The sequence below is a fragment of the Cryptomeria japonica genome, chromosome 1 (assembly GCF_030272615.1).
Source record: "Cryptomeria japonica chromosome 1, Sugi_1.0, whole genome shotgun sequence".
NCBI classification, from domain to species: domain Eukaryota; kingdom Viridiplantae; phylum Streptophyta; class Pinopsida; order Cupressales; family Cupressaceae; genus Cryptomeria; species Cryptomeria japonica.
In genome coordinates, this window is record NC_081405.1 from 310277399 (window position 1) to 310349487 (window position 72089).

Below are 72089 nucleotides of genomic sequence, written 5' to 3' on the forward strand. Positions count from 1 at the left end.
AAAGGAATAGGAGCCATGGTAGCTTGCAATTAGGTTGGAGCTGTCAAGGACAGAGTGGTTGGGGAAAAGGGAGAATCCTAGGGAAGATGTCAGTGGGTGAACAGAAAAATGACCTAATACTCGACGAAGTTGCAGATGTAAAAATTGCAAGCCCAAGGCTGTGCGAGGCAGAAGACATATCGGTTGGCTAGCTTGGGGATTGAAAAAAGTGGGTCATACTAACTAAGCTATCAAAAGTGCTAATTCTAGGTAAGGGAGATGTAAATGTACTTGTGGAAGCTGCAATTGATTGGGTTTGCACAGACAGTGCGAAAGACATGGCTCTTATAGGACTATCTAACATGATAACAGGGTTGATAGAGGGTGACGTCAACATTGAAACTAGAGATTGAGAACAAAGAAGAGGGGCAAAGAAGAGTACCTATACTGGAGCAGTTGTTGGTGCAAGAGAAGCTTGTGTTGATATAAGATTCTGAGTCTCTAAAGCCTCCGGATTACTTAAATGCTTTTCTGCTTCTTTTGGGAGGCCATGGATTCTTCTAGAGAACCCTATTGCTGAGATGGACTTGAACTCTACCTTGGGGTCTAAGACCTGGGCCTACTAACGGGCTTCTTTATAGAGGGCAAACTGGAAATAGTTGTGGCGCCCAAGGAGATGATCTTGATTTGTTTTCCTTTCCCTCCAAGTTGCTCCACTACTTCTGGGAAATCTCCTTTATCAGTGAAACCTGGAGGACGATTATAATCATCTTCATCACTGTTGTACTTTTGGCACTCTAGCTCAAATTCTTTGCCACTGTGAAGATTCCCCAGTCCTATTTTGACCTCTTTGATTTCTTGCCTATATCTCCAAAAGGCCTGTCTCTTATCTTCAGACCAATCCTCTTCCGCCATCTTTCTGGATAAGCGAAGTGGGAACTTCTTAGCAAGATCATACCTCTCCTTCATAGCGTAGAAGGTCAACCTGGGTGGTCTTTCTTTCTTTGGGATGGCGTACAGGTTCACATATACTACCTAGTCATCTTTCTATGGGTTTCTCTAAGAATCCCAAACAGGGCCACATGAGACATGCACTACTGGGTTCTTCCTTTTAGATAGACATCCATTTGGGTAATAACTCCATTTATCATCAATAACCACTAGGCCTAGTTGGACCATGTTTAAGGTAAGTACACCTCCGGCTTCACATCTTTTGACAACAACAATAGGTCCGATAATTGCGTGGTCCTTAAAAATGCCAACTCCATTCTTTCCTGACCCTATACGCTATTCAATAATGAATAGATACCTAAATATTTCGAGAGCCAAGGTGTGATCTAGGATGGATTGCAGAAGGTGAAAAGGTTCTTCAGTGAACCCATGAGTCATGGCAAAAGAAATATCTGACCCTAGATACCAATCACATGGGAGAAAATTGGATGTCATCTAGGCGATTTATAAATTTGAGAAGCATGTGATTGAGTCTGTATCTTTCTTAAATCTTGCATTGTCGGAGCCATGAACGCATCCGAAAATGCATAAGGGTCATATGTGGCATGTAGCAAGTGAGTCCACACAGCTACTAGATTCTTCTTATTTCTACTATCATACATTGCAAGCTCTGTGGTCTCATTAAAGAATTTAGGATTCTGGTTTAGAAACATATGGATAAGAAAAGAGGTGTACCTGAACCTATGGTGGTTTTTTAAATTCACCAGTTGTTCTACCATCTCTTGCACCAAAATATCTATAAAGTCAAAATGGAAAACTTCTCTTTGCTTGAGGAATTTGAATTGGAAACCCATTAGAAATGGATAAATGTTTTGATCACTATCTAGAACAAAAATGTATGCTAGCATGGATGTCATATCTTTTACATCTTATTGATGGAAAGCATCATAATATATTGGGAACGGAGGAAGCTCGGTGTTCTCCTTACTCCTATTCATCAAATTATTACAAAAGCTAACAATGGTATCTCTCTCCCTCCAATAACCCTCTGAGCACTTTTTCTTAAAAACCACCATATGTTTGTCAATATGGGGAATACACAACATATATCTGATAGCTTCAACACTTATCACCATCTTTAGTTTTTTCTCCTTCAATTGTAGAAGGTTCTAGGGTAAACCTTGCAGCACATGTGTTAATGAATTTGGGTCAATGAGGGACCAAAGGAACCATGTATTGCGGAATACCAAAGTGCCAAAGCTAAAAAGTGGGCCTACCTGAACCCTTTTTCCATCTCTAATAAGCATCTTCTCGAAGGTTTTTTGGTTTAACACGGAGATCAAGGTCGAAAATGTCTTTGAATCTATCCGCAACCACGGTTGTGTCCTTGACATATATCTTTCCTTATGGTTTTGTGAAAGGATGGGTGGCCTTAGGAGGCATAATGTGGGAAGCAAAAGACACTTCTTATAAGATATCCACATATTGACTATTGAAAAAATTCCAAAAACTCTTACAGATGATGTCATTTTGTGTTTTCTCAGGGTCTGCACTTAGAGGCTGAAAAGAACTTGTTCTTATTTCACTTCGCTATTGCATGCACTCTATCTTTAATAAAACCACTTTCATGAATATGGAATCCTTGAAATTAACGTTGCACGACAAGTTAGCTGAGAGTTAACTTAGTGGAAATGTCAACTCACACATACGTTTAAGATTAATTTGAATATCGTGCACCTTACTGCCAGCTCACTAAAGAGCAAGACAATCATGCCTTTTAACATTGCCGTTTTAAAACCTTTTGCACTAAACTATACGATTTTCTTGGATTAATGACTTCCCACTTTATGGTGCATTTACAAAATCTCTTCGCACATACCAATGTGTGAGATTACCTAAGATTTGCTTCAAAAGGAAATATTTCACTCAGATGTGTGGCACTAGCTCGTTATTCACACATTGTTCAAAAAGACTGAGTAGGAGGGATGATTAAGGTTGATCTGTGTGAAAATAACCTTCATTAATCACCAACTTGTTCCAATGCAAGAGCCATTGAAGCTTCTTTTAGCCTAATATTTTCTATAAATACCACTTAGAGAAGGAAGTTTCGATCATACAGAGAATTAATCCTTAGCAGTTGTAGGAAAATCTTGAGTAGCTTTTTAGGATAGGAGTAATAGATACACCTATTAGGCTAGTAGGTAGGAGAGGTCAAGTTTCTTTCCTAGGAACTATCTCAAACCATCACCTATAGACGATGACAGACCATACTAATCCTTTCATCATCACTGCTATCAAATGGATTTTGAGAGAGGAATTTGTAGGATGCGAGGACCATTACTGTGTAACCACGGATATTAGCTCTAGATTCGTAGCTTCTTTGCTTGACATCATTGTGTCTAAGCACCTTTTCTTGCAACTCACTGACGAGATTTTTCATAAAATACTTAGGTGGTATGGAGGAGGTATTTTATTATGCCAACCCTCGCTGGGGTATCCCCACTGCTTCAGATTTGAGGTGATTCATTAATGGGGATGAGGTAATTCCATGGCTGCATTTAATTTCTGGTTTTAAAACCATGTCCATATTGACATATATAGTAAAATCTATTGTCTTTCTTTATTAGAAATCTACAATTTCTATCAATCTTAATGAATAATTATAATCAAACCCTTGAGATTTGAATTTCTTGTTGAAAGTAATATGAATTCATATTATTAGAAGGCTAGGTGAATAAGCCAAGAAATGAGAGAGGCTTGTTCCCTCATATAATCTATGTTATGTTAGGTATAGGATAGTTAATTTTAGGGTATTTCATGAAGGTATGCATTAGATGACTAGAAAATGTAAAATAAATGATCAAATATTTTTATTAGTCCATTTAAAGTCATTAGAAAATATTGGCATAAAAAGAATTTCAAATATTAAAATAAATAAAAATAATAAATTTTCTATTACCGAGGACATCGATAGGCTCTTATGATATGATAATAGTTTTAATTTATTGTCACAAACCTAATTGCTTTATCCAATGGTTAGATTTTGTGAAGACTTCTAATTTTAAAAATTAATGAAATTTGCAATTAGATGAATATGTGTGTTAAAAAATGAAGCTATAATAAGACAATCTTGACCACCTATAGTAAATTTTGAGTAAATATAAAACATTATAGTTAAATTCTTCCAAAAGATTTGACAAGGCTCAATGGTCTTCCTTAGGACGTATCAAGGCTCTTCAGAAGAACACATATGAGAGCCTTTAGGCTTTGTATAGATTATTACACATGGAATCAAGCTATAGTTTGAAATAGATATCTACAACCTTAGGTACACGATCTATTAAATCAAGTGAAGGAAGGAACAATATTTTTTAAGGATTGGTATAAAATATGGAAATAATCAATTAATAATTAAATCAAAATATATCCACATGACCACATTCATGATCCATAATGGTCACTATGACTATACTGTACTCCTTTTTAGACGATTACTCCACTTGTTTCTATCATGAGCGCAATGTATAATATCTTCTAGGATTGTCTATAGAACTTTATTTTGATTTTCCTTAATAATATTATGATTTAGTCAAATGATATGAAACAATAAAATATAATTTAGTGTTGTAAGGAATAATAAAGCAAAAAATATAAAAAAATCATATCAAATTTTCTCTTTTTCCAAATAGAGGTGTGTTAATTGGTCCATATTATCTCTTGAAAATTAAATATAGTATACTAAATAAATATCATTGCAATAATGGGCGTTTTTACACCTCAAAATTTTACAAAGGTGAGACATTCCACATCAGCCTTGTGAATTGTTTATAGAGGTTTTTATGAATGTAAAAACTCTATTTGCTATGACTATATTGAAATAGAAGGTAAAGAAGTTTGATTGGACAATAAAGTGTGATGTAGAATTCCATAAATCATATAAACGATTCATCACCACCCCTATCATTACAATCCTTGATCTAAATTGAATTTATCTTTAGAAGGATCAGGAGGGATCTTTGTAAAAGATAGTCAAGTTTTGTCTTATGAGTTATAGAAACTCAAGTGGTATGAGATTTTTTTTCCACCAATGTCTTAGATTTGGATTTTATTTATTTTTCTTTAAATATTTAATAGCACTAGCTATTAGTGAATAATATTTAGCTAAACACATATCACAAAATTTGTATCTATATATTTAATTAGGTATATATGAATGTAGAATTATAAAAAATGACTAACTTATTTGTGACTTCAAGATATAAAAAATTTCTATTTTAACAAAAAATAAAATCAAGTGATAATTGTATTGATTACAGCTAATGTCTGATATTATTTTTACAACTATAATGTAATGCAATATGAAAAATTAGAATAACATAAAAAGGACTCACTTTAGTCAAAGATATATATAATTTTAGAGCTGATAATCTTGAGAAATAGGATATTCCTTTGATATGGGTAACCATTCAAGGTTTTAGGGAGGCATTTATGTACCTATGGTGAAAATTTATATAATAAATAATGATGAAATCTCATACATTTAATACATTTTACTCATCCTTGTGTGTATAAGATTTTACATAGACTAAAAACATATTTTTATTTGTGAAAAACGTGGTATTATGTATCTAATTTATTTTTAGATGCCTATAATGTTAAAAAGTTAAGGTAGAAATTAGAAACACAAGTGTTCTATCTACCCATGCACTGTTCCTTGGCCTTAAATGGATTGTTACCAACATGGCTTGTATTTCTTAATTTCTCAAATATCTTTTATCATCCCTATCATTTTTATCCCTTTTTGAATTTTTTATTTAGCCTTATTTATCCATCCTAAATGTTTCCCATGATTAAAAGATTGTCTCATTCTTATATTCCTGGATTTCAATTGATTTTTACTTTAATATTTACAACTTTCTGTTGGTGTAAATAATTATTCATCTTGGATATTATTACACTTTACTTAAGTTTACTTAGGAAATGCATTTCATAGTAGTTTGGGTATGAGACACTTGGGTGTTTGTGCCACATTGGGATAGTGTGTGTAGGAGAAATTCCACCTTTTATGGTGTTGATCTTGTTGTTACACTCCACATTCAGTGGGTGATCCACCTCATGTGGACTATTATATTATTTCTCCTACCTACCCACACCTATTTTCTACCTACCCTTGTTTCTTATTGAGCCACATGTCATGTTTGTGTGCTCACATATCTATAGCCTTGCCTATATAAGAAGGCTCATATTCATTGTATGTAATGCTTAATTGATATTGATCATTTTCTATTGATGAGAATACAGTTTATTCTTGTCCTATATTGTGTCTCTATTTTGTACATTTCATTGAGCTCTTGATCTTGGCAAAATCTCACATGGTATCAGAGTCATTGGGGCTTCATTGATTCGTCTTGAAGAGGCATTATTGCGACGTCAAGAGGCAGATCTGAGGAGCAGCATCTTTTGGAGGCGTCTTAGACTAGATCCGACCCCGCCATTGCGTCCAGAAGGCCGCTTCCATGAATTTTGGTTATAAAGTCTGCCTATTTTGGTGAGAAAAAAAATTTCGCCAATTTTGCTATTATTGTACGGATTTCCAAATTTTTTATTAATTTTTCGAAAAAAAAAAAAAATTCTCTATAATTTTTTTCGAAAAATCAAAAATAAAAAAAAATTTGAAAAATTGAAAAATCAAAAAAAGCAATTTTTTGGGGGGTCCGCAAACCCCCCCGTGACCCCCGTACCGCGTCTGCAAGTCTGCAGCACCTGACAGCGCCGCCTTCAGCTCTGTTCCCGCTGTCTGTCTCCCGTCGCCGACACCCAGGTTTCCCGCCGTCGCCTCGACTCCCAGCGCCACTCTCCGACTCCACTAGCTCCCGCCTCCGGCGACGCCAACCGCCGCCGGTAGAGACCTCCGACGACCACCAAAACACCTCCGGCCGCCACGCAGACGCCACGTGGCTCACGCAGTCAACAATCCGTACACACAGTCACCTGCGCCACGCAGACATTCGTATGTCTGCCACCTCATCTTCCACGCAGACATGCCCAGTCAGCAGTCCGTACAGTACGGGCGCCTGGTCAGCAGGGAGGCGAAGTTTTTGCGACGGTCATACGACCGTCAAATTTAACAGTGACTTGCTGACGTCAGCGCCACATCATCATTTTTCAAAAATTTTGCAGGCCCCTCTCATTGAGCTTTTTGATTTTGCAGTTCAACTTCAAATGGCCATAACTTGCTCATTTTTGCTCCTTTTTCGAGCAATTTTTTTTTTAAATGAGCTAGAATTTCGTGCTCTCCGCAGTGGTGAAGAAATTTTTTGATTTTGATGCACTGATTTTTCAGAAAATTCCTTTTTTGGTGACTGTACCTGAGTAATCCCAGTTTTTGCAACTTCAGAGGCTTCGTTTAGGGTCATACGACCTCCTTTTCAAGTGCCCTTTTTTTTTGAAAGTGCGTATTTTTTCGTCTACTTTCACATGATGCTATCAAATTGATGCCATTGTAAGTAGAAATTGTACTTTCAGATTTTGGCTATTTTTGGCTCTCTTAGTACTTGTATATTTGCTTGAATCTTAGTTAGATTCATTGCACTATTGATTGAAGTCTCTTGTATCTCATTTGAGAAGTTGTAAAATTTGCATCATAAGTCCACTTTGTCTTGTTTTGCAAGTGGCTCATTGTGAACGCACTAAGTATAAAGTGCCAAAATCATCACTTTGAGAGGGGTACTTTGATTAAGTGAATTTGGGGGGGTGTCACTTGTGCTTTTGTGCTCTTGTGTTCCTTCTTTTTTGTTGCTATGGGTTCTTCTAAGTTTCCTCTCTTAACTCCTCATAATTATGCTACTTGGAAAATTGATGCATGGAGTAAACTTATGGAATCAGGACTCACTCATTATATTGATGGAACTATTGTTGCTCCCGCTGATCCTAAGGTTGATCCAGTTGGTCACTTGGATTGGCTCACTAAAAATATCATGGCAATTGGTACCTTAAGAAAGTATGTATCAAAGGATCTCATTTTTCATATTGAGAAATGTACTCTAATCAAAGATGCTTGGCAAAAGTTTCAAGACTTGTATGGTCAAGTTGATGAGATTAGGGGATATCAAATTGATAGTGATTTCACCATGTTAGATCCTAAGAACTTTGATACTATACAAGATTATGTCACTAAGGCAAATGAGTTGAGGGCACAACTCAAAGATTGTGGCATTGATAAAAAGGATACTCAATTGATATTCAACTTGATAGGCAAGCTTCCACAAGAATATGCAGCATTTGTTTCTAGTTTCCAAACCCATAGGATGACAATGGGTTCAAGCTACAAAATGCCTACATTTGATGCTTTCAATGAAATGTTGATGATGGAACAAACTAAGTTGATAAGCATGGGCATTCTTAAGGCTTCTAAGTCTCAAGCATTAGTGGCAAATCAAAGGAACAAAGGAAATCAAGGAAAGGACAACTCAAACAAGAAGAAATGGCAATCAAAGCCTAAAGAAAAAGCACCATCTTCTCACAACAAGGAGATTCATCCTCTTCCAAGAGAGATAATTCACCAAAGAGGGAGAGACCTACTTGTGCTTATTGTAAAAAGATTGGTCATGAGGAGCATCGTTGCCATTCTAAGAAGATTGATGAGCTCACACATATCATCAAAAAGCATAACATTGATTTGCCTAAAGTCTACAAGAAGGATGATTCATCAACTTCCACTTCCTCACATTCAAAAGGAAAAGGGCAAGCATTCATGGCTTCTACAAGTGGAAAGACTCACTCTTTTGGAACAAGAAAAGGAAAAGCTCTATGTGCTACTATCAGTCATAATTCAAAGAGATGGCTTCTAGATTCAGGGGCTTCTCATCATATGGCATCTTCGCAGTCTATGTTCTCTACATTTGAGCCTTGCACCATGCCACAGATTTTGATGGGCAATCATACATACATGGATGTGATTGGGAAAGGATCTATTGACATTGGGGATAACTCCTTCAATGATGTGTTGTGTGTACCCCACTTGACAAACAGTCTCCTTTCTATCTATCAAATCACACATGGCGCAACTAAGAGGGTTGTGGAGTTCACACCTGACTCAGTTTTCATTAGAGACTTGGAGAGTAGAGCTATCATTGCGACTAAGGTGGTTGATCATGCATCTCGATTATACTCCTTTTCAGATTTTGTTGATGATGATGATTTCACATTTGATGATTCTACACCTGATGATCACACTTCTTGTGATGGTTCAGATTTTGAGGAGAACTTTGGGCACTTGAACATGGGGATTCTCACATGTGACCCCATTCTTGAGCCTTGTATTTCATCTCCTCATATTGATATCACATCACCTATTGCACCTGATGATGCGGATAGTGCAACAGTTTTGCCTTCATGTGATTCAATGCAGCAGGATATTTATTGTCTTCCAGCTTCAAATTCATGGGATGATTACTTGACAGATATTGCAGGTTTGTTTATGGAATCCTACATTATAGATTTGGGAGACATCATTGATGGCATTCATCTTCTCTTTGATGAAGGTGATCCTTCTTCGATTGTTGCGAGGGCACACTCTGACCCTCTTGTTCATTCTCTACATGATCATTCTTTCGAGGTTGACATGATTGTGGATACTTATGTACAGCAGTTGGAGGAGGTCTCTTTATGTTTTGAGGAAACAAGTGAGTCTTTGGGACATGATCTACATCCATCTCCACTAGATCTTGGAGTGCCTTTTTCAGCAGTGTGGCACAGTTTACCACCTTTGGAGGGGGTATCTTTCAGCATCGACATGGGGACACTTGAGCAGTTTTCAGGGATTCCTTTCATCATGAGTTTTCTTAATACATCTTCCCTTCATGATTGGGGAGACTTCATGGATACACCTTTGGTTTTGTTTCTTCCTAAGGGGAGGAATGTTGTTCGACGTTCTTGGAGCAGTTTCTTCATACATCGAGCTTCTATCATTGGTGCAGATTCCACATTGAGGGGGGGCTTCCTAGCTTCTCTTCTTCTCTCATATGGGGGGGGACTTTTTCCTCACATGGGGTTTTGTCCTTCACATTCTTCTATAAGAGTTCTCTTGTATGTTTTTCATCTCTCTTTTGGGGGAGGGTTTTTTCCCATTGGGTTTTTCTCTCTTTCCCCACTTTGTGAGAGATTTCATTGCATTGGTTTGCATGCATTCGCATTTGTACATGGCCACCTAACATGGCCTCGTAGTCGGGACCCATCTTGCATTGCTTAGTTGCATTGTAGACTTAAGTGCATTCCCCTAAGTTGCACTTAAGGGGTGGTGTTGGTGTAAATAATTATTCATCTTGGATATTATTACACTTTACTTAAGTTAAATTAAGAAATGCATTTCATAGTAGTTTGGGTATGAGACACTTAGGTGTTTGTGTCACATTGGAATAGTGTGTGTAGGAGAAATTCCACCTTTTATAGTGTTGATCTTCTTGTTACACTCCACATTCAGTGGGTGATCCACCTCATGTGGACTACTATATTATTTCTCCCACCTACCCACACCTATTTCCTACCTACCCTTGTTTCTTATTGAGCCACATGTCATGTTTGTGTGCTCACATATCTATAGCCTTGCCTATATAAGAAGGCTCATATTCATTGTATGTAATGCTTAATTGATATTGATCATTTTCTATTAATAAATACAGTTTATTCTTGTCCTATATTGTGTCTCTATTTTGTACATTTCATTGAGCTCTTGATCTTGGCAAAATCTCACACTTTCCTACAACTAGCTAAATGTTAAAATATTGTTGGCAGCCCCATCCTATATATAACATATATTTTCTCTTTCTAAAATATTTATATACTTATATCCCTATATGGTTCTCTTTGAACTTAGGTTCTCTAAGAATTTGAGTTTAATGTTCACTTATTGTTTTCCTATAATTTACCACTGAATAGGGTTATGATTAATTTTAGTCATCCCATCAAAATAGTTTGATCAAATATTATAATTTTTATGTTTTTTTACCTATAAACCTCCCATCCCTAAAATCCCAAAACAATTCTATAAAGGATAGCCACTTTTGCCTCATATTAAATTAGGAAAAAAAATTACATTTGTTGTCAAGATTTTGCTATTTTTATTATTTAACACTACAATATTATTTTAAAAAAATATATTTAGTCCCAAGGTATCCAATAATCCTTACCTTTCTCTTACACATCATTTCTATTAATTTACTAAAATAGGTAGTTGATCTCTATGGTTTTAGTCTAGGTGAGTATTTTTTATTTATAGTATTTCATGAAAAGAAAAGTATATCTATAAATTACTTGTACAGATATATTCCTAATTTATATGACAACACCCTTCTAATAATTTATATTACCTGTTTAATTATTTTATCTTTTTTCCATACCCAATCTCACTATTGCCTATTTACATGCTTCTCTTATAGTGTTGAGTCATTTCTAGTGTTTCTCCTTCAAAGTTTTCATCACAATCCCTAGTAGTTTACAATATGATTACTCTAAATTCTCCTGGAGTGAGGAAACCTATTCATTACCGAACACACACTCTACTATCCCTAGTGAAAATCCACACACTTCATCTAGTTGATGCATAATGTCATTCTTCTAGTGCATACATCTAAAAAACCATTATGAATAGGTCATAGTGAGCATAATCTCTAACATAAATTTTACACATTTCAAACATGAATAGATTTTTTCTCATTTTGTAATGACCCAAAAAAGAATTGACTAGGAAAACCCAACCATTTCAAAAAAGAAAAGCAAGTGAAGAATTCACATTTCTCATTCTTGCTTACTACCACAAGAGTCACTACCATCTCCTTGGATGTTATTCGCAACATATGTCTACTTCAGATGGAGCTCAAGAATGAAGGGTATGAGATAGCACATAAAACACATACATGTATGCATTACTTGAGCATTTACGCAATCGGTAATCACTGAGTACAATGGGTGGAACTATTTTACTAAATCTTCCATTACCCAAGTATGTATATATTGTTGGCATATATATGTGTATAAAAAATAAATAATAACATGAGTGGGCTAAGCTAACTTACATTTAAACTTGCCTTTATGTTATTATATTAAGTTCCTCTATCTGTCCTAGCCAATTTTATGAGATAATCTAGAAACCCCTATGGTATGATCTATATTAGAAGGATAATGTGATTTAAAACAATGAAACCCTCAACTCTATTGTTGACTTAATAAATTAGTAAGCAATGTTAGAATAATTTAGACTATCCACAATAATGGTATTGGCCATATTAATATAAGTAATGGTCTCACCACTCTATTTTTCTTTAGATTAAGCGTCAGGATACTACCATAATATTAATTTTTCTTTCTCTTTTCATGGACATGCCCCAAACTAATGTGAAAATTTGGGCAATTAGCAGTAAACAAGATTCTCAAGTTAAAGAGAAATGGACGGTTGATTAGAGAAAGGCAATTGTGGATTCAATGCAAAAGACTATGGGAATGATTAATGATATGAAGAATGACTATGACTATAGGATTTCTTAGCTAGACGAAAAAGTCAAGAAAGACTTTGAAGGTAGATTGAGTAAGATGGAGAATAAATGCAAGGAAATTAATGAAAAATTGATATCTTTGGTTAGCTTATGTCACAAACTGGTGAAGAACTCGACTAAGAGTTTAAATACCATGGTTGGAAAGCTAGAAGCCATCCATTAGGAAGGATCTATAGTGGACGTGGAGGTGTTGGATAAAAATCTAGAGGACACGGTGGGACCTTGCAAGAGAAGCAAAGCTAATCTAAAGAAAAAACCTACTAATCAGGATATTCAGGAGCTAAAGAAGATTGCATTAAATATGACTAAGCTGGAACTTGAGGCCACTGAGGCCCTTAAAAAATTGTACTACTTTCTTCCTTTTTGTTGTCTCTTTCCTTGTTTCTAGCATAGTGCTAGTTTTTTCTTTCTTTGGGCTATAGTGAAATTGGCTTATCTTAATGCAACTTTTTGATGTAGTTCTCTCTTCAAGGGTTTTGGGTCCCTTCAAAACCTGTTTGTTGATAATAAAAAACATCGGAATTCATATGATCATATCCCATTAATTAATAAAATATCAAGGTTAATACCCTTATTAATACCTATAAGGTTAACATTAAATTTTCCATTAATGATTAGGCCAATAGTAATTGCAAGTGCTTTAAAACCCATTTCACACTATAATGTCACACGTTATTTAAGTAATAACAGTTAAAATTTAATGTTGCCTTTCATCATTGAAATGTTACTTTTTAAATAACAATATGTTCGATAATGATCAAAATTAATACTTATTAATAAGGATGTTACTATAAAAAAGTAACAATTTTTATTTTAATACTTATTAATCTTACGATTTATTTTTTGTGTTATTATTTTAAAGATTACTTATTAATAAGAATGTTTCCAAAGCAACCGTAATATTATAGCAAAAAATTAACACAGAAGGATTTTTTTTGTTTTTTATAATTAATAAGTAACATTATTCGATAAGTATTAATTTTATGCTACTTTTTAGATAACGTTATCGAATGATGTTACCATGATTTTTTTTTTTAATAAGTGATTTTATGTGTGTGTTGAGAAATTCGTCTGTAGAAAGCATCGTGAGAGAAAAAAAATTGCTGCACTATCAGATCCCCGAGTTATGCCCAGATTAGTTAGAGGCTATCTTCAGTACAAGGAAGGAGTAAGGATGTGTGTATATGATAATCTAAGCACCATTGATTTGTTTGGAGCTTCGAGATCAATTTTCTAACTGGGTCACAGGGGAACTTCAGTAAAGTGGAGCCTTGTGTAAGTAGTGTAATTGTTGCAGCTTTCTCAGCCTATAGGAAGACAATGGAGGATGGCACCATCAGCATCTCAGTGGCATTGATTCACACATAAGCAGTCTTCACCCATTTATTCTGTAAGGTAATTAAGAAGTTACCAAGATATTGTTCCCTACTAAGCTTTTGAAGTACAACTTCTGTGTAATCTGATTGGAGGATAATGTTATTATGGTTTCGTATTGGAAGGTCACATCATTATTTTGAGTGCTGTAAATTATTGTTGAGTTGGTCTAATGGTGGAGAATTTGTGTTCTTGAAAGAAAGGTCATAAGCTCAAATCTCATGACAGGAGGTAAAATATGTATGCCTCATTTGAGGTAATCCCATATCTAACCCATCTGTGGACCTACACATAGATGGTTTGAGGTAGTCCCATATCTAACTCATCTGTGAACCTACACATAGATAATTGAAATTGTGGAGTATAAAAGATTCAAAAAACCTCATTTAACTTTATATAAATTTAATCTGGCTCCCTTCAGATGAAAAGGTATGGCTTTAACTTCCTTCACCTGGTTGTCTCTACGCAATTTTGGCCATGGTTAATATTAGTTTGATGTCCAGTTAAGAGGGCGCCGATGCTATAGAAACAAGGGCGGCAGAGCAGACTAGAGGACCAAAGGAGGTTATCGCAGTAGCATTCCATGTGCAAACATTGCGACGCCCTGGCTGTTATGATAATGAGTTATTATTGTTCCAGATTGCTCATCCTACTTTCTAGAATATCACCATTTATTTTAGCAGCTCCAGAGACTCGCAATTTTTCCTCAGTAAGTGGGTCAAAAATTTGTTTTGGGACATTCCATAGCATAAATTGAATGTCTGACATCTTTTCTGATTGCTCACTTTAACCTCGACCATTAATTTAGTGTATCTTATTATATATTACATATTGAGTTCATTCTTTGCAGTATAAGGTTTGAGGGCGTAATCCTTACATTTATACGGTGTTATTAGTTCCTGCCCCGCAAGGAACTATTGGCAAGGCTTCACATTAAATAGTTAATAATCATATCTTTTGACAGCCAATAGCATGGCTTGTTTTGTGCTATGTCAAGACTATCCTAAGTCTAAATCCCAATTTGGCAGAGATATGTGCTTGGGTTTTAACCATTGTTTGCAAGGTGGGAGCGTTGGCAGGCTATAGATGGCGGACGGATAGGCAATGCAAAGCCCAAGGCAAGAGAACGCCCGGATACAGAGGAAGGGGGCAAAAACTAGATCTTGGTTAGCGTCTATTGCACACAGTTGGCATTTACGGCTGCACCTGTGCGACGTGGATGTGCAAAATGGTGGCTTTGGTGGGGTTTTGTCAAGAGGAACAAAGGCCATAGACAGATGGCTCTTAGGGTTTTCGTTTTGGGCATGCAGGCCAGAGGACCCGTTACTACACAGGTGGGAGATGACAATGAAACAATATTAATAAATGCATGATACCTCATTTTTAGTGTTTAGCTATCCTGGAGCACGACGTGGCCTTTTTACCTTCAGCTTTTCTTCAGCGAAATCTGCTCTGTTCTGGTATTTACAGAACCCCATTTAGCAAAATGTGCGTGTGGATTATTTTTCTTCTCTGTTCTAGTATTTGCAGAACCTAGTAAGGCCTATTTCAATGATAAATTTTTATATAGAGGATAATGAATCAATATAGAACCCAACTAATTGCTCATCAAATGTACAAAAGACAAAAAAAGAAAATGTCACATGCTACTGTATCGAATCTTTCAGGTTTCTCTTATCTTTTGAAGAGCAGGGATAGTCTCATTCACAACCTGCTTAGACAAAACTCCATATGTAAAAGATCATTGTGTCTGGTTTGGAGTTTCGGGTCACAGATTGCATTTCTAGTATTAGAAGAGACTTTCTTCTTGAATGTTTGCAACACTTACCTACTGTTATTTAATGTAATACTGAATTTTCAGCCAGAATGATCTCCAGAAGCAATACATATGATGGTTGAGTAGAGAACTGCATGCAGGCTAGGAGCATGATCAAAAACTTGATTGAGATTAATAAAAACTTACAGTCAAAGTTTCTTGACATGATACAAAATCGATTGTGTCCAATATCTGATGATGTAAAGTCAAAGAAACTAAAGTCTGCTTTTGACAGCACATGAAAAAACGTGTAATGTATTAAACATTATGTAATGCAAAATTCATTACATTATAAATATTATTATTTGCTTATATCTCCAGCACCCTCAAGCCATACAGAATTTGAGCATATTTGGTTTCCTAGCTTATGAACATCACAAAATCAGGCTTTGTTAAGCTTTGTTGTAGTGGGGATCGCCTCTCCAAAACTCGTAAGCCACACATAACATGAGTGTACATAGTTTCCTAGCCTTGATATCATGTATTTCAATGATGTGAATTCTAGTGAAACCAAGATCTGGTCATTTCTCTTGTTGCTTCTATAAAGTTCGCGAATATTATTGTTTCTCCTATTTATTTGGACATTGACCATGATCTGTCAAAGAATCCTAATAAGATTTCCCCAAACTATCATCTACACAAAGGTTTAGAAGATTTGTGAATTTGTTTAGGACACTTGCTTTTGTGCAAGAATTCAACAAGACATTGTCACCAAAGGTGAAGAAATAGAAACCGTGCAATGGGTATTCTTTTGGTCTTTTGAAAGAGCTACTCTCAGATACCCTTGATCATATTTGATTTTTGTTTAGCTTCTAAACAGTGGGTCTACCTACCCATATATTCATGTTGCTGCCTCAAGCCTTCATTGTATATAGCTTTTGTGTGATCATAACACAGTCGTAGAAGTGACATTCTCTTTTATTTCATCGGCATACCATTACTCCGAACCCATTTTAGACATGCCAATCGTTTAAATGCTTATTTTCCATTTTGGATTTTGTTCGTTGTAACAATGGAGATGGTAAACAAATAAAACTGGTAGGAAAAACTGATAGAAAGAAGATATAAATCAGTTTCCATATTAGTGTGGAAGTTAATGTTCTGAATAACGTGCCTCCGTAGGATCTACAATAATGTGAGAATCAATTCAAAAATTGAAGCAACTGTTTTACACTAGAAAACCCTATTTTTAGAGACTACAGGAATCAACTCGCAAATTCATCTAGCACCTTGCAATAAAGTAAAACGTTCTCCTATTATTCTTCATGACTGTCCAGGTTACTTTAGTATGCATGCTCCCCTGACTCTTCAATAGTGCATACAACCATAGAGTCTGATTTGATCAGGCATTTCAAGCCTCAACAAGCTTTGGAAGATCAAAAGGTATCAGATTACATTGTTATAGTTGCAATAAACAAGTGAGATAGATTACTTCAGTCTTTTGATAGGGTGGGCATCCATCTTTCTCTCATTTGTGAGAGTAGCATTCTAAGTTATACACTGGTCCAACCCTACAATGGCCAGTGTTTCCACATGGCATATCATCTCCTGTCTCCTACTTCTTTCTCATCCATATGACAGTCCTTTGGTCCTTTGAAACCTCCTTTGATGCCGCTATGATTTATGTTATTACAGTTGCTACCATGTATCTCAAGCATGATTACTTCATTTGATTTTAATGGTATTATATTACACTTGAAGGGCTCTTCTTTATTTGGAGTCACTTCTCATAAGGAACTTATGCCATACAAAGTTTTGCTATCCTTTATTATCACTTTCATTGCCTTTTCATGTTTTCATGGACTGCCATACAATAATCAGTCCTCATAATGACTGTCCTCTTAGACTATCCTCCCAGACTGTCCATGTCATGATTGAGATCTACCTTAAGACTGCTCGCTTTGGCACTTGATGAGTCTCCAGATCTTATCATGTTGTTTTTTAAACAACCTTATATAGTCTTCATTTGGGAAAAACAGTAATAAGTCATCATGTTTAGTCATAACTCTTGAAACGGTGGCATTCAATCATGCACTCTAAACTCTGTCCCTTGGGCTGTCATGCTTCAAGATGACTGGTCTGAAACTTTATGGACTAAGCTTTTTGGAATTTGACTCTTTGTTCGTATTGTCCTTTGAATGCCTTCCCTTGACTAATCTAGGCTTGTAGAACACTATCCTATCACTTACCTTGTACTGTCATAGGGTTGTCATCATGCATGGGTATGTATATTGTCACTGTATTATGCCCATAGAATGCCCTAATAATGTTACCTAAAGTGTGTAGATCGTTAAACAAGCACGCAAGTTGTTGGTAACTTGGTATATCTCCCATGCTTAACATGATAGTACCCTATCCATGATGACTATCTTTTAGGTCAGTGTTTGGGTGTCTTGAATCAGCCCTCTATGGACTACCCCTTGAAGTTTCATGACTGCCTTTCTTTATGACTTTGAAATAATTATGCTTGATGGGTTGTTTTCTATGACAATCATGTGATGGGTTCTCTGTACAGCTTTTGTTGTCTTCAACAAGCCCTTTCAACTACTTAGACAAGCTCTGATGCAGGCAACAACCACGTACCTAATGAAAGGCAGCCAATCCTTGCAGCCAACACAGATTTTTAAGAATACATACACTTTAAAATCTCGATAACAATCTATTGAACTAATAAGACGTACATAACTCCAGATCTCCTCATATGGCCAGATAATGACCTAAAAACTTCACTTACAAAACAAGACAAAACCTACTACAATGTGTAAACACACCTAGAACAAAACTATATCTTCTTACAATGTCGAAGAATCTTTTCCAGACATCAGAACTATGATTCAAAAGTCCAATCCTCATATCAGAAAATTCCCTATATCGGCAGCCCTCTCCCCATTTTTTTTTACTTGCTTTATCTTGATAAAGGTTCCCCTCAAGGATTGGTTCCTTCCAGCCAAACATGGAAAAAGGCTAAATTATTAAGGCAGGTCAAGCTGCCCCTTAACAGCAGTCACAGAACAATCACTAATAATAGGAAATCGAATTCAATGCTGAGAATTGCCTCCACTAATTTATTTAAGGAAAAAAGCCAAAAATGTCTTCCAAGCCACCAGCTGTATCTGTCAACATTAACAGCTCCACTCAGCCACTTCAAATTAATGAAATTATGCATAATTTTTAATGAAAATGTTAATTTCTAATGAAAATAATTTTACCAGCTTTAATTATCAGTTCTGAAATTTGCAGTTCACTCAAATGAAATTGAATGCCCCTGCATCAAGATCCTTGCAACATTGTCATGTAGTTGATAAAAAAGTCCATCTAGTACTGCTATGTTCACAATATTGTCTCATGAACTGTCATACCAAATCCCTTGCCACCATAGTGTCCCCTATTCTCTATGGAATGCCTACTCCCCTATTCTCTATGGAATGCCTACTCACAATTATCATTTTTTAACCTCATTCATTTGATAGTCTTGATTGTTAATATGTTATCTACACCTTGGAACGTCTACCGATGCACTGTTATTGTGGTTTGTTTCATAGAAGAGGTTAACCTCTGTGATTAGTCCTCCATCACTTAACAACTTGATAATTCCTGATCTGTGGTTACTGGTTCACTCTGTTGATCTGTAGTGGCACTTGTCTTCATGAACGAGCTTGACATCTACTTTTGACTACCCTCTAACATGCACCATTTTGACACTTATTTTTCTAATCCCTCGTATAACTCTACCCTTCATGCAATGTTTGAGATGGGACCTTCCCTTGTCCAGTTGTCATAACAAGCTCCTTCTTGTTGCGTTTCCATGTCTAAGACCTCATATTGGTTTATTTCTCCTTATACATCCTATCCTTATTTTGCATTTTGATAAGACCATGCATTTTCCTTGTGAGGACTGTCATTTATATCTTGATCTATTGGGAAGTAGATTGTCATTTGGCTACAGTCCTTTTGATTTAGATACCACTGTCATTTCCCATCAGCACTGTTAACACTATCATGGATCTCTGTTACTGCCATACACGACAATATCTTACATCACTTTATTGCAGTCTGACAACCACCTTAAAGTGTACCAATACCGTTACTTTTCTTTGTGAGGAGCTTTTCATGAACCTTTCTAGGTAGATATTATTTCCTTTTAACTTTAGGTTACAATCACACCCATACATAGGTCATCTCACTATTGTCTCTGTCACTAACACAAACTATTGTTTACCGGTCGAAGTCATTGTCATTAGTCACAAGGATCATATTTTTTTGTCTTCTCTTGGTGATGACCAACATGCCAGTTAGTGTATAACATTGCATGTTTATTCAAAATTTGTTAGCAACCCGATTTTTCAATTTTAAAATAAATGCTACTATTAAATTTGAGGATAGAGATGCTTTTGATTTGAAGTTTTAACAATTTCTTCAAATAGAAATATGGTTGATAGCTTTCAAAATTTATTCTCATTTCGATCTCTGACATTCTCTTGCAGTAATAAAATTGTGTGTGATTACCTATACTTCCTTTCTTTTATTAAGAAAAAGATATCCTAAATTTGCATAAAATTGACGATTCAATGCAATTCTTTTTACTCTAGTCTCTATTATTATTTCATTTTCAATCCAAATTTCCAGAATTACCTCCACATATAGTACAGATAGAAGATGCAAATGTCTCTTACTGTCTATTTCCACCCCCAAAAAAACTTTTCCAGAGTCATAAAGGACACTGTGTTAGTAAAATTGTTTTGTTTTACATCAGTTACAGACATTGGAGGATTGACAATTAGTGATGGAAATGAAGTTACGAGTCCATTTTAGATAGGTACATGAGCAAAAAATGGTGTAAAATATCACCTCGCAATCCCATACTTTCAGGAAGAGAACCATTCATAGAAAATTTCATATGGCCCCTGTTCTTACTAGAGTTTTTCACATTTCCAGCAGACTGCAAATTATTTAAAAATCCAGTACCCCAGTTGATTTTTCCTCTGGTTGATTTACGTTCAGCATAACTTGAGTTATTTTGTAGGGCTTTGATTGCAGAGACTCAAAACAAACAAGAAGCCCACAGACAAGCTGATTCAGAAAAAGAAAATGCCACACTGAGCATAGTCAAATGAAACTGCATAATTTCCTCATATTCGTTCCTTTGTCAATTCAGCTTGAATTCTCCAAAAACGTTAAGTGTTTAAAAACTTTGAGAACCTTGTCTTCATTGTCACAGTTTTGTTTCATTTTAATACAAATCTGGGTTGCACTTGGCACTTGCTCTTATTTATACTTCACTTTCTTTTCTTGATAACTTTCAAACTTTATTCTCATTTCGATCTCTGACATTCTCTTGTAGTAATAAAATTGTGTGTGATTACCTATACTTCCTTTCTTTTATTAAGAAAAAGATATCCTAAATTTGCATAAAATTGATGATTCAATGCAATTCTTTTTACTCTAGTCTCTATTATTATTTCATTTTCAATCCAAATTTCTAGAATTTTCTCCACATATAGTACAGATAGAAGATGCAAATGTCTCTTACTGTCTATTTCCACCCCCAAAAAAACTTTTCCAGATTCATAAAGGACACTGTGTTAGTAAAATTGTTTTGTTTTACATCAGTTACAAACATTGGAGGATTGACAATTAGTGATGGAATTGAAGTTACGAGTCCATTTTAGATAGGTACATGAGCAAAAACTGGTGTAAAATATGTTGTGCTAATTGTGGAAGGTTCTGTAGGAGCTGTTTTTGGAATTAAAATCAGATTTTATATACTTGATTTATCAAAAGGTGTTGCAGCTAAATCTCTTCCTTTCTTCATATTTTCTTTCCTAGGCATGTTGTCCTCACGGAAATTGCACACCGTGCATCGCAGCTCCCTCTATATGGTCATGTCTACATTAGTAAAAATGTAAAAAATAAATCGATTCCTGATGCCATTCGAACTGTGTAGCCCCCACAATATATGCGAATTGATAAAGTTGATCTACTATCGAATGCTTGATATATATGTTTTCTTCTTTTGGGCTCCTCTTCTTTTATGACACACTACTCATTCATTGAATGTTTTCTTCCCTTGCTCTCTTTAATGTGTCTGGTTTCTTTCTTATGTTGTGTGTTCAGCATATCTCATTTACAAGATTTCTGGATCGCAAAGCACATTGAGCATTGGTAGCATCTAATTACAGAACACATAAAGGGTAAGATACTTTTGCGCTTCTGTTGTGCATTGTACAGTTGAAATAATGCCCTCAAATCTGGTTAGTTGCCTCGACTATTTGAAGCTTTCTGGTTGTTTTAAAATTCTCTTTAATTTAGTCCATGTCCTTAGATTACTTTAAAAGAAACAACTTCAAGTCTCCATACCCACAACTATATATGCCAAACTACTTTTTTTTGCAGCAAAGATATTAATAAACTTTATGCAATATGCTTTGTTGATCATCAAACATCTTTATTCTTGCCTTTTTAAATCATGCCTCTCCTCTTGCAATGCAGACTCCACTTTTACATCTTTATGTATGCCTCATCTTAGCTAGATGCACTTTTCATTTTCCATGTCAATGATTAGAAAATTGTTTTGCATGCTCCAAGATCGAGGGGCATGGCCTTTGTTGAGACCTTCGAGTTCAAATAGTGGGCTAATTGGCATGAATTTTATGATTAGGATAATATTGTTGAACTTTTATTGTTACCCGTTTGGCCATTGCTCGATAATGTGCAACATGGACCATAAATTGCAGTCAACAAAATCATTAAATAATATTATAGATACAAAGAACTATAAACCTTGTATTGTGGACTTGTCAAAACAAACAATTGACATGGTATTGGAAAAAAATAAGATGTTTAGGGTGAAATCATTTGTATACAATGTAGGCTATTGTCTTTTTGACTCTTTCCAGTTCTTGTTACAAATGCGATACACTTCTACAGAGCTACGCATTGGAACTATTTACCATTTTATAAATTGCCTAGAAATCAATGATCATGATGCTTTATATTCATACGACCATGAACTCGACCCCCAAGGATTGTATGAAATGCATGGAGTATGTGACGTTGACACTTATCTACGACGCATGTGTCTCCTAGCAATTCCACTACCAGGTTGTAATGAGAATGGCCTTTGGGGAGATGCATTTTGTATTGGATGGCTAGCCAAATGGCTAAAAATTGAAATATGTGTTTGGTCTTCAACAAGAAAATCAAAGTACTTGCACTTCAATAAGAACTTACAAAGCAATGCATATTCTATTCTATTCCATGACCAAAACCCTACTCGTGGACATTTTGAACCGCTAATTAACAAGAAAACGACTGTATACATGATGCAAAATAGATTACTCCACAATTTAGAGACGGCTCCTACAGCTACTACTAGTTTTGTAAAAGAAAAATTTGCAAATGCAGTGCCCAACTTGTGCAAAGATGCATTGTCAATGTCAGATTGTGGCGACATCTTGTTCAATACAATAGCCACTCTAACAAACAATGAATACGATGGCCCATCTGTTCGACGATACATGGCTCAATCGTTTTGCAATGCACTACTCTCCAAAGACAATATAGCAATAGGTTGCATAGAAACATGTATCCGTTGTGACCTCACGATTAGTTGTGGTGTGTCAAGTTGGCAAGCATATATTGCAAAAATTGGAGATCCATATGAGCAAAGCAAACTTGAAGGTGCAGATTTCTGTTTTGAGTGGCTATCCTACATCTTGCAAGTAAGAGTTAAAGTATGGTCAAGAATGACCAACATGTGCATACAAGAATATTGCAAATCCTTGACACCTACCAAAGTATACAATATCATGAGTTACAAAGTCAATGAAATGCATACACACTATAACCCATCTAGAGTGGACAATCTAATAACAACTCAAATTAATGTTGAACAACCACCTACAATGACATTGGTTCAAGCAAGACCAACAACTAATTTGCACAGGCTCAAACAATTTATTCGGAACAATGGATATACACGAATCAATACATCTACACAATCAAAACATGCTTTAAACACAGCTATGCATATATCAACGTCTATCGAACCCGAAAAACAATCTACAAAGTTGTTGACAAAAATCACACATGACTCACTTCGCAAAGTGAAACAACAAATACATAAAGCAACTGCATATCAGGGGATTCGAAACTCAACGAGAAGCTCACAAACAAAACAAGAACGTTACATTGAAAAGATACAAGACACACCAAAACATGTTTGTACAATATGTGTCCGACTCCATTTTAAGAAGAACATGATAAATTTAACACCAAAAACGATACAAGCATACCAACACCTACTACCAAACAAAAAACACACTTCTGGTCAAAACATATGCAAATTTTGTAAACAACAACTAAACCAAAACATTAAACCATCATATGCAACTCCAGAACATATCAACACACATAAGACATTAGTACACACATCTACACTTTCAGAACTTGAAGAAAGATTAGTATCACTTCGAATTGCATTTGCACAAATTTGGCAATTAGGACACAAAAGATCCCAACTTGGATTAACTAGAACAATTATTAATGTTCCAACAGATATTAATATTATACAAACAGCATTGCCATGATCATATGATGAAACATGGATAGTTGTTGTTGCATTGAAGAGACGTTTGCAATACAAAAATGCATATCAAAAAGGCAGAGTGCGTCCGAACATTGTTATGAACTCTCTGAACGAATTGTGTAAAACAACATTAAACAAAATGCAAAATGTGAAACTAAACAAAAAAAATGGCATGACCATTTGTACCCTTCACAAGAAGAGGCACCTAGTAGCGACTCTTCATCAACTGACACTGACAATGAAATTGACAATGCCATGGAGGTCGAAACAGACACCGTGATACATGGGTTCATCGAGTCGCGAACTATACATTCTCTTCAAGACAAAATGATTGAAATCGCACCTACAGAAGGGAAACAACCTTTGGGAATATTCTAGGACAAGTATGCAGAAGAGATGAACTTTCCAACGTTATTTTTTGGCGAACCACATGACGAACAAATTTCAAAAAAAAATTCATATCAAAGAATTGCTCAATGGGAATTGCAAAATTCAAATCGAGCATTTGCATATCACACCACTAATTTGTTTTTCAAAGCTATCAAAATACTAATTGCTCAAGTGTTTTCTTGCATTTGGATAAGAATCCGCAAAGGAAAGTTAAAAGGAAGAACATTGAAAGCAAGAGATGTCAAGTACAAACCAAACCTCGAGAAAATTCTCCAATCCGATATTGGATATACAGATCTCAAGAAGATCAGAAATTCACCAAATTATTTGCAACATCTCAAGAAGAACGTTTTTGCAATGATATGACAATTAGGCCCACCAACGTTTTTTTTGACATTCACTAGTGCAGAGCAAAATTGGGGACCATTGACACAAACATTAAGAGAACTCTACATGACACATCACACGACCACAAGACAAATGCAACTTGATTCGTTGTTTGACATTGACATTTTATCTTTGATAAAAAAAGATCCCATCACTTGTACTCGCTATTACAAACATATAATTAATGCAATGAAACAATTATTTTGTTCAGATGAAACTTTTTTTGGAAATGTATTGGACTACTTCTCAGTTACAGAATTCCAAAGTTGAGGAAATGAACATGACCATTTCACGTTATGGGTTAAAGACGCGCCAATCTATGGAAAAGATAGCAATGCTACTATTAGACGCTTTGTCGACAAATATATAACTTGCAACTCAGACACTTTAGATGACCACATAGCTAGAATGCATATGCACCATCACACAAAGCAATGTGGGAAGTCAAGAACAAGAAAGTGCTGCTTTGGTTTCCCACAGCCTCCAATGAAGGAAACAACAATACTTGAACCATTCATTAACAAAGACCGTGACAATATGCACACTACTCCTAACCTTAGATCAATTTTAGAGACATCAAGCTATGAGCCATGTGTCTCCTTTGCAGATTTCTTAGCCAACATAAACATGTCTGACCATGAATACATCATAGCCATACGGTCTACAGTGACCAGGCCAACATTATTTCTCAAAAGAAATCCAGCTCATATATGGAATAATTCATTTGCACCTCGCATTCCACATTTATGGCAAGCAAACACGGATGCACAATTTGTCCTCAATGCATATGCTGCAGCAATGTACTGTAGCTCTTAAATGATAAAACCCAATAATTCAATGACAACTGCATTCAACAAAATACGAAGAGATCACAAGCAACATAACATTGACGCCATAAACATGGTAACAAAACTAGGAAATGCCTTGCTCAACTTGCAACAAATGTCTGCTCAACAAGCTGTACACATTGTCCTCTCTCTTCCCCTTAACTATAGTTCAAATACTTGTAAATTCATTGATACTTCCACCCCTCACAACCACACTTTTATTCTAAAGACTCGCGAGTTTCTTGACAATGAACCAAACGAGTCGCAAAATGTTGCTTGCAAAAGCTCCGTTGATCATTATATTGCACGCCCAGAAGCATTAGCTAGTATTTGTCTTGCAGAATTTGTTGCAAAATATGCAATGACAAGAGGAAAATTAGCAAAGCGCGGTCGACCTCAAATTATCAGATTTATCAAGTATGATAAGCATGTTGACACCGACAACTATTATAGAGAGAAACTTCTACTGTACGTTCCTTTTTCCACCGACGAAAACACGTTGAAGCAAGGCTTCAAAACTTGGCAAGATGCTTTTGCCAACAATGAAAAAATGATACACATTAATGAAGCAAAGTACACATACAATGTAAACGAATCATGGGGTGATATGACCGATGCTATGAATGATGCAAAGCTCGAAGACGAATACTATAGAAATGTACACGATGTACAAAAGACAAATAAGGATGACAACGAAGAGTACAACTTGGAACCAAACATAGCCACACTAAGACATAATGTCTACGTCAAAAAAGTGTCAAGACCATTTGAAATAGTTGGACATCCCCACCTGAATGACAATACAGAATATTATGCTACTCGTAGAATGCTGAACAAAGAACAACAAGCTATAGTAAAAGACATATTAATGAAGAAACAACAAAACCCAGACGAGCCATTGTACTTGTTCTTAACAGGAGGTGCTGGCACAGGGAAAACCTTCACTACAAAGGCGATGTATCAAGGACTTCTTTGTCTATACAATAACGCAATAGATAGTCACCCAGACAAAGTGAAGGGCTTGTTACTTGCATACACAGGAAAATCAGCCTATAATATAGGAGGCACAACATTGCACTCTGCATTGTTCATACCTTTTAACAAATCCACTTCTAATACTCTAAGTTTAGAAAGATTAGATGTATTGACAAAGGAATACAAGCAATTGCGTCTTGTTCTCATTGATGAGATCTCTCTAGTTGGAGCTAGAATGTTGCGTTGCATTGACAAAAGATTTCGAGAAAAAATGCAAACCCCAACTAAACACTTCGGTGGCTTGGACATTATATTCTGTGGTGACTTGTACCAAGCAGAACCTATACACGATTGTCTAGTGTTTCAACCACCAACAATAGACACTGACCTATTGCCATATGATTTTTGGCAACAACGTGTCAAATGTTTCAATCTACAAACTACAATGAGGCAAACAGATCAGTTGTTTGTTGTTGTTCTCAACAGAATATGCACGGTTTCGCAAACCAAGGAAGACATAGCATATTTGAATAGAAAATGTTTACGCACCCCACCTGTAGACCCAACGTTTCCATTTCTTTTTTACAAAAGAAAAGATGTTGACGCACACAACCAAAAGATATTATCTACTCTTCCTGGAGAACTACTCATAATTAATGCAATTGATGAACACGACAACATTGTTCCTATAGAACAATTGTACAAACATAGTGCAAATCTCGCAAATCAAATAATGTTAAAAGAAGACATATTGATCGAGATATATGGTGGTAACTATGATATACAAGACGGTCTTGTCAACGGCTCAGATGGACGATTCAAATCATATACACAAACCAACAATGTCGATGTCATTTGGGTTGAATTCAACGATCAACGCATTGGAAGATCTCAAAATGCAAAACTACCACAGCCAAACCAAACATATGCTAACAATGGATGGGTGCCAATTCTTCGAGTTGCAAGACCACTCCCTAGACACAGTTCAACACAGAAGACTACTATTCGAAAACAATTTCCACTTCAGCTGGCATGTGCTCGAACAATACATAGAGCATAGGGACTCAGCATGCATGGTCTTGCATTTGAACCTTCCGGTGTCCACCAACATGGTTTGTCTTATACAGCTCTGAGTCACACATCAACTATTGAAACATTATTCTTGCTAAGCCCTCTAACACCACGAAACATCAAGATAAAGCCAACAGTCATACATGAGATGGAACGACTCACCACAACTGCTAATTGGACTCTTCAAAATGACGTGTACTATCAAAAAGTATAGCCCAAATAGTCATTTCTACATTAAACACTCGACATTTCCAAACGCATAGAGAAGACATCCTACGTAACACAGACCTAATGTCATCAGACATTATTTGCTTCCAGGAAACATACTTGTATACACTAACAACGGACAATACACTTCCAGGCTACAATTGTTTTGCAGTGTTCCATGTTCATGGCATAATGACTTGTATTAACAAAAACATACACGTGGTTGGCACAACACCTTTAACACTAGACAATGTTGAAGCACTATTCCTCTCATGCAGTGTTAATCAACACACACACTCCATTTGTAATATTTATGCCAAACCAAGAACATTAGTTACCAACATCATTGCTATTATCAATGAAGCAATGGCAATTGCTACTGGCGCCATTGTCTATATTGCAGGTGACTTCAACATTGACATATCAATACAGTCAAAAACAATACAATTGTTTAAAAGACACATGCAAATACAAAACTTGCACTTGTTACATGAACAGCAAGATACTTTGCCAAGAAGCAACATTGATCACATTTGGACAAACAATAATGCACACATAGCTAGGACCAAGAGGTTGGAAGCATATTGGACTGACCATGATATTGTTCTCACACACATAGACAATATTGTCTAGCCATGGCATATGCTATGCAATGAGCAAACATTAATAGAAGATACCCCTTAGCCAACACGTAACTATCTACCTGTAGCATTCCTTGTGCTAATACCATTGCAGAACATGCTTTATTCTTACATGCATAGCATAAGCTCCCCTCACACGATCTAATGTCGCCACTCTTTTGCAGCTCACTTAACACATGGACCCCAGCCAAGCAACATCATTTGGATCAATGTCTTCCAAGGAACATCATTTGCCCAAAAAACAGTACAATATTTAGACAATTTCAACAAATTGCTTACCTACATAGAATTAGCACAAACATTTTCACTGAACAAGCATTTTTATTGTCTCTTTAGCACTCACTGCTTTGCTTTTGCAGATCTTCCATACATGCCCATTGCAGTCAGCCAGATGCTCATAGCTTACAAGAGCACCTTGGAAAACAGTGGTAACTTTAAATAATATTGCAACAATTGCTTGATTAATAATTTTGCATTTTCTACACATGCCCTAACATTGGATGGTGATAACTTTAAAGAATATTGCAATAATTGCTTGATTAATAATTTTGTATTTTCTACAAATACCCTGACATTGGATGGTTCTGAATATTGTACTTTGTAAATATGTGCACAACAAAGAGACTTTGAAACAGCCAGCACCTACTGCACAAATACCAACAACGAAGTGGTAAAACATGCCTACTATACTAAATAAATCATCACAATTTACAACATTTGTTTGCTTTGCTATTTAACAATAAAATTAGCATCAAATCTTACGATGTTTGTTTGCTTTGTTGTGTTATAGCCATGTCGATCAGCTCAAAGGAAAAGACAACACTTGCAGCACCCTCGCTACACAAGCAAGTCATACCAAACAAAGGTACCCCTCTCAATTCCTTCATTCCCACCCAAATTATTTGCTTTCACAAATTGCATTACTTCTCTCTTTCTAGTGCCCATTGCACCTTGAATTTATTATTTGTTATAGTCCAGGTCTATATGTCGATTATGTATACAACATAGCACAATATGTCAATCAGTTATTGTCATGTAAATTAAAAAAGAAATTCATACCTAATTGACTTTGCACTCTGATTGCCATCCTATGCTATGCTTTCTTCCCTTTGCAGGAGCTCTAACAAGGTCGAATACAATAAGAAAAATAGCACTCCTTCACACAAGCACATACGGAAACGGTAACCTATGTGCACTCTGCTAATGAACTTCACACCTCTTCCATATTGCATTGATTTCCTAGTGTCGTCAAACACTAATGACATTGAAGCTAAATATGCCTCTTTACTCCCCACTTTGTCAATGAATCACCTTATTTTCAACAACATTCCATAAATCTGCTACCATTGCATTGATCTCAATCTGTTGACTTTGTAGATGCCTCACCAACATGGAAGCCAGTGCACCAAATGCCACCTCTCCACAACAGCACACAATAAAACGGTAAAGATGGTGTTCCTCCACAGATACATTTATCCTCATAGCACGTTTTCATTCATTCACTCTATAAGTTGCTCTTGTATACATTGATCCTTATACAATGTCTTCATTCACTCTCTAAGTTGCACTTTTTGCTTTGCTTTCTTGTAGGCAAATTAGCAACATTGAACAACAAAACTTCGCCCCTGTCAAAATGCAACCGCACAAAAGTGAACATAAAAAAGGGTATCAAAACCATCTATCTCATTTCTACTAACACCATTTATCTTTCAGCTTATTTGCTCCTTCAATTTCACTTCCACTCTATTTCTTGTCCATCAATAGATTACATTTCTGCTTGGTCACTAGTCTACTCAGTATTCATTTCCCTTTTGGTGAGATGAGACATTTTTGACACAACCAGCCATGTACAGAAAGCACACTAATATTTTGTCTTCCCTTCCTGCTTTATCTACAGTCAACAGATGGATTCTTTCAAGCAGCACAATCCTAATGCACATTCCACCAAACAACAAAATTCCAATCCACAGCCACATACAAGCAAGATGTAACGTATGTCAATGCTGATAACAAAAGTTCTACCTATGAAACTCACATTTACATTGGAGTTTGACATAAATTATCTGTTGATTCCTTCATACCCTGTCAAACCCCTCAAGTCACTAAAACACTTTTTGCACTTTTCCTGCAGATCCACTGGCCACATGGAATGTGATCAGCAAGAGAGTGGTGTTGAAGCCCTGCATATAAGCAAATGGTAAAAATGCCCAACGTAGTAAGAACACTTACACTTACACAATGTTTCCTGAAGTCCTTTACTGATGTTTTCCTCTCATGTCTTGTAGCCAACTCCAACCTCTGAGACAAAAAACAACACCGTCTTCCAGACATGCTCCACAAACAAGCCATTCAAGCCACAGGTATCCCTCTCAAATTCTGCCATCTATTTCAATTTTTCTTTTCAATTGACTCTTATTTATACTTCACTTTCTTTGCTTGATAGCTCTCAAACTTTATTCTCATTTCAATCTCTGACATTCTCTTGCATTAATAAAACTGTGTGATTACCTATACTTCCTTTCTTTTATTAAGAAAAAGATGTCCTAAATTTGTATAAAATTGATGATTCAATGCAATTCTTTTTACTCTAGTCTCTATTATTATTTCATTTTCAATCCAAATTTCCAGAATTTTCTCCACATATAGTACAGATAGAAGATGCAAATGTCTCTTACTGTCTATTTCCACCCCCAAAAAAAACTTTTCCAGATTCATAAAGGACATTGTGTTAGTAAAATTGTTTTGTTTTACATCAGTTACAGACATTGGAGGATTGACAATTAGTGGTGGAATTGAAGTTACGAGTCCATTTTAGATAGGTACATGAGCAAAAAATGGTGTAAAATATGTTGTAATAATTGTGGAAGATTCTGTAGGAGCTGTTTTTCGAATTAAAATCAGATTTTATATACTTGATTTATCAAAAGGTGTTGGAGCTAAATCTCTTCCTTCCTTCATATTTTCTTTCCTAATGCTCTTTCACTAATTCCCTATTAACCCTTCCTTGTGCAGCCTTTCTTCAACACTGCCAAAACCTAGCACAATACTGGACCTATGTACACAACGAGTTGGTTGTATGTTTGAAGGTGACATTCTTGCTCTATATGGACTTGCCAAGTACACCAACACACAAAACAAAACTGAGATATTGCATGTGGACCTGATAGATTCTAAAGGCCAGATGACAGTCACAATGAATATTAGCAACACATTGGTGGACACCTTTTTGCCACGCTTGACCATTGGATCAGGCATCCGCATTTGCAACTTTACAATTAAAAATAAATCACAGTGCGAAAGCGGTGATGCAGATTGTTGCATTGCTCTCACTACAAAAAGCACCTTTGAAACTATCCCATTCGTTTGTACCGAACACAAACTAGCACCCGATTTTACAATCTCACAACTAAGCGAAGCTCACTGCCACTATTCTGTTGGTTCATTCGGAGCAATTGGAACTAGTTACCATTTGACCAAAACACACCTTGAAGTACATATAAAGGATGGTGATCTGCAGGAAGATATGGCCACTGTACATCTTGAACACTTTGAATTGCACCTTTTTTTTTCCTCCTGTCATGCTCTCTTCTGCCCTTCCCACTAACATTTTTATTTTGCAGGTTCTCATCTCCACCACGTACACAGAATTGTGCGCAACTTTGCAACAACTCTTCTCAATAGTAGATATGCCTTTTATACTGTTCAAAAATATTGTGCGTAATGGTCCCCAAGGAACCCGGTCATTCCGCCCATCGCAGTCTACTTTCATTGAAGAGCTTAATGACCAGTGCACAAAAGCACATTTGGAGACACTTGCCAAATGTAATATCCAGGTGACCACATGTACCTTTACAACTCTACCCTAAGCTTTCTACTACATAGTATTTATAATTCTTTGCTTACTATACACAGTGCAATTGCAGGTTGTCGGTGTCCTCAAAGCAAAGAATGCCTACTTTCCACCCTATGAAATATCTTGCTCAATGTGCCACCACTCCCTACCATTTGATGCTGCAATTGACATGGACTTTGTCCATTGCACGTATTGCAACACCGACACACAAACCTCTTGCCACCATAACATACTTTGCACATTGAATACACAAGAAGGCAACATCGACTGCTCCTTGCAAGGAGACATACTTCAACAAACTTACCCAGATATCACAAGATATAACATACGAACAATACCAACAAAACATCTCGCCAATGGTCTTTATGTTGCGCAGGCTCCACCTCTATGGCACGTTCACATTAGCTGTGAACAACACCATTATTGATATTGTCAAGCAATAGGAATTTTGATGTAATTGGGTTTTAACACTGTCCATGTTAATGAATATTGCAAACTTGAAAAAAACCTCGACCTTTAAAGCTTGTAAATCTTATTACTTTTTTGGATGGCAATGGCCCTACAAACTATGATACTGTCTGAATATCACAAAATCTGCTACTGTGTTAATATAATGTGAATATAATGTAGCTTATGCTGTGAAAAAAATATGAATATAATGTTATCATCATGTTACCATCTGTACTTTTGTGACTGGGCATCACATATATACAACTTCGTGGGAATTTACTCTGAGTAGGTTGACATTTTAGATTCTATGAGGACTTGACATCAGCTTAATTGATATGAATTCACTGTCATGTTTTTTACTATGTATAAATAATAATCGTACACCTTACATATGTTGTACTGTTTGCACATTTGTGCTTATGATGTGTTGACCTTTCTGCTGCATTTACTACATCATACTTGGTTTGATTTGTATACAGGGCATTTACTTAGACACTGGTGATTGACTATTGAATAATGTTTTCATTAAATGCTATCTGACAATGGGGATGCGTTTTATGGTTTGGCACCTGGGAAATATTGTTTACAATATCTGGTGTTTAATGCCATTGTCGTTGTTGCAGTTTGTTGAAGAAAGGGGATTCGAAGTTTCGGCCTTAGGGATCAACCATGGTAGTCTGTATGTGCCAGAAGGTGGGTTGTTTCCGTTGGGATTTTCGTTAAGTAAAATGGGAAATTTTTGTATTTCAATTCATTAATATTCTCAGGGATATCTAAACTGGAGCCTATTTTGGTTTCCTTTGTTTAGTCAGAGAGGAAATATATGCAAGTTGATGATGGCAAGAAGGGACTGATGTTTTGCGTATTGCTATTCACTGGGACTTCGTGTGTACAGACAAAAGTGTAGCTCCCTTGTTTGTGAACAATCAGCCCTGTGATCTGCAGTTTCTATTGTCATTAACTACAGAATTGCAGTGATTTGCTAAGCGTTGGAGAATTTTTATGGTTTAAGAGGATTAGTTTTTTGGACTCTAAGCTACTCATCCAAAGAGTTTTTGACAAAAAATCATTTCAACTGGTAGAAATCTTCATCTATGGGACATATCTTTGGGTTTTCTTTATTGGTAAATTTGTCTTTTGTTCAGAAACTATTTACATATATTGAGATCCAGCTCATTGCTTGGATGTGTAGCTACTATTTTTAAACTCATAGTTCAGATCATATATGTGTAGAACCAATTCATCATCACAAGTAAAGCTAAATGCAATCTCCTCTCTTAGGTAATATTTTTTTAGGTTGTTGCCTGAGCAACATAAGTTAGCTCTTCCCTACGAGTCAGATAATGTCAATGTGATTAACTTGATTATCTTTACCTGTTGGAAAACTGTTTAAGAGATTTCAAGATCCTTGATCAAGCTGATAAATATTAGATCAGAAACAATGACAATAAAATCTGATTTTACTTTTCAAATGGGAATATCCAAACCTACCTTTGCAAGACTGGGCAGGAACTAAGCTGCCCTGCAGCCCTTGTTAGTAAAGCCAATATAAAAAATTTCTTTATTAGTAAAGACAATATAACAGGTATAGTGGAGAACACGTGGGCACCTACTGTTGTTCGAAAAGTGGATATCAAGTTTCCTTACAGCTCTGCTTAATATATATAATTCACATATTGTTTGAATACATATAGATGATTTGAAGAAATCAAGTTTGCTTACAAATCTCTTTTCATTTATATCCACAAAATATATGAACGTAAGATCATATCTTGATTTATAATTAAGGCTTAAAAATTAAATTGTACTTAATTCAAATTATAGATTTATCTGGATCGCAAACAGAATTGCCTGGTTATGTAGGACCGCTTTCATTAATGATGCCAAGCACAATTCACCTTATTACATCATCATAGCTTCAGACCTGTAACACCTAAGTCTCTTTTGCATACTCCTTTACTGGCGTCCAAGGGATAGGCTTCAAATGCCTTTAAATCCCAATTACACTTAAAGGAATAAAGTTACAAAGTCTCTGTGCATACATCAATCTCCCAAAATTCCTTATTTCCTCCCAAGAGAAATTCTAATTCTTAATTCTCCCAACAACCTCCCAAGAACAATTGATTGATTTTACAAGCCAAAAACTCCCCCTTATATACACTTTCATATTCTAATTAAGGGATTAAACAATAATATTTTCATATCAACTAAATAGAGCTCTTAATATTTAAAAATCTTTAATAATCGAGCTTATTTTAAATAAATATGGCTCCCCTTAATCGAGCCCCCTATCTTATCTCCTAAAGCAAATTGGCTTGTTTTAATCTGTTAACAAATGGCCCTTATTTCATCTTTTTCGGTCAGCAAGGTAAGCCCGAGGTCCCCCTTTTCACGGCTCACCACAAACATTTAACAAAACCGAAAACTGCCTTTAACAAATCGGAGATATTGTGTTTAAATATAATCTGCCCCACATTTAGAACAGCGAGAATGACGTAGTGCAATGGTGAGGAGCTAATTTCTATCGTGAGTGGTTGGGGATTCAAATCCCTCAACAAATTTTTGAACGAAGAAGAGGAGAGATGGATTTGGGCCACGTGGCCATATTTTATTCACCCAACTCTTGACACTTGTCAGATTCTGAGACTGAAATATTTAGGTCTTCTTAGATCCTCCCGGATCATATATTCATGTTTCACATTGAAATATCACATACAAAAATGTCATAAGTATACAATTAATAAAAAATAATCAAGAGAATGACTTCAATACCATAATCTAGGTAATCAACAAGTCTACATTAAGTAAATTGAAAGGTTATGTACTGTTACAAAAATAGGTCTGTATGAAACCAAATTCCTATGTTAGTATTTCAGAGGTGTAGGGTTATCTCAAATACAAATATAGATCATTACTCTTCTATTCTTTGTGGAAATAATTTGAAAGCTGACGAGAATGGACGAAATTATAATTGAATAACGAACTCCCCAAAAAAATATTTAATTGACCGAATTTTTTTATTTTTCTGGAGGTTTTAAAAATAATGCCAGGGTCAATTATAATAACATAAAATAATTTCACATCTCTGCAAATTAATTTAAGATTAAATAAGAAATTTAGACGTGTATAATCAACCCTACCACATAGATAATTGTGTTTTGCTAACAAGGGCTGCATCACAGAAATTGATAGCTATACAAATTCTTTGTGTGAATACTTTGCAAGCCCACAATAACGGATGAAATTAAAATTATTGACAAAGTTACAACGGAACAAGGAAAACCTATGGAATCGCAAAAATAACTGCCGCGAAACATCATCCATGCTTAAAAACACAACGTGCCCTGGCAAAGCAACATCCACTGCTTAAAAGCATAATTTGCCCTGGGATAAAAACATCGATGCTTAAAAACACAGTGTGCCCGGAAAAAACAACATCCATTCTTAAAAACACATCGTGCCCTGGCAAAACAACATCCATTCTTAGAAAAACGCGTGTTTTTCTGTCTCCTTTTTAGAAGCACCTAAGCTCCAATACAGAAACCAAAAATTATAAAACCCTCCACGTAAACAAGAATCCCACCTAGAAATTTCAAGGCTGATAACCAGTACTTCAAACATGACCATTCATATCATACACAACAGATTTTTGATGCATAAATAAATTCCGCAAGCTATCATCCATACAAAAAAGAATTTTATACCCATGAATGGCATGCAACATAAATTTCATAGAGATGAAACCCTAGCATCATGTTTTAAACCTTTTCTAGCATTCTGACAGAATGGAAAGCTAACAGGTAAGGTTTGGATGATATATACCTCAAAGGGTTTCTGTTGTCGCCCTCCACACACCCTCCTCTCCGTCCAAATGAAGCCACCCGCATCACCTTCTCTCTACAAATTCAAAAATCCAGACAACATTGCAAGCAAAATAAACTGTCGCTCAAGACAGAAGCCAAATTATGTATGTCTCCCTAAAAATACAACGGTCGATCCTTTGTTACCTTGCATGATGCCCTCTACTGCACTCTACCTACCCGCTCTACCTCCTACCATCTGCCAGATTACTCTTCTTCACAGTCAGAATGAAATGCTAAACTGATACTGACCTTTATATTTAATTTGGATCTCAAAAACACAAATAGACTTTTCAAACATCCCAACAGTCAGGGTTTCTCATTGACACTTTCTGGCGTAGTTTAATTGGCCATCCGGTCAGCAACTTTTGGGAGCAGTCTACTTCTCCGTTTCCGACAGCCTGCTAACGTTTCTGAGTACCTCGTGTGTCTATCATGCCATAGAATGTTTTGGGAATGCATCATGCCACCGCATGGCTTTTTTTACATCATCTGTATGGAGGATAACCAGTACAATCACAAATAGTCGTTACAAAATTCAAATTTTCATTTTTTAAAATTACATACTTTAGGATATTTAATTTAAGCAGATATGATCTTGACTGCCTTATTTTTCCACGTAATAGACTTAGACAATAAAGAAGGCGATGTACATTTATTTCAGTGAATGTTACCTGTCCACTCCACTCAGTTTGCCGTGTACGTGTTCCACCAAAAAGATTATCTCTTTGAATGAATGTGGAAAATGGAAACTTTACTAGGCTATTTCACCTTTTGTACCAACCAAGGAAATCCAGAACCTTCTCTTCTTTTCTAACAGTTTTCTACAACTTGGCACACATGAATTGACCTTCATTGGAAACTTTACTAGGCTATTTCACCTATTGTACCAACCAAAGGAAATCCAGAACCTTCTCTTATTTTCTAACAATTTTATAGAACTTTGGCACACATTAATTGACCTTCATGATCACTCTGTAACCAAGTCAGATTCACCATGTGCGTTCAAATGAATATCTCTCTTAAAAATCTATCGAATATTTGAGTCTGGTTTTGGCCATTCTCTAGGTTGCCTTATCTATATGCCCAAGCGTTTATGCCACATGTATAGCTCAAGTGTTTGATTAAAGTAGTTCTCTTTTCAGATTTTTATTTTTGTTCATCTTCTTTCACAAAAGCTCCATAGGACATTTTGGCAAACAGTTACCACACGAGCTACCATGTAGTGTACTTGGCGCCAAAATTTGGCATATTCGGAGCCAAATTTTGGCAGCCATTAAAAAGTTACAAAATGGGAGCTTTAGTTTTTTTTCTTTTGGGTTTCAATCCAATCTATACAAAAAGAATTAACAAATGAATTCATTCTTTGCTTTAACTCTAGCGTGTACAAGAAAATTAAGGTTGTGAGCATGCAGTCACCTGGGAATGGTGAATACCAAACCAGATGCTGGCTGTCCATTAAAACAATACTAGGCGAAGATTTAGAAGGGCAAGTTATCACTTACGACAAAGGCTCTAATATTGTTGTCCTTCGTATCCTTTTCAGATTTCTTTTGGTGCATTTTAGATTTTTATTTCATCTAAATTTAGACTTTCAGGGTTTTCTTTTGTAATACTTAACATTAGATGCCAATGTATTTTTCCTCAATAGTTCCCACATAAATTACCCTGTAGCGTACTTGGAACAGAAATTTGACATATTCAAAGTAAAATTTTGGCAGCCATTACAAAGATGAAAAAAGAAAAATTATTTTCAGTTTCAAACCCAATCTGTAGAAAAAGAATTAACAAACAAATTCATTCTTGGTTTAACCCTAGCGTGTACAAGAAAATTAGGTTTGTGAGCATGGAGCTGCCTGGGAATGGTGATTTCATGGTTGGATGGCAGTTGTCCATCAAATCAACGCTGGGTGAAGATTTAGAAGGACAAGTTATCACTTACGACAATGGTTCCAATATTGTTTTTCTTCATATCCTTTTCAAATTTCTTTTTGTGCATTCTAGATTTTTATTTCATCTGAATTTGGACTTTAGGGTTTTCTTTTGAAATATCTAACATTAGATGCCATTGTATTTTGCAAGATAATTATTGGTTTACCTTTATAAGATTTGATTAGTTCTTATTTGTATGATTAGTTATTTTCTATTTATATAATGATTAACAAAAATCACCATTCGTTAATCAAGGAATAAGAGACTTTTTGTTATGTTGAGAAATAAAGGGTTTTAAGTATGAAATTTAGAGAATTTATGAATCTATGTTGTTTAGTGTATTGTGATTTCCTAAAGTCATTTCATATTTTCGTTGCTACTCGGAATGGCTAAGTTGCCAACTATCTAGGTGCTTGTATGCTTTTACATTCTACATAGAAGGATTGTACAATATAAAACTATATTGGTGACTACAAATTTAAAAGAGCAAGTATTTGAGTTTGCAAGTTTAGAGAGTATAGAAAATTGTGCTTGTGGATGTTTGCAAATATGTGAGATATGATTTACTAGTATGATCCATTATGTTTGCAAATATGTGAGATATGGTTTAATAGTATGATTCATTGTAGCTACTTATTGCTTAGTTTTTTTAAGGTGCAAGAGGTTTCATGTAGTTTTCTTAACCAGTACATTGGAAGATTTGAAATCTTCTATTAAAATGGTGGAGCATCTTTTGTTAAGAGATATGTTCCTAGATAAAATATTTATGCAAGTCAAGCTAATATAAAAAGAAACAAGTTCTAGTACTAATTAGTGAGATTTGTAATTGAGGAAACTTCAATGAAACCACTAGATCAAAACAAGATTCATATAGATATCAAACAATCTTTTGGGCAAATTAAAATACCCTAGTGATCAAGAATTGCTGAAAAATTTTAATATGATCGTGTAGAGTGTAGATAAAAATAAACAACTACACAATTTAAAATCTCCAACAGAAGAATATTATTAAATAAGCATCAAAATAATCTAGACTTCAACTAACACAAAATCCATTAAGCATGCTTCTGCATCATCACCAGACAATAGAGACCATCAGTCAAAATTGTCACAAAACTGAGAAGCTTAATAAATGGTTCAAAACATGATTACCAGGGATGTATAAATTTCCTTAAATAAGTATAGGTTCTAATCATGTAACAATTATTACAACACAACCTTGTCAATTGTCTAAATGCATTGCATATAATCCATAACGTTTATATGCAACAACATAGTCTATAGAGGTTTTGTTGAAAAGATGAGCAATTTCTCATATAACGTCAGTATCAATCACCAAGGCCAACACTGATAAAAATGACAGGAAACATAAGATAAGGAGAAATGTTAGATTTTTAGAACAAGCACCAAAAATGTAATGCTGAGAATGAGATTTCTCTTCAGGTTTGTTCTTCCAACATCTCTTTGTAATGGATCAAATGCAATAATTGATAATAAAGACAAAAAGTTATAACAATGAAAAATATTAAAAATTAGAAACAAAAAAATTGAAGTAAGATAATACTGAGACACATGAAAATGTCAAGACAAAGGCTTGATGAAACTAAAACAATGGAAAAGGAACACTCTCCTAAGAAAATATAAATGGTATCATAGACCAAAAGGACTTTCTATTTTGAACTTGATGGAGTTTAGCTGTCAAAGTCTCTGCTTAACATTTGAAAACACTAGCTCTCTTCCTAGGCTTAAAGAAGCTTGTTGAAATTGAAATAATGTAAAAGGAACACTCTCCTATGAAAATATGAATGACATCTCAAACCAAGAGGACTTTTTGTTATGCACTTGATGGAGTTTATCTGATAGAATCCCTGTAACACTTGAAAACACTTGCTCTATTCCTAGGTATATATTCATTTTTTTTAACTTGATTCCTTTTCATTATGGAATATTAGATTCTTTTAATTTTTAACTTTCTACAATACTTAAGATTTTTTAGTTGTTCATTACTCTTTGCAACTATCTAAGCCTATTTAAGATGATTCGTAACCCACTAAATATTTATGTCAACTCCTTATCACATGCATTATTCTTCATAACTTCCTCACTATGTTTTCGATAAAGATAAACAGGTTTTACAGGGACTTGAAACCCAAAGTTTTACAGACCAAGGCTAGCAGCCAACCAGACCAAATAACTAAGCAAAACAAGGGATGAGCCCACACAGACCGACAACAAAAAATAAAAAAGCTGAACCTAAAAATAGGACCACACACTCAACTAAGAAAGTGCATCAATTCAATGTTTTTTTCTGAATAATACCCCTATTAATCTTCTCCAAGTCATCCAAGATGAATCTGGAGGTTCCCTAGTCATGGCTTTGGCTCCTGGTTCTAGTACACGGACCCGAACTAATATTCCCTGCAGCAACACTCTGTCCAACCTCCGAAGTAATATTTTTCTCCTTTTCACCCAATGGAGGGTCACTGGCGATGGTCCTGGTTCTATAATTAGTCATCATGGAATTAATCTTTTCCAACCCATCACCATTGTTGTTCATCGCCTGCCTACTAATTTCCACTAGATTGTTCAGGTTTTCCTTGATCTCACTCACATCCTCTTCTAGCTTCTTAATTATATGCTTTTGGTTAACCTTCATGGTTTCCACATCCTACGAATTTTTTTGGATCATACTCATGATCATCTTAGACTTGTTGGGCCTAGGGGATTCCGTGAAGGTGTCAACAATTCCTTTAATCCCATCCTTTAGGGATCCAATCTCCTTCTCGACCCACTTCCAACATTGCTCCTGACTTCTGGTAGCCTTCAATAGAAAATTCCCCATCACACTCTCCGCCTTTATCTCGCCTTTATTTTCCTTAATCGCACTCCCTTGTTTCTCATCAACCACCTTGATAGGGATGTCTAACTTAATCTCATGGTTCAAGGCTTTGGACCCACTACATTTGGTCAATTTCGATTTCTTTTAGGTGGGAGGCTCTAGGTCCTACATTTTAATGCTACTGGATTTAAACTTACTAGCCGCCCACCTTGGGGGATTGGTTTTCCTGCTGCTGTGAGTTCCCGGGGTCACCATGATCTCCCCTTTAATTTTTGGTTTATAATCAGGGTCCTCCATATCCTTGATATCCTGCCAGTCCATGGTCATACCACTATCATCCTCATCCATTTCTGTATCAAAAACCAACTGCACATCAAGGTTAGAAGAGGAAATGTGGGTTTTATCCTTGGGGGAGGGTTTCACTTCATGGGCCTCGGCATATTCTGTAATCAACAAGATAAGCCCTTCATGAATCATAGGGTTATCCTGATTTTCATAGTGTTTAACTAAACTATTATCCAACGACGAAACTAAATAAAAGGGAATGGAAATCAATCTACCATGCCTAAAATGGTTTAAGATAGTAAAATAATGAGAAAAAATAGTAGCATATCTACCATCCAGGGTGATGTACCTCATGATAAATTTTGTCGTATCAGCCCAAAGGGAAATCGATTCTTTCCTGTTATAGCTGATAACCGCCATCTTCGTAACCCTCAGTCTTTCCTTCTCGTTATCATAGAAGGCAGCAATAGCCTCCTCACCCGACTTCCTGTCTCTATAGAATTTTTTGCCTTTCATATTCAGCCCTGTAACAGTGGCGACCAAAATTTCATCAACTTGAAACTCCGCACCAAAGGCAATCAACACACCCTTATTCCACCCTTTGACAAAGCTTTTGTAACAATAGCTGAATGGCCATGCAGTCTTTCCAAAAAAGGAACCATCCCGCCATCTGATATTCCCTCCCACACCTCCTTGTTCTTCTGCCATTTATCATAGGTTGTGGGTTCAAACCTACTATTCTCACCTCCCATTTTGAAGCTCGAGAAAACCAAAGATTCCAGAAAACCCAAGAGGAAAGCAAACCATAAAAAAGGAAAACTAAACATTCTTACACTTCTCAAAGTGGTAATAATTCTAAATACCACCCCAACGGCTCCCATCCCATCATAATCTTTCAGCATAAATTTTATTGGAAAGGTCGTAGATCTTGGCATCATTTCTTGCTAGGTCGCATAGGGTTTTCGAGAAATTTTTGTCTCCACACTGCCATTTAACCGCCACGTTACCCACTGCCAAGCTGGCCAAATGATCCGCCAATTTATTTCCTTCCCGAAAAACATACAAAATCTTAAAATCCTCGAGGACGACTATCATTTCAAGACAATCTTTGATTAAGTTTGAGATAGTCCAGCTAGGCACCGTACATCCCTTAATGCATTTGATGATATTAAGCGAATCACTCTCCAGCCTAACCCACTTGAACCCCTCCTTGCTCGACATGAGTAGCCCAATATAGGCAGCACTGGCCTCCCCAAAATGGTTAGTCTGGGTGCCCAAAGAGAGCACCACCGCAAAGACCAGCAAACCCAAATGGCTCCTCGCCACTCCTCCATAGCCAGTTGGCCCAAGATTTCCTTTGGTCACCCCATCGATATTAATTTTGATCCACCCTGAGAGGGACGGATTCCAAGAAACATTCTCTTTGGTATGTTTGATCTTATAAACAGGGATATATATATTCCAACTTATCTGCCACCGCTTGATAGTATCCCATTCCTCTTGGCTAGACTTAAGAGGAGGATCATCTTTTCTGCCAAGACAGTAATTAAGAAATTTTTCCATAATAGCATTCCTTATTTTGACAACCACCACAAGAGCATTGGACTCCAAATCTCTAAAGACCCTATTTTTTTTTTCCTTCCACAAACCCCAAACAATATGAGGTAGGGATAAGTTCCATAGAATACCAATCCCATGATTGTCATCAAGGCACTTCCATTGGAACCAGAAGTTCTAGATAGAATCAGGGGAGACCCAATTGCAAATCCATAGGTTGAAAAAGAAGGCCCAGGTGTCCCTAGCAAAGGAGCAATGTAAGAGCAAATGATCAACATTTTCGGCTTCCTCTTTACATAAAAAACATCTATTAGTGATGGGGATCCCACGTTTAGAGAGATTATCAATGGTAGTAATCTCGTTTTGCATGAATAATAAGAAGAAGATATTGACTTTAGGAATTAAGAGATTATTCCAAATTCCACCCCAAAAGGGGGGAGGAGGAAAAGACTTGGGGATGATTCTAAAAGCATCTGCCACTAGAAACTGCCCTGAAGAAGAGCCATTCCAAATTACCACATCTTCCACCCGAGAAGAAGGAATGATGATCAGGTTCAGCCAAGAATACAATGGAGACAGAGAAGCATCCAAAGTTCTGATGTCTACCCAGACACCATTATTGATATAATCTACAGCCCATGACCCAATTAGATTAATGCATTTCTCTTTGAATTGTGAAGCCCAAACTGAAATAGCCAAAGGTCCCTCTCCTATCCACCAATCATCCCAAAACCTTATATTTTTATCATTTCTCATAACCCATCGGCTTCCCTGAGAAATAATGGAAGAGGATCTGAAGAGGTTATCCCACAAATCAGAAGCAGAAGTCGGGAGGGAATAATTGTCCAGCATTCTTTGGAAGCCATAAATCTAGTATTTGTCCTTAAAAATATCAATCCACTCATTATTCTCTTTTAGACATCTCCATAGCTGCTTCACCATTAAATCTCTTTCAAAGTCTCTTAGATGTCTAATATCTAGGCCTCCACGATTTCTAGGCAAACAAACCTGATTCCGGGCTACCAAATGAAATCTATTCTTGGATTCAGAATCCAACCAAAGGAAGCACTTCTGAATACTATCTATTCTATCAACAAATTTGACTGGGATTTTAAATAGACTCATAGCATAAACAAGGAGATTCTGAAGTGAAGCCTTAATTAATTGAAGTTTACCCACTTGGCTTAGCAAAGCCCCTTTCCAACCAGCCAGCTTCCTTTGAAATCTATCAACCAAACTAGACCAAAAAGAATCTGGGGCAGGTCCCACACACAAGGGAAGACCCAAATATGAATCAGGTAGGATACCCATCTTACAGCCTAGGATATTGGCAATCTTCATTTTTCTATGCTCAAGAGCATTCATGAAGAAAATGGAGCTTTTAGAGAGACTGAATTTTTGCCCCAATCCTTTCTCATAAGTATCCAGAATAACCTTAATATTATTGGCTTCTTTAATCAAGCTTTCTCCCATCAACAAATTGCTGGTGGGAGCAAATAGTTGCTTGAGATGACAACTGCAAACCCCTCAGATTACTCTTCCTTACATTTCTCTAGATAATTTTGTTGAAAGCTTCACTTATTAGAATAAAGAGGAATGAGGATAGAGGGTCCCCCTATCTAATGCCCCTCAAGGCTGAGAAGAAACTGGACGTCAAACAATCGATCAAAACTGAAAACTTGGGAGTGGTAACACACTGATTGACAAGCTGGATAAAATGGTTACCAAAACCAAAAGCTTGGAGAACTTTAAACAAAAAATTCCAATTGACTCGATCATACGCTTTGAGGAGATCCAACTTCAACAAGAAGCCCAACTTCTTATTAACAAATAAGGAATGGATATTCTCATGGACAACAATAATAGAATCCAAAATCTGTCTACAAGGAACAAAACCATTCTGATGCTTCAAAATCAAAGAGGGAAGCAAGATTTTAAGCCTACACACAATTATCTTGGTAAAGATTTTATAGATCAAGTTACATAAACTAATGGGTCTAAAGTCCTGAAAGGAACAGGCGTCCATTTTCTTAGGAATCGGGACAAAAAAAGTAGCATTTAGTTCCTCACTATGTTTGTTTGAGTTTCATAAGAATTTTTTTATATCTTATTCATTTATGGTTTTTATCATAGCTTTCATTGTCTTCATGTCATTTGTGACTCTATTTTATTGTTCCTCTCTATCTCTCTCCCTTATCTTTATCTCCTTACCTCTTCTTGCATCCCTCTCTTCTCCCTCTATCTTTCCCACTATATATCTATATATCTCTTACTCTCTTTCATCCCTCTTTGCCTATTGGTCCCTTTCTATATCACTATACTGTGTTTTCTCTCTCTCAGGTTCTCTATCCCTATCTTCATCTTTGTCTCTCTCTCACACAAAAAGTTTCTCCCTCCCTATTCCTATCTCTCCTTCTCCAACGCTATCTTCATCTCTATATCTCTTACTTTCACACACCTTGTACATTATTCCAAATGCTTTTCTATTTTCTACTTTAAATTAACCACACTATTGACAAGATCTTGAATCATTGCATCTCTTGTTATATATATTGTAAAGTGGAAAATTGGATCCTAGTGGTTCCCCACCTAAGAGAGAGAAAGGAAACCACTAGGATGATTTTCACTTGGGAGATACTTTACATTCAAAAGAGGGGCGTGAATCCACTAGACCCAAATCCAAGAGAAATAAGGATGTGAATACCAAGTGGATTGCAAGGGTTGGAATGTAGTTTGCCCTCTTTTGTAAATAGATATGTTGACTTGTTGACTATGCAGAAAATGAAGAGAAAATGGATGGAATAAGGAGCTATCGATTTTGGATTGTGCTATAGCTTCAAATTTGAGATATTTAGACTAATACAGATCTGCCCTGCAAATTTTGAGAAAATTTGTTGAAACCAGGTTGAAGTTTCCCCTGGTCCTCCAAAAAATCCATGAGCCAAAATGGGTTTTTCCATCTCTGAAAATGAATCCTACACCTGCAATCATAGTCATGCACCTGCAACCTTGTAGATCTGCAATTTGTTGATGATGATTTCTTTTCTTCTTGAATGTGATCACAAGTGTCGTGTGAAATAGCTTGTAACATGAAAAAACCCTAACACACACAGATGTTTACAAATGGATGTTGTAATGTTGCTCCAATGGATGAATGAAGAAGACACATGAAGAAGAAGAAGATGTTTGAAGACTTGAAACCTTAAATTCTTGATGACGATAATGAAGGCCTCTTCCTGAATTTTCGCTTATCTTTCACCTATCCTTGCATAATTTCCACTTATGTAGATGAGAGGACTAAATTCACTTTTATACTTGCCTGGGAGAATTAATATAATAATAATTGTACCTCCTTCTCGGCTACAGACAAAACTAGCTCTTACTGCCATGACCTCTCCTTACACCTCGGGAAATGATTTCAAATCTGACCCTACTTACCATGCAATCTTTCATAAGTTAAGATATCATGAGTTGCACACAGTAGCTCCCCTTTGTTATTCCAGGTAATAATTTGTTCACTTTGTACTACCTCATTGGCAACCTAGTCAGCACACCTATTGGCCTCTCTATAAATATGGGATATGTGGTATATTTTAAACCCCCGAAGCAACTCCTTGGTGAACTCAATGATGTTTTTAATCGTTCATGAAGGTTGGTGTTTACCTAGGAGGCAATTAATAATTTTTTTTGAGTCACCTTCTAACCATAACTTGTTGACCCCCATATTATAGGATAATTTAATTGATTGAAGGGCTCCCATAGCTTCCGCCAGATGATTGGTCTGAATTCCCAAGGGATAGGCGACCACCCCAGTACAAAAGCCAGCCCCATTCCGGATAACACCACCACAAGAAGTAGGTCCCAGGTGTTGGAATAGAAGGAATCCAAGAACACTGAGAGGGAGTGGTGAATCAGTGTTATGTCGGTGATATAATATTTTACCTTATTATAACATACACATGTAAATCGGTAAATGAAGAAAGATATAACATGAAGTAAATAAACTAGCCACGTGAACGAACACCATAACACACTAAATTTTATACATGGAAAACCTCAAAGAGGAAAAATTGCAGTGGGATTTGTGACCTACAATATCAATTCACTGACCATATGAAAGATATTACATAGCATGGGGGCCTGCACATGCAAGAAGGCACACTTCCTAGAGCACACTGCTCAACACAAAAGAGTCTCACTAACTACAAGTTTCTGTTGAGATAAAACAATAATTGTGAACTCACAAAATGTATCTGCAATGCCAAATAGAGTTCTGATTATAGCTCTGTTCTATACCGGTTCATAAACCCTAAACCCTTTTATCAGTATATCCTTTAATAAATCTTTACAAATTGTTTACTGACCATTGCATGATATTACTTTCACATACAAATGACCTACATACATATCCTTCGCATCACTTTTCTTCTCCATATTTGTTATACACATTCTCTTATATCAAAATGACCTAATAAACTGACTTATATACCCTTTACAAACAATATGCCTTATGTTGGCTTACAACATGTTACAAAAGATATTCAATGCCGACTCTCTACAATAATTAAAAAAAGATTTTACAAATAAAACCTTTTCCCAGATCCCAGACTGATGTCGGCTTCACTGAAGTGTAGGATGCTAGTGCAGGTGTTGGTGTCGTTATCTTCCGGTGTATGCTTTCTATAGAATCTTGTTGCCATCAATGACAACATATGAATACAATGAGTGTCAATTGCCAACAATCTCCCCTTTTGGCATTGATGGAAATACTCATGTTAAAAATGGATTCCCCGTCGGTTCAACTGAAACTGAAACATGATCCCCCTAAGCTGATTGACCATGATTGCATTTATCTCCTCCTTTGATTCATATACTCTTTGTCTGATATCCTCCCCCTAGGATTATATACATACTTTCCTTTTCATTTCATTTTTCACATACATATACTCCCCCTTTGGCATCAATGCCAAAGACCAGTGAAAGAATTAAAAGAATTGTTAGGAATCTGTGCAAAAGAATGAATAATTACATATTACTTATTGGAGCTTGATAATTTTCAAGATTTCCAGCTAAGCTTTCTCTAGTAACTGTATATACGTATCCTAGCTAGTTTTGAATGTTTTGGGTATAGATACAAGTCCACTCAGTAAATGTGCAAGTGATTCTTTCTCAGTGAATCTTGTCGGTGTGGGCTTCCCAAGCATATCCACGCATTCTCTCTTATGTACACCAAGTGAATCCAATCTTGGACTCACCAAAACTTTGAGACTTATGGCTCTCCGAATGATCTAATCTCTTTCCTTTTCAAAAGAAAAAATCTAGTTCTCCAAAGTCAAAATTTGTCCATCAATAGAAGTGAAGTTAGTCCATCAAAAGAATTAGCAATATTATCAATCTTTTTTTGTAACTCCTTTATCCTCTTATCTACATTTTTTGTAAGAATCTCTATATTACAACAAACCCTATAAATGTTACTCCAGTGTTTCAAAGAATTTTCAATAAGTATAAGTTTCTCTTCAATCTTCCTCTTTTTTGTCTCAATAATCTGGTCAAAAGTGACTTTCTTCGCCAAAGTAAATCTTTCAAGTGCTTGTCGATTGGAAATCTGCTCTAATGATTGAAAGTTTTTAGAGATGCGCTCTATCAATGCCTTAAGCTTGCTGGAAGGGCTCACTTCATTTTCAATCATACATTCTGGAATCAGTCTGTGAAAAACTACTATTGACTGATCTATTATCCCCTTGTCTGTAGATCCCTCCTTCATTAATTTTTGAGCAGCCATCATCATTAGCTCCATGGGAATCATCTCTATGATTGATTTCTTCTCAACTTGAGAAGTGTCAATTGTCAAATTTTTTGATGAGGAATGAATTGTTGGTTTAGTACTAGATGTTTGTGCAACTTTACTCTTATCAGTCTCCTTTTCCATTTCTTTCTTTTCCTTATCCTCTCCCGGTATATACCTTTTCTCATCCTCTTTTGCACTAGTGGCTTCGCCACTTGGTGCAGTATCTATCATTGTCGGTTGATTATTATCCACAATATTATTAGTATCCTATACATTATCTATATTACCTTGCTCAGACTGTACATATGTTGTCCCTATCGATTTAGCCTATACACTCTCATTAATTTTAGGTTTATCTGCCAGTGGAGTCTGTACACACTTATTTGATTGAGAATTATCTACTGGTTCATTCAAAATTTGATTTGAGTTCCCCAGAATTTATTTTCCTTTGGATCTATCTAGAATAGTGGGAGTAGTTGCCTTAGCAAATTCTTCTTGGTAAGTAAGGAAATTAGGATTCTTTTGGAAAAATTTAGCCCATCCTTCTCTGGTCTCATTTATTATTTCATTGACTACCCATCATTAATCTTATTTGCCAGGGTTTTCTGCTAAAGATAGTTCTATTTGCAACTTCTATACATCTTTTCATTTCCTCATTATTTATAGAACCACAAATGCCTAAAAGTTCAACTTCTTTAATCTCTTTGTCCCTCTTGACTACATCTAATCTCCTTACATCCAACTTATTATACAAAGATAAAGGAATTTCCTTCAAAATATCTACCAAATACTTCTTATATATGTTTAAATATAACAAAATTGCTTCTTCCATTTCATTGTTCTCATTGTCATCTAAATGCTCATAAAAAATTGACACATTCTTCAAAATTCTATCTTTAGTTACCTCATCAGTTAATTTTGCACAAGTCATATTACCCAATTCAATTGCTTCACCTATCTCACTCTTTTTCTTCTTCTTATCGAGGTTTGTAGGGACAAATGGAGTCGGCTTCCTCTTCTGGGTAGGTTTCCTTGCCAGAGGTGTGGATGTTGTTGTAACCTTTCTTACTAGCTTCCTCCTTGGTTCCATCTTCTTCTCTTCTATCGAAGTCTTGTCAACTTTCTTCCTCTATACCCTTCTGAACGCAAGAGGTTGATTATCCTTTGTATCACAGTTAGAAGTGATAGAAGATATGAAGGTTTCTGGCCTCTTTACCTCTTGAGCACTTTTCACTTCAGTCATTGCCGATTGATCTACCAGTTTAGATCCACAACCTAGTTTTGTATCTATCCTGTGAATTACATTTTGAATGAAAGTAGACATTTTGTCTATTTTCTTTTCCCTCCTTTTCTTATTGAAACCAATTTTAACTTCAAATGCGTTATCCTCTGTAGTACCAAAGTGTCCAGTCTTATCATCCAAAGGAGCATCAAGCAAAAATTTTGCATACAGTTCTAGAATAATGTCATCAACTTCATAGCCCAGTTCAATGACCCATATTATTCTCGGTTCCACCACTTCCATGAGAATCTCATCGGTTTTCACCATGAATCAAATTTTAGTGGAGTATCTCTCCACAATGTGTTCGGAGATTCTCTCCCTCAGTCTCATGTTATTTTGGAAAGATTTAAATAAGCCCCACAACTTCTCATCCCTGTTGCTACCAAGACCGATGATTGCATCTCTAATCTACCTGCCTACCGGAATGTCATCAACCCATCGTTTCTTTCCCAATCCTGGTAGCTCATTCATATAATATAGTATCAAACAGATAATAAGGTTACCATACCAGAATGTCCCTTTCTTAACACCTTTGATTTTTCCAAGATTTATCATCAATTCACTTCTTAACCATTCACACAAATAGTATTTTCCATCATTCTTTATCTTTTGATATGCAGCATGGATACAGGAACTGGCAACAAATTTTAATTTATTTGATTGTGTTACCTTGTAACCAATGATCATGATGGAAAATTTTACATCTAAGTCCTTGATGGTGCTTATCCTCATCGACCTTCCATCATGGGTTGCGTCGGTGAGCTTTTCAATCTCAGTGTTGGAGATCTTCTTGTCGGGTTTCTGCCTGACTATGGGTAAGTCGGTGACCACCTAAATTGCTTCTTTGCTGATCATATGATGTCGGTCCAGCCTGATGAATTCATTATGGACCCTGCTTAGAACATATCTAACCATTTCATCCTCGAATTCTGGTATATATAGGATTCTAGTTAACCCTAGGTCTTCAATGATTTGGTATTCTAGCTTGATTGTTCAAGAGATGCCCAGTATCACAGATTGATACATTCCCTTAATTTCCTTAGTACCTAATTCCTCCAAGGTGTAGTGAATATAAGCTCTAACATCTTCCACATATACTATGCCATCGAGAACCCTAAAAAATGCGCTAGTAGAGTCTTCCTTCATTGCTTTTTGAAGAACTTCTTTGAAAACAGGTCTAAGACTATCCTTAACCTCAACTACAGTGGGATTTGCAATGAAAGTAGGAGCAGAGGATGATTCAGATGCCATTTCAAAGAAATACCTGGATAACAATTGTTAGTTGAAAGATCTTGATGACTTGTCAGATAACTACTGGAAATCCCTTTAGAATGCCTTTTCTCGCTTTTGATCACCTATGATTCGCCTTAGCTTCGCTCTGATTTTCTCGAGTGCTAGGTGAGTGAAAATGAGTTGATTTTCCCATTTTTTCAATGACTAAACCCTAATTCTCCATTGTCATAAATGCTTAGCGGTGTGCCTTACCAGACATTGGTTTCATAGTTTTATGCCTGATAAACCTCCATCAATGATCAATACCACTCTCCAGATCTCTTTCTACATCTCTTCTGGGAAATATGCAAGATTTGTAATGAATTTGCCAACCCCTAAGGCATCTACCTCAGTTACCGGTTGAATTTCCTAACAGTGGAGTACTGGTGCAGTTACTGGTGTAGTTGCATCTCCACTTGGTTCTTTAGACTTTCTAACCCATCTCTTGGTGTGATCTTGTTGTAATTCATCTACCTTCTTCTTTCCTTTCTCATTTTCTCTATCATTTCTAATTGGTTTAGTCTTGCTTCTGCAGTACTTAGGAATATGACCTATTTTGTTGCATGCATAACATGTACCATTGTTCTTTTGAATTTCTTTCCCATATCTGGTGTCATTCCTTGATCTTCATTGGTCAGCCAAATGCCTAAACTTTCCACATGCATGACACTTAACATTCATTCTGCAATCTTCTGACTGATGACCATATTTCTTGCAATTTGTGCATTGATCGGGAACTAAATTGTAGCTTTGATTTGCTCTCTTTCTACATTGTTTAGCCATATGGCCAAATTTATTATAAACAAAGCATCTACCATTGAATTTGTAAGCATTAGATTGCCTTACTGGTTTCCTCTAGTCTGTTGAGTTCTACATACCAATTTTCTGATCTTCATTTGCAGTACCAGAGCTTTCGCCTTGTTCAAATCCAAGTCCTCTAGAATCTTCATTTTGGCTTTGTCTTTTCAATAAATCATCCAGTTGTGCAACACTAATCCTAAATTTTTCTTTATACTCACTTGCAGTAGTTAGATCATTTCTCAGAGTCATTATTTGTCTTTCAAGCTCTTATTCATTATTCTACGATTGTACCAAATCAGTTCTCAGCATATCATTCTCATGAGCCAATCTGCCACATTCTTCAAATTTGTTCTTCATAGATACAATACGATTTTATTTCTTCTTCTTTCTGTCCTTTATTTCTTTTGACATCCTCATAGCCAGGTCTTACATTTCATTCTTCATGAGCATGTTTTCTTGACTCAGTTTCTGACATTGTTCCTTAAGTGTATTTTTCTCTTCATCATCCTAGTTTTGCAAAAGTTCCTTCCTCCTAGCTTGAGTAGATGATAACCTTTCTTGTAGAACAAGAATGAATTCATTAGAATAATTCAATTCATCTTGTAGCTTTAAGTTGTTCAACCTTTCAGCATCATAATCCTCAAGTGCCATCTCAAGTTGCTTCTCCATAGCCATATTCAATGATTTTGGTTTTAGGATCTTCCTCAAGCTATTAAACTTCCTTTGAGACACCAGGATTTGATGCCAATTGTTGGAATATAAGGAATCCAACAACACTGAGAAGGGGTGGTCAATCAATGTTCTGCCGGTGAAATAAGATTTTACCTTACTATAACGTACACATGTAAACTAGTAAATGAAGAAACATATAACATGAAGTAAATAAACCAGCCACATGAATGAACACCATAACACACTGAATTTTATAGGTGGAAAACCTCAAAGAGGAAAAATCACAGTGGGATTTGTGACCCACAATATCAATTCACTGGCCATATGAAACATATTACATGGCATGGGTGCCTGCACATGTAGGAAGGCACATTTCCTAGAGCACACTGCTCAACACAAAAGAGTCTCACTGACTACAAGCTTTTGCTAAGATAAAACAATAATGGTGAACTCACAAAATGCATCTGTAATGCCAAAAAGAGTTCCGATTATAACTTTGTTATGTACCGGTTCATGAACCCTAAACCCTTTTACCGGTATCTCTTTTACTCTAAGATAGATTTAGAAATTGTCTACTAACCATTACATGATATTACTTTCGCATACAAATGATCTACATACATATCCTTTACATCACTTTTCTTCTCCACATTCATTATACACATTCTCTTATATCAAAATGACTTAATAAACTGACTTATATACCCTTTACAAACAATATGCCTTATGTTGGCTTACAAAATGATACAAAAGATATTCAATGTCTGCTCTCTACAATAATTACAAAATAATTTTATAAATAAAACCTTTTCCCGGATCCCAGATTGATGTCGGCTTCACTGAAGTGTAGGATGTCGATGCCGGTGCTGGTATCTGTTGGTATCTACCAGTGTATGGTTTCTACACAATCTTGTTGCCATCAATGACAACATATGAAACCAATGAGTGTCAATTGCCAACATCGGGTTCCCTTTTGCCGTGCCATCAAAGTTGGCCTTAAACCAATCATCAAGGAGAAGAGACCAGCACCTCATTTTTCTATTGATTTGGTTGATATTGGTGCCCATATAGACTGGGATATTCCAGCTATTGAGAACTTCAAAATCCTTCTTATTGCTACAAAAATGCACTCCCTTGGCCATCACATTCTCTACACAATTATTTTTTATCTTAGCCCACACCACTTCAGAGGTGTTAATATCATTCTTGAATATTCTATTATTCCTCGCTTTCCATATCCCCCAAAGGATATGGGCAAAAGAAAACTTCCAAATATTTCTTATGGTGATGTTGTTGGTAGAATATTGCTAGCTTCTAAAACAATCCCGAATCTCCTTGGGGAAAACCCAATTCAACCCTCACATTTGGAAAAACATCTCCTAAATAGGACTAGTAAAAAGACAGTGTATAAAGATGTGGTTAATAGATTCCTCATTATTAAGACAAAGATAGCATATGTTTGGGAAACAAAAGCCCCTCTTTTTCAAATTATTAGTAGTTAGAATCTTATTTTTCAATAGGATCCACAAAAAGATATTGATTTTAGTAATCAAACGTAGATACCAAGCCTTAGCCCAACAAGGAGTAGGGTCTTGGGATTGAGCCAGTTAAAGGACAACAAAAGAGACCGAATAAGTCCTTGAAGATGACCCACTCCACACCATGTGGTCTTCCATTCTGGTATTTAAGATAGCATGGTTGATCATTAAATTTACCTGCTTGAGTTTGGGATCAATAGAACTGAGGTCCACCCACATTTGATCTTTTCAATAATTAACCACTTTAGCACCGATCTTCTCCTTACAATTCTGGATGAGAATCTAAGAGGCCTTCTTATTAAGAAGGTCTCCACCAATCCAAGCATCGTCCCAAAAGTCCACTTTCCTGCCATCACCTATGGCCCAGACATTTCCAAGACTAGCAATACCTTTAGCCTAGATTACACTGTTCCGAATGAAAGAGTCTCTTGGTATCTTATCAGAGACCAGGAAATCCACTATGGTGGGAGCCTTCTGTAAGTAATTATCCTTCCAAATATCATTCCATTCTCCTTTTCCTTGATAAGTTCTACATATTTGTTTCGCAAGAAGAGTTTTGTTCAGGGTTATGATATTCCTTAAGCCTAGACCCCCCTTATTTTTGGGTTTACATACATTATCCTAGGCTATGAGAGCCATCGTCTTTTTCTCCTCAACCCCAGACCATAGGAAGGATTTATGAATTTTCTCAATATCTTCAACAAATTTGCTAGGGATTTTGAAGAGGCTTAAAGCATACACCAAAAGAATCTGGAGAGAAGATTTTAAAAGTTGGACTTTTCCAGCTTGACTAAGAAGGGTACATTTCCAACCAGCTAGCTTTCTACTGAATCTATCCACTAGACTATTCCAAAACAACTCCAAAGGTTTGAAACCCAAAGGGATACCAAGGCAGATAGCAAGAGGCAAACCAATTTGTCATCCAAGGATCCACACCATCCTCGTCTGTCTATCCTCCGGGGTGTTGAAGAATAAAACAAATCTTTCCTCCCAATTGATGGTTTGAACTGAGGCCGAGCTATAAGTGTTGACAAGGTTCTTCAGATTGGACACTTCATTGATAGTAGATGATCCCATTAAAATGGTATCATTAACAAATTGTTGATGAGTATAGGCTCTAAAACCAGAAGAGGGTGATAAACCACAAAGAAGCCCCAAAGAAATAGATTTGTTGATAAATCTACCCAGACAACCAACCAAAACGATGAAGAGAATAGGGGATATGGGATCTCCCTGCCTGATGCCCCTAGAGGTTTTGAAGAAGGGGGAAGGCACCCCAATAACAATAACATAAAAAGAAGGGGCCAAGATGAGTTGATCAATCATTTGAATAAATATAACTCCAAAGCCAAAAGCACCAAGCACCTTACCCATGAAACTTCATTCCACTTGGTCATAGGCTTTAGATAGATCTAGCTTTATAAGAAATCCTTTCTTTTTCAAATCCACCAGCGAGTGAATGTTTTCATGGATAGCAATGATAGAGCCAAGGATTTGCCTGTCGGGAAAAAATCCACTTTGTTGGGGAGAAATAATCAAAGGAAGAATCCTTAACAGTCTGCTTGTCACCACTTTAGAGATGATTTTAGAGAATGAGTTGCATAAACTTATCTACCAGAACTTATCCATAGAATCAACCCCCGGGCATTTGGGGATCAGAACCAAGAAAGTATCATTGAGTTCCTTTAAGATCATTCTAGCCCTAAAAACCTCACGCACACCTTTAACCACATCAAATTTGAGGATGTCCCAAAAGGTTTGGAAGAAGAACAACGGAATCAATCCGAGGCCGAGGCTTTATTCCCATCAAAAGAAAAGACCTCTTTTTTAACTTCCTCCTCAGAAGGGATGGCCACCAAGGCCTTTTTCTGATCCTCATTAATAGTTGAAAGAATGTTCTCAAGGAGGGCACTCTGGGAGTGACCATCCAGACCAAAATCCACTGATAGAAGTGAGGTAAAAAAGTTCCTGGCTTCTTTCCCGATCTCTTCATCCTTCCTCGTTTCAGTTCTCCCAATTCCTATCTTAGAGATTCTATTAGTAGCCTTGTGTTTCATTGCAGTCATATGGAAGAATCTAGTGTTTCTATCCCCAACTTTAAGCCATAGAGATCTAGACCTTTGCTTCTAGAATTCTTCTTCTCTTCTGATAATCTTGTGGTACTTCACTAGCAGTTCATTTTCCTCCTCGATTGATACTTCATTGTATCCACTTGTTTGGATTTTATCCTACATTTCCTTGAGTTCCAACTAGATTTTGGTCTTGGCAGCAAACAGATCTCTAAAAATCTCCTTGTTCCATTTTTTAATGTTGTCTTTCACGTTACTTAAGTTTTTATCCATTCTAAACATAGAAGTACCTTTTACATCAATAGACCACCACATCTCAATGACCTTCACAAGGTTAGCATGGTCCAACCACATCCTTTCAAATCTGAACGAGAAATTTCTAACAATGGTTTTATCAGCAACAAAAATCACACGAAAGTGGTCAGATCCAATCCTATAGATAGGAGAGAGGGAGCACTGATAATGGTTAAACAAATCATTAGAAATAAGGGCCCTATCAAGTCTGACTTGAATGAGATCTTCCCCTGTCTTCCTGTTCGTCCAAGTAAAATTGGCTCCTTGGAGATCAATATCATGAAGACCCTGGTTTTTGATAAAGTTCAAAATATCCATTGTACATTCTAGTTGTGAAGGGACACCTCCAAATTTATCGTTATCATAGAGAGGAGTGTTGAAATCCCCCATAACAATCCACATATCCTCCTTGTAAGGAGCCCGAATAGCTTCCATCTTTTTCCAAAACTTACTTCTACCAAGTCTATTATTAGGGGCATAAATATTGGTAAGTAGTAAAGAGGTGATGTCCCTTATGTGATGAAACTTGATAAAATCCAGATTGTTATCCTTCTTGACTAACTCCCTAGAAACATGCCTAAGGTTCTAGAAAATGGCAAGGCCTCGAGAAGCACCTTCAGAGCTCCCACCAAAAACTTCCCCCTCCTTAAAAAGCTTAATCTTTTCTACTTTCTCTTTAGTCATTTTAGTTTCTTAGATAATAACAATGTTTGGTTTATGTTCTCTGACTAAATTTCTAAGAACATCTTGTTTATGTGGACTATTCAGTGCATGAATATTCCATGAAATAATTTTCATTTTCTAACTAGGGAACATACCTCATGAAAGGTCAATTGAGTACCATCCGCTATATTATTGCTTGCCTCTTGATCTCTGATCTGGATTGCTTTGAGATGGGTTAAAACCCATGACATATTTGGTCTGGTTTCTTGTCTTGACTGAATTATCCCTAGGGGTAGATTTAGGCCCTTTTTACCCCCTCTCTTTCACTCCGCTACTTCATTTGTGTGGAAATCTACCTCTTGACTATTCTAGGTAGTTATCTTCTGGTCAACATCTTCGACCTCTGCCCACTTAGCATTAAGAAGTGAGGTCATTGGTGATTGTTGGAAGGTTGATTTCACCATCTCCATATATTGTTGTGATCCTAACAATGAGATTCCTCCAAGGATCAAACACTTCTGGGCTTCTTCATAGTCGCTACTAACGTCATCTTTGGTGGTGTTATTATTAATGTGATTTTGAATCTGCTTCCTAATTGTCCTGTAACACCACCTGTATTTCTCCTTCTTCCAAGTTATCACTTCTTTGATCCTCCTGATTGGTATCTTGTTGTTCTTTATTGTCTTTTCATGTTTACTCCATTTTACCTTCTTCAAGCAAGGGTATTTCTGGGTTTTCCATATTAACATTCTCTTGTTGTTCTATCATATAAGTGATAATGACACTCTGGGCCTCTTCAATCCTTTTCTCTTTTTCAGAGCCCTCAGTTTGCTTAACGGGGTTTTTTGCTTTCTGTTGCATTGCCTTTTCTTTCTTTTCTTACTCTTTGATAGCCTGAAGAGGGCATTTCCTTGTTGTATACATCCCACTTTTTTGAAATGAAAACAAGCGAAAGGGACACTTTGTTATTCCAATGGTTGGTTCCATTTTCCCAATCTAGAGTTAATCTCAATGGATAGGGGCATATCTGTGCCTTGCATAACTCCCACACATATCTTGGAAAAAGTAAGTCTTGTTCTGGTCACTCTGATAGGATCCATAGAAGGGAGCTCACCGAAAGAACTAGCAATTCATTTAAACACATATTCCACCCAAAACTCTAAGGGAAGGCCCATCAGTCTGACCTAGACTGGAGCTTGAACAAAAAAGGATTCCTTTAGGTCCATCTTAGGCGACCATTTTTGCAAAGATAGCATTGATTTACCGATCAACCAAGGGCCATCACAGAGAACTCTTGAGATGTCTTCCTTACAAGAGAAATCAAATGACATCACCCCTTTGGACATTCTAGTGATCTCTACTTGACCTTTAAGCGCCCATTTGCGTTTAGCAAATGCCCTGACAATATGAATATTTGGCCTCGGGCCCAAAAATTTTCCAACCGGTATCATTTCTATAAGGTTAATATTGTGCTCAATAACATGGTCTAGAATTTCAATAGAGAATCTACCTTTTTCAGGGTCTGAGATATTACAAACTAGAGGGAGTGAGGAATTTCCACTTAGTTTGACACCAAATAGAGAATTCCAAGATTGACCGTCGTCCCTTCAAACAAGTTCCTTCCTAGGAATGTCTCCAGCATGTGATTCTCCATTTTCTCCATCAGGATCGATAGGCTTGTCGCCTGCTTGTGGGTCCCCATCCACCGGGTCCTTTCCATTCGACTCAGAGGAATCTAGGCAGTCTTGGGAATCGTCCTTTCCATTCTCCCCCTAGTTTTCCTATCTATTGCAGGTGTATACACCTAAAAATCGTCTGAAGATAATTAGTTAAATAAGCAATTATTAAATTAATCTCCCTTCCCAATTTAATTGAATTCATCAATAATTTGATTAAATCCTCCACTTTCATCTACTTATTAATAAATCTAAGGATTTATTTAATAGGTTCATTTAACCCCTTTGATTAATTAATTCAAATTAATTAATTCCCTTCATCCAAAATCATTTCTTCTAATCCTTTAATTAATTAAAACAAATTAAATTCATGAGTTGTTGATATTAATTAGCATTTCCCTATTATTTGAATTTTTAAATTCAAATTCTCCTAACTTCTACCACTCCTCAACCTAACCATTCATAAACCTAATCCATTCTACCTACCACCATGTCCCCTTTCATCCAACCTCTTCTAGAACCTTTGTGACACTTTTTACTAAGTGTTCCCTTTCATCCTACCTCTTCTAGAAGCCTCTTGACACTTGTCACCATAGAGATGACAAATGTTACCTTTAATCCAACCCCTTTGCCAACCTCCTCCAATTTAACCATTAATATCTTCAAATCAATCTTGATTGTTGATTCTTGCCACATCACCCCTAGCCTTGGAAAATCCTATAAATAGACCTCATTTTGGAGCAATATGGGTCCCAATTTCATATCATTTGATCCCATCTCATTTTCATCTTATGCATTGTTACTATAGGCATCTAGCTTTTAGTTTATCATTTCAAGCATTCTTATCATGCTCAATTTTAGCTTAATTGCATCTTAATCTTAGTTCATTTTCTAGATCAATCATGAAATCATATAGCTTAATCATGCTATTCTTGCTAGATCATGCATTTTCATCATTCAAATCCTCTATTTATGTGTAGTCAAGTCACTGGAATATCCATAATCAGATCTAAGAGCATTTTTCATACTCGCATTTACTAGGAGGCAATAAGTCGATTAGTTATTGTTTTGTCTTTCATTGTTTCAATTTACTAACCATTGCTTGTAATGATTTATTGAGTGCATTATGGTTGCAGGTATAGGTACACTTCATAGAGCATGACATTTTGGCACCCACCATGGGGTCAGAATCATCTCTTTTGGCCTCTTAATCTTCAGCAAACTTCATCTCTGTCTGGCTTTGTTTCAGAAATTTGTACAAGTTTCTTTTTCAGCTCGTACGAACTTCCTTTCAGCCCGAGACGATAGGCCAGCTTAACTCGTATCAGGTGATTCTTCTATCGTACGACATCATTTTACTTATTGCAAGATAGCTGATGTTGTGTTGTACGAGCTCCATTTCATTGTCGTGTGAGAGCTAAATGTGTGTCGTACAAATTTTTGGCTGCAAAATCCTATGTCGTACGAGTTCATTTTGGTCTCTGTGTGAAATCTAAAGTTATGTCGTACTAAGTGGAAAAGTGTGTCGTATGAGTCTCTGTCTCTATAAGTTTTAATAGACTGCATTTTAGGGTTTTCTGGTTTTAATCTAAAATTTTCTAACACTAACCCTGATCTGTTTGTGAGCTTTTTGATAGCCTAACTCTTTCCTACAGGATGATTGATGAAGATACGCTTGTCAAAGACATAATTCAAAACCAATCAATGACTACTAATGGATCTATTTTGCAAGTTGCCTATGAATCCAACTAAACTTTGTGTATTCATTAATGTTTTCTAGGCACAGTTCAATTTTGCTAAAGGAATGAACAATCATGTATTTCGTGTCTTTGATGATAGGCGAGTATGCTCTCACCTTTCTTAGGTGATCAGAAAGCTAGACTCATCTTTTGTTTTCATTAGTGCATTTCTTTAGCAGGCCTACCCTCCCAAGGAGTAATAACTCTTAGCCATTAAGGCCTGTGAGAGGGGAACGACCTAAGTGGGAATGGCTAACGCCAAGTAATCCAACACACTATAAAATAAATGTGTTTTTGATGAAAATCAAAGCAACGATAGTGCTCGGGAATAGATCTCCTCCATCCCTTCGGGTATATCAAACCTTGGATTTCAAGGCTGGGAGACCCCTTAATTGAGTTTATACCCCGATGCGCCGAATGGATCCCTTACTAGTGCTGGTTAAAATAGAAGCTACCTGATTCACCTCCGAAAGGATGATAATATTTGTGCAACAGAGATAGTAACTCTCCCAAAACACTTATCATATCATGCCCCCATTAGCATTTGGAGTCAGATAACACGGCGTTGAGATTCCATTGTTGGAGACTCAACGACCGTATTTTGATTAGCTATTGGGTGTGTACCTAAGTTAGCAAGCAAAGGTTTTTATTCTCAGCCAGCTTCCTTAGGGTTTAGCTTGATTGGAGTCATTTATCACATCATGTGTTTGTTGTGTATTCATCCTTAAATCGACAAATCAGATATCTAAAAACTGGAAGACATAAACAAAACATTAAACTTCAGTTATAAAAAAATCAACCAAACAAATATTTTTGATCTTTGTCTGGTTATCTGTCATACGAGTTAGGATCTTTGTCATACGAACCTGTTTGCATAAAATTTTGTGTCGTATGAGTCAGCTATTTTGTCGTATGGTTCAGAAAAGTGTGTCGTACAAGCCTCTGCTTTTTACATGAAAACTTTTGCTCTGTCGTACAGACTCATATCTTGTGTCATTCTAAGCTGCATATCCCGTTGTATGAAACTCTACATTTGTCAGTCCAAAGTTGTGCCCTACATGTCTGTTTCAGATTTATTATTTCTCCCTGATCAATTTGCAGTAAACATAAACACCTGTTATTTGTCAATCCATGCTTAGACTATCATCTTGGTTTGCTTGGTCAAGTTATCACCCGTCAAAATCAGACTCTAGAAGGTAAACACCCCAAGATTTTCAAGTGCTCACCCTCAACAAGTTCAAAATCTAAACATCTCAAAGTGCATTATCACCCTCTTTGATAAACTGATCACTCGAATATAGTTTCTCATCAGGATCAATCATCCTTTATCACGAAATTGAAACGTTTGGTCAGAATAATCTTGTCCCACATCGTAGGATATATCATTCCACTGGACTTGGTTCTTATCAAATCATCACCATTGCACTCCTAAACTAAAGATCGAAAAACTTGCAAACTTTTAAACACTTGAATTCTCTTTTAGTGTCATATCACTCTATTTCCTTGAAATTGACTATTCATCACTTATCAAAACAACCTTTTGGACAATCGAATACTAGCAAAATAACATACGTGTATGCCCGGTCTAACTAGAGCTCAAAAACAAAGGATTGCAGAGACTGAAATCGAAACATTGAAAACATTCGAAGAGCATATAACCATGGAACATGAAAATGAAATACAAGTTGAAGAACAAATAACAGAACAAAACATCAAAGACATCAAGAAAGATCCCCAATTTGACAAATTTATGCAGAAATTATTGGAGGAAGAAAAAGAAAAATACTTTCTAATGCTAGCCAAATCTGGTGCTACACTTCCCCAAGATTTTGATGTGAATAAATTGACAGAAAATAAAAATGACCCTCCCCCTTTTAATGAACAATATGAATACATCTTTGGTCTCTGCATGAATGACACATCAATTCCCAATAACACTAGGACCAATGAAGAAACCGACATACCTAGAAGAGATGAAGTAGAAATTCTGAATAATATTCAATTCAATGAGGATACACGAAGAGCTAGAGATGAAACAAGAAGAGATCCCAATCCTCCTAGAATGCAAAATCATGGTCATGCAAGAACAAATCATGTTGATAATCCTATCATGACTCTCACACAACAACTGCAAGCAATGCAAACACAAATCCAAGAGATGCAAAGAGGAAATGTTAGACGATACTTACTTCAAGAAATCTGTCTTTATCCTTTCGACAAAAATCTAAACATGATACCCCTTCCTATAGGTTTTGAAACTCTGAGATACGAAAATATGATGGAAGCACTGACCCTCAAGATCATATACGAGAATTTTTTACAATTAGTATGGAGTTTGCACATGACGATACCTAATTAATGAGACTATTTTCGAAAAGCTTAACTGGACTAGCTATGGAATGGTTCTCCAAACTTACACCTGGAATCAGATCATTTTTGAGTTGGTGGATAAGTTTGTTTCACAATGCTCCTACAACATACAACCTGAAGTAACAATGCTAGACCTATGTAACATTAAACAAAAAAGTGAAGAACCCTTCATGACATTCTTACAACGATGGAGACGCCTAGTATCGTGGTATCCTTGTACATTGCTAGAGTACGAAAAAAATGGACATATTCATCGACAACTTAAATGATCAAATGAGTTATTACTTAAAAATGAAAGGAAATCAAAGCTTTGGAAAAATGGTTGATAATGGAATCAGAATGGAAGAAGCCATGATAAAGAAGGGTGAGCTGAAAATATACAAAGAAGGAGTCCATCCTCCTAACAACAACAATAACAACAATCACAATGATAAGATAAAGTTTTGGAATAGAAATTGAAATGTCATCAATAATGGAATAGTAGATAACAATAATGTGAAACCAAAACAACCAGTTTTCAATTTATCTACTCACTCGACAGTGGCACAACAAAACAACAATCACCAAAGAGCAACTATCAAAACTTTTTTTCGAAGACAATTCAAAAACATTGGCGAACCCCATGGATCAATACTAAAGACACTTCTCGCAAACAAATTGATCACTTTACCAGAAGAAAGGAACTACGAACCTCAAATCAAACCACCTTGGTGGAACGATAATCAGTATTGTGATTTCCATCGAAACAAGGGAGATCTCACAGATAATTGTCAAAAGTTGAAACATGTCATACAAGACTTAATTGATAATGGTGTAATAACTATGGATGGACATACAACAAATGAATCTCATACCGCCTTTAAAACTCCACTTCCAAACTATGAGAAATGTGAGTCATCAACAACAAACAATGGTAAGGGTAAAGCAAAGGTAAACTATGCTCATACATATGACAATGTGGTGAATGTGATTGTAGTTAAAGAAAAACAAAATCAAGAACATGCTCAGGCTATCACAAGAAGAAAAGCCAAGGTTGTCTTGCCGGGTCCTACAACAAACACATCATCCACTATAGAAAAACAATACAATCTAGTGGAGCAATTACAGAAAACACCCGCACAAATATCCATCTTGGAGCTTTTAAAACTTTCACTTGCACACAAGGAGATTCTTGAACGAGCATTAGTAGATACCACAGTATCGAAAGATCGTGATATCGATCAATTCCAAACCACGGCGGGACACCTCACAACCCCTCATTGCTTATCATTCACTGACAAAGATGACATACCCTTGCAACATCCTCACAACGCTTCTTTACATATTGAAGTCCTTATTCACAAAATGCGAGTCAAGCATGTTCTAATAGATGGTGGAGCTGGCCTAAATATTTGTTCATTACGTCTTGTTCGTGCCTTAGGATATTCAGAAGATGCATTTGATGTCCGAAAAAGGATCACTATAAAAGCCTATGATAAAGAAGAACGTTCCTCCAAGGGACTTGTGATACTACGAATCAGAGTGGGACCTTTGTAGAAAGATACACCATGCCAAGTTCTAGACTTGGACCTATCATACAATATACTCTTGGGAAGACCATGGATACATGACTTACAAGATGTCCCATCAACATGTCATCAATGCTTAAAGTTCCCCTACAATGGGCAGGAAATCACAATATCAGCAGACTCAAATCCAGTGCAGTGTTGTAATAATTTGAAATCGTCTCAAGAGGTCATTATCCCACATAGCAGAGAGGTAGCATCTCCAAGAACACAATCCAAGGAACAATCATCTTCATCAATTCTGTCAAGTATGGAAAAATAAATGTAGTTGAAAGATCAAGGGAATGGAGAATATTTGATATCATGGAAAAACAAACAAGGGCAACTTAAAATTGAGAGGGATGAAGAAGCAGATATAGTAGTCGATGTAGTTCACACGTATGCAAGACAAACGTTAGGAACTAGTTCACTTGAATCAAAATCACATTAGACTGACATGGACTTAACCGAGGATGATCAGAATTTTCTTATACGAGGTCATTCTGATGAGAGTATCGTCCTAGACATCGACATACATATTAAAAGCTCTGACATCTCTATCATGACCCCTAATATCTTTGAAACTATTCAACCTGAAGATCCTTTATCCTTAAGCTATCCTGAACCTATGGACTAGGAAAATGAAGAACATATTGACATTGATACCTTACCTAATGACCATGCCATATCCTTATATCTTAATGAAATCAAGCCCACAACAAATTTCACTAGGGATTTTGCTAACGTAGCTTCCAGTCAAGTGGGTGTTAAATCTCCTAGTTGCAAAACTGAAAATAAAGAAAACAATATCAGGTCTAATGCTGAAAACCATTTATTGGCAACATTAGATGGGGAAAAAGTAAAAATAAAGGACGCTTCTAATGGTGAAAACCTCCTTGAGGCGCTGGAAGATGGGAGATTTGACACCTTACTTGAAGTTTATCAAGTGAAGTTATCTATCTTGATAGAACCAATGGAGGCAATTATCATTGGCACAACTGATCTACATCTAGTAATCTCTCTATCAAAGCCAGGAAGGCAAAAATATTTGGAGCCCTTCAAAAGGTGGAAAATCAACTTTACCTTTTCATATATAGACATTCCAGGGTTCGATCCATATCTTACAATACATCACCCAAATATCAGTCCAGGAGCAGACATCAATAATGAAACACATCATGGATCAGGAGCAAAATATGAAGCTTTGGTAACTGTATACACCTAAAAATTGGCTATGAGCAATTAAATAAATATTTTATATTTATTTAATAATTATTCGTCTATTAAATAGTTAATTTGAAAAGATTAATTTATTTAATTCATTTCGTGTCTTTCTATTAATTAATATTTTATTAATTAATTCATCTATCTTATTCCTCTAATTAATTAAATATCTAATATTTAATTATTCCTTCTAACCAAGTTTATTAAATATCTAATATTTAATTATCTCCTCCAAACAATTAAATATTTAATATTTAATAGTTATTCTCCTATCCTATAGTCTCAAATATTAAATAATTCCTAAATTATTTAATCCCTTTTCCAACTCATCCCTCCATCTCCACTTCATCTTCCCTTTTGCCAACTCATCCAACATGTGGCTAAGGAAATTAATATTCCTTAAATATTAATTCATGATTTATCTCCAACTTCCAAATTCAATGGAAATTGTGTACGCACACATATTTCATAACCATTTCCTATATTCTCTCCAACACCCCCTACATCTTAGGAAGGACTTGAGTCCACTTGTCCTCTTATGCCTAAATTTCCTCCAATCATCCCTAGATTCTCTCAGTCAGCAACCCAGTCAAGGTGAGATGAGTGACACTTGTCTTCTCCTTCCCCCTTTCTCTCAACCTTCACTTTTGCTCACAACCATTCAAATTTGCAGATCTGATCATGACCGTTGATATGAGCCACATCATCTTATCCTCTCAAAGTCTATAAAACCAAGAGCTTCAGTTGAGAGGAAGAGGGTCTTAAAAAAATAGTTTTCAAGCCAATCATATGCATCGGTGAGTTTTTGAAGCAAATAGCAAATATCATTTTAGCAATATTATCATATAGTATTATTTAGCATAATCATGTAGCTTTGCATATCATACTATGAGTTAACTACAAGTTATCAGTCCATTCTTCATATGCCATCTTGGAAGCCAACAATGCAATGTTTGAGAGCACACCATCTGCAACCAAGAACAATGGAGTTAGGACACAATGAGACATAAGTCATGAAGGTAGAATAATGATTTATTTTAGTATATATTTCATGTAGTTTCATTGGTGTATTTTGGATTCTTGTATGCATTTCCATTGTATTTTGTAAAACTAACTTATTATAGGTAACATTCTGAGGATAGAATTCAAGCTCACACATTTTGGCGCCCACCGTGGGGCTGGACCTCGCATATATCTTTAAAAATATCACAAAAATAAAATTAACATATTTGTAATGCAAATTCACGCATGTGTGAATTTTGACAACGCTTTTGCATCTTAGGTTAGCGCTTTTGCATAATTGGTTAGCGCTTTTGCATAATTGGTTAGCGCATATGTCATGTAGGTTAGTGCTTTTGTCTGAAAATCAATGCTTTTGCATAATTGGTTAGCGCATATGTAATATAGGTTAGTGCTTTTGTCTGAAAAACAACACTTTTGCATCATAGGTTAGCGCTTTTGCATCATTGGTTAGCACTTTTGTAACACAGGTTAGCGCTTTTGTAACACAGATTAGCGCTTTGCATCATAGGTTAGCGCATTTGATAGAAAAGTTTGTAATCGTGATTTGAAATTAGGCTTGTAGAAGCCCACCTAAGGTTTTTCACTAACTTTTTACTATTTTGCAGGTTTTTAACAATTTCTTGCAGATTTTGAGGAGTTGAGTTAGGATTTAGTGATTTATTTTCTGGCTTTTTCAAAGTTGGTTAAAAATAACTCATATTTCCTTTTGGGTAAAAAGAACTTCATTTTTCAGATTTGGTGTTCTAAAAAGTACTTCACTTGTTTTCGAGCTATAAAAATAATCACATTTGCAAGGTAAAAAGAACAACAAATCAAACATTTACTTTCTTGCAAAGTTAGGATTCACATTTCAAATTTTGGGCTCTAAAAAGAACAACAATCTTTTATTTTCTTGCAAAGGTAAAAAGCACAATCAATCTTATATTTTGCAAGTTAAAAAGAACAATCAACTTGTCTGTTCTTACGAAGCAAGTTACTTTTTTTGCAACAATTTTCATTTTGTTGACCAGGATTTCCAAATCCTAGTTTAGAAAATCATTTGCTATATGGGGCTAAAATAAACACCATGCTTGTTGGAGCAAAATCTCCAAGTAGAGGATAGATCACATTGCTATGGAAAGTTAAAAAGAACATTTGTATTTCGTGTCTCGAAAGTGGTAGGTATATGCTCTCCCCTTAATTGGGTGATCAAAAAGCCAAACCCACTCTTTTACGCTTTCTTTACTTTCAAGCAAGTAAATCCTTTAGAGGGCCTACCTTCCTGAGCTGCCTTGAGGGGGCCAGTGAGAGGGGAATGACCTAAAGTGGAAACGAGCTAATACCAAGTCCTTCCGATCCACTATAAATAAATCGTGTTTGTGACAAAAGTTCAAACAACATGTGCTGATAAGTTCATACCGACACTATGTTTCCCCATAAGCCCTATGGAGCATAACCTCTATAGGCTGGGAACCTTCTGTATTTACAGAGCTGAAAGTGCCACATGTATGGCCACATGACCGGAAGCCTTTACTAAAAACTATTTGTACTAGTTAACAAAAACCTTATAGTTGTTGGTGCAGGAGGTTGGACCTCTGAAGCGGCTCACACACATACGGTTCCTAGTAGAGATATAAAGTTTTCCATGAGGAGATTTCATGGAAACTGGTGCTTGGCTGCCCTGAAGAAGTGAGTGCCGAGGGTGGAGCCAGTGGGGTCAAGCATCTAAATATCCGCTTTGAATAGCGTAGCCTTGGGGGAAACTCCATGTGAGATTCAACAACTATTGTCTCAGCCTGCCATAGGGATTTGTACTTGCTTGTGCTTTTCATTTATTAAAAATTGTGTCTTCTATATCTATAACATGTTCTAAATGGTCAAAAATTAAAGAAAATTATCATCTACAAGAGATCAAAATCAACAAGTTTATGAAAAAGTGTGATAAAAAAGGATAAAACAAAAAGCATTCCAATGCTTGAAACACCAAATCAAAATCAAAGTATCAAAACATCAAAATAATTCTTGAAGTAGGTTTTGTCTCTAAAACATCACGTATTTTCAAAATATCTCAAACAACTAGGTTGCTAATCCTACAGGTTATTCCCAAAAGGTTCTATAAAAATCAACATTCAACAAGCTATTGATTCAAACATCTTAAGTGCAAAACTCAACATCCTTGTCAAGTCTCTAATTGGGATAATCAAATCCTCTATCACAAAGCTTGATCAATCTATACTAGGTTCCTAATCTTGGATATATATTTCCTATTTTGAACTTAGGTTACATCAAAATCAAAATTGCACCAACATTGGAATCAAACTTGTAAACTATCAAATGCTTATATGACTTTTAAGTATCACCTTAAGAAAAGAAAACCCAGTTACAAAGCTACTTAGAAGAGAATAAGATTCTTGTATATCAATCGCAAGATCTTACTGAAACATAGAACATTCCTACACCGTTTTCGTCACTACTTACGTGGCTGCGGTACAGAATTTGACGGTGAAACTCTACAAAGACGTGCTTTTCAACAAAGAGACGCTTTATCCCAATGAACAAACAATAGTGGTAAGATCAATAAAGCATATCTTCCTAAACCAATAATCACCTATTGATCTTGTCCTTGGGAACTTTTGACAACTTTGAAATAATCACATGCCAATTTGGACTAGAGCCCAATACGAACAACTTAGAAAACAACAACAAATGGAGGGAGAAGATACCACTTTTGGATTTATTGCTGTTGACGAATAAGATGTCAATAACACCATTAGAGATGTGGAACAACATTTCAAATTTGATAGGCTAATGGAAAAATTATTGTCAAAATCTGGAGCTAAACTACCACAAGACTTTAACATAGAAAGCTTAAAACAAGACGCGGAGACAAGTAACACCCAAAACACAGATGAGCAGAATAACAAAGATATGAACAATGAAGAAACACAGAAAGAAAGGGATGATAAAAGAAAAGAGCGTAGTGACAAAAAGACTCATGACGAAACAAGGAGAGACTATGCAGATAATCCCTTATCAAACCTTACTCAACAAATAGAAGCTTTACAACAACAAATACGAGACATGCAAAATGGGACAAGCTCCAAGAAATATTCGTTACAAGATATATGCCCATATCCTTTTGATAAAAATTTGAATATGATGCCATTTCTGCAACATTGCGAGATCCCTAAATATGACAAATATGATGGAAAATCTGATCCTCAAGATCATGTTAGGGAGTTTTGTACTATGAGCATGGAATTTTCTCACGAGGAAACTTACCTTATGCATCTTTTTCCTAGGAGTTTAAATGGACAATCAATGGGGTGGTTTTCAAGATTACCATCTAGAATCAAATCCTTTGAAGAACTTGTGAATAGGTTTATTTCACAATATTCCTATAATATAAGGAATGAAATAACAATGCTAGATCTTTGCAATGTTAAACAAAAGAATGGTGAATCCTTTATGATCTTTTTACAATGATGGAAACACATGTTTAATAGGTATCCCCAGGATGTACTTGATCAAGAAAAAATGGACATATTCATTGATAATCTTATCAGTGAAATGAGTTATCGACTAAGGATGCAATGTCCTCCCTCTTTTGCCAAAATCATCGAAAATGGTCTGAAAAAAGAGAACGCAAAGGTAAAGAAAGGAGAACTAAAACTTTACAATAATTCATACAATAGCAACAACAACAACAACAACAACAATGACAAACCCAAGTCCTGGTCAAAGAATAGGAATGTCAGCAATGAAGGAAATGATGATAACAATACTGCAAAACAACAACAACCAATATTCAATCTATCAAGTCAAATCCCAAGCAACAACAATCTAGAAAACAATAAAGCCAAGTCCTTTTTCTCTAATCCTCGAAGAAAATTCACAAATATTGGAGAATCTTTAGAATCAGCTCTAAAAACTTTTCTTGCTAACAAATTGGTTGTTTTACCAGAAGCAAGAACTTATGAACCACCAGTCAAGCCAAATTGGTGGAATGACAATCACTTTTGCAATTATCATCGGAATAAAGGACACCTAACAAATGATTTCCAAAGATTGAAACACATTATCCAAGATCTAATTGATAATGGAACCATCACGGTGGATAGCCATAAGACGAATGAATCACACTTGGCTTTTAAAACTCCGCTTCCAAACTATGATAAAAGGTGAATCATCTCGATTAGAAAATGACAAAGGGAAAACCAAAGTGAATTACGCTTATACATACGATGATGTAGTAAATGTGATCATTGTTAATGAAAACCCATCTTCAGAACCAATCAATGTTATCACAAGAAGCAAAGCAAAGGTAACCTTTACAGGTATAGAAAAAGACCCAACGTCTACATCACAACAATACAATTTAGTAGAGCAATTACAACGAATACCCACTCAAATATCAATTCTAGAACTTCTCTCAAAATTTCACCTATGCATAAATAAATTTTGGAGAAAGCATTAGTGGAAACAACGGTTTCAAAAGATTTGGATGTAGATCAGTACCAAAACATGGTAGGACATCTTATAGCTCCTAATTGCTTATCATTTTCTGAAAATGATGATGCATCCTTACAACATCCTCACAATGCTCCTTTACATATTGAAGTCTC

The 72089-nt window shown here is 36.1% G+C and overlaps 1 protein-coding gene and 1 long non-coding RNA gene across 24 annotated transcripts; one reads left to right on the forward strand and one right to left on the reverse strand.

Moving 5' to 3' along the window:
- Nucleotides 1-13500: 13500 nt before the first annotated feature.
- Nucleotides 13501-34303, forward strand: LOC131049705 (uncharacterized). 23 transcript variants are annotated; one of them, XR_009371827.1, is made up of 11 exons: nt 13501-13874; nt 21784-21860; nt 28919-28998; nt 29114-29182; nt 29545-29619; nt 30886-30951; nt 31040-31114; nt 31767-31840; nt 32375-32587; nt 33681-33750; nt 33866-34303. XR_009371827.1 is itself a non-coding variant. In XM_059217778.1 (10 exons), the coding sequence occupies exons 3-9, from the start codon at nt 28931-28933 to the stop codon at nt 33715-33717; spliced, it is 456 nt and encodes a 151-aa protein (XP_059073761.1). In that variant the 5' UTR covers nt 13501-13874; nt 21784-21860; nt 28919-28930; the 3' UTR covers nt 33718-33750; nt 33866-34303. The 23 variants fall into 23 exon arrangements, 17 of the variants coding, with proteins under 17 accessions (XP_059073761.1, XP_059073763.1, XP_059073773.1 ...); XR_009371830.1 differs by lacking the exon at nt 32375-32587; XR_009371825.1 differs by lacking the exons at nt 33681-33750; nt 33866-34303 and adding an exon at nt 32678-33618.
- A 1838-nt stretch (nt 34304-36141) lies between these two features.
- On the reverse strand, nt 36142-38637 carry LOC131049708 (uncharacterized). The gene is made up of 3 exons (XR_009106803.2): nt 37592-38637; nt 36880-37409; nt 36142-36581 (listed from the first exon to the last, which is right to left on the reverse strand). It is a non-coding gene; the product is annotated as an uncharacterized LOC131049708 (long non-coding RNA).
- Between the last annotated feature and the right edge of the window lie 33452 nt (nt 38638-72089).

Bases quoted from the DNA above. Each gene is read 5' to 3' on its own strand.
- LOC131049705 (XM_059217735.1), top strand. From the start codon at position 31,936: ATGACAGTCACAATGAATATTAGCAACACATTGGTGGACACCTTTTTG. The intron at 32,287-32,374 runs GTACATCTTGAA...TTTATTTTGCAG, and splicing joins TGCAGGAAGATATGGCCACT to GTTCTCATCTCCACCACGTA. The intron at 32,588-32,677 runs GTGACCACATGT...GTGCAATTGCAG, and splicing joins TTGCCAAATGTAATATCCAG to GTTGTCGGTGTCCTCAAAGC.